A 72089-nucleotide genomic window follows, 5' to 3' on the forward strand; every position below is an offset into this window, starting at 1 on the left:
AATGACTGCACTGCATTCTTCAGTGAGAAATACTTTTTCAGTTTCTCTCCAATCCTTCTTATGGCTTAAGATTTCTTTCATGAATTTAGCATAAGAAGGTATTTGCTCAAGTGCCTCTGCAAACGGAATCTTTATTCCAAGAGTCCTTAGATAGTCTGCAAAGCGGGCAAATTGCTTATCCTATTCCGCTTGGCGGAGTTTCTGAGGATAAGGCATCTTGGCTTTATATTCTTCAACCTTGGTTGCTGCAGGTTTATTCCTTACAGAAGTGGTTGGATAAGCCTTTTTAGAGGGGTTACTATCAGCACTTGCAGGTGTCTGGTTCCCCTCTGGCGTTTGAACGCCAGGATTGGGTAGAAAATGGGCGTTTAACGCCAACTTTTCCTCCTTTTCTGGCGTTTGAACGCCAGAACTGGGTAGGGAATGGGCGTTTAACGCCAGCTTTCCCCCCTTTTCTGGCGTTTGAACGCCAATAGTATTCCTCTCTGGGCTCTTACTGTCCTCAGAGGGATTTTGGATAGTGGGTTGGCCATCCTCTGTCAATTGCTCTTTTATTGACTTTTTGCTACTTTGAGCAGTGTTATTCAGTGTCTTCCCACTCCTCAGTTGAACTGCTTGGCATTCTTCTGTTATCTGTTTAGATAGCTACTATTTTGCCTGATTCAACTGTGATTCTATGTTCTTGTTAGCAATTTTAGTCTCTTGGAGCATCTCTTTAAATTCTGCTAACTGTTTTGTCATCAGGTGTAATTGTTGATTAAGCTCAACTATCTGTTCTTGAGGATTAGGATCAGTGGCCAATGCCATAACTTCTTTTTGTGTAGAAGGCTCATTGCTAGAGTACAAATGTTGATTTCTAGCAACAGTATCTATAAGCTCTTGAGCCTCCTCAATCGTCTTCCTCATATGTATAGATCCACCAGCTGAGTAGTCTAGAGACATCTGAGCTTTCTCTGTAAGCCCATAGTAGAAGATGTCTAACTGTACCCACTCTGAAAATATTTTCGAGGGGCATTTTCTTAGCATACCTCTATACCTCTCCCAGGCATTATAAAGGGATTCATTATCCTCTTGTTTAAAGCCTTGGATGTCCAGCCTTAGCTGTGTCATCCTTTTTGGAGGGTAAAATTGATTCAGGAATTTGTCTGATAACTGTTTTCATGTCTTTATGCTTGCTGTAGGTTGGTTATTTAACCACCTCTTAGCTTGATCTTTTATAGCAAATGGAAACAGTAATAATCTGTAGACATCCTGATCCACCTCTTTATCACGCACTGTGTCAGCAAGTTGTAAGAATTGTGCCAGAAACTCAGTAGGTTCTTCCTGTGGAAGACCGAAATACTGGCAATTTTGCTGCACCATGATAATGAGTTGAGGGTTTAGCTCAAAGCTGCTTGCTTTGATGGGAGGTATACAGATGCTACTCCCATATGCAGCTGTAATAAGGTTAGCATATGACCCCAGAGTCCTTTTGGACTGTTCATTCCCACTTATGTCCATGATGGAGAAAAGGGAATTGATGTGGATAGTAATCAAGATATATATGTATATATATTTTTTTGAAAAGAGGAAAGATAAAAACAACAAAGGGACACCAAACTTAAAATTTTTCAGAAAATCAAACATGAATTTTCGAAAACCTAAAGAAAAACACAAAGAAGACACCAAACTTAGAATTTTTTTAAAAGATCAAAAAGGGACTAAGGACATGCAAATTCGAAAATTAAAAGAAAAACAAAAGCATGCAATTGACACCAAACTTAAAATATGAAACTACACTCAAATAAAAGACTCTAAACCAACAAAATTAAAACTGTCCTAATCTAAGCAACAAGATACACCGTCAGTTGTCCAAACTCGAACAATCCCCGGCAACGGCGCCAAAAACTTGGTGCACAAAATTGCAATCACACTTTTGCAATCCCGCACAACTAACCAGTAAGTGCACTGGGTCATCCAAGTAATACCTTACGTGAGTAAGGGTCGATCCCACGGAGATTGTCGGCTTGAAGCAAGCTATGGTTATCTTGTAACTCTTAGTCAGGATATCAAAAATTATCAGGATTGATTGTGAAAAGCAAAAGAACATGAAATAAGTACTTGTTTTGCAGTAATGGAGAACAGGTTGAGGTTTTGGAGATGCTCTGTCTTCTGGACCTCTGCTTTCCTACTGTCTTCTTCTTCAAGCACGCAAGGCTCCTTCGATGGCAAGCTGTGTGTAGGGTTTCACCGTTGTCAATGGCTACCTCCCATCCTCTCAGTGAAAATGTTCAACGCGCTCTGTCACAGCACGGCTAATCATCTGTCGGTTCTCAATCAGGTTGGAATAGAATCCAGTGATTCTTTTGCGTCTGTCATTAACGCCCAGCCTTCAGGAGTTTGAAGCTCGTCACAGTCATTCAATCCTTGAATCCTACTCAGAATACCACAGACAAGGTTTATACCTTCCGGATTCTCTTGAATGCCGCCATCAATTCTAGCTTATACCACGAAGATTCTGATTAAGGAATCCAAGAGATATCTACTCAATCTAAGGTAGAACGGAGGTGATTGTCAGGCACACGTTCATAGTTGAGAATGATGATGAGTGTCACAGATCATCACATTCATCAGGTTTAGGAACAAGTGATATCTTAGAATGGAAGCAAGCATGATTGAATGAAAAACAGAAGTAATTGCATTAATCCATCAAGACACAGCAGAGCTCCTCACCCCCAACAATGGGGTTTAGAGACTCATGCCGTAGAAGATACAATGAGAAACGTGTAAAGTGTCATGAGGTACAGATACAATGTCAAAAGATCCTATTAATAGTGAACTAGTAACCTAGGGTTTACAGAATTGAGCAAATGACAGAAAAATCCACTTTCGGGCCCACTTGGTGTGTGCTTGGGCTGAGCATTGAAGCATTTTCGTGTAGAGACTCTTTCTGGAGTTAAACGCCAGCTTTTATTCCAGTTTGGGCGTTTAACTCCAATTTTTATGCCAGTTCCAGCGTTAAACGCTGGGAATTCTGAAGCTGATTTGCAACGCCGATTTGGGCCATCAAATATCGGGAAAAGTATGGACTATTATACATTGCTGGAAAGCCCAGGATGTCTACTTTCCAACGCCGTTGAGAGCGCGCCAATTGGGCTTTTGTAGCTCCAGAAAATCCACTTCGAGTGCAGGGAGGTCAGAATCCAACAGCATCTACAGTCCTTTTCAGCCTCTAAATCAGATTTTTGCTCAGGACCCTCAATTTCAGCCAGAAAATACCTGAAATCACAGAAAAACACACAAACTCATAGTAAAGTCCAGAAAAGTGAATTTTAACTAAAAACTAATAAAAATATAATAAAAACTAACTAAAATATACTAAAAACATACTCAAAACAATGCCAAAAAGCATATAAATTATCCGCTCATCATCTTGCTACTGGTTCTATCTGGGACAGGTGGTCAGCTACTTGGTTCTTTATCCCTTTTTTGTCTCTTATTTCTATATCAAACTCTTGCAGAAGCAACACCCATCTTATGAGTCTGGGTTTTAAATCCTGCTTTGTGAGTAGATATTTTAGAGCAGCATGGTCAGTGTACACAATCTATTTTAATCCTACTAAATAAGATCTAAACTTGTCAATGGCATAAACCACTGCAAGGAACTCTTTTTCTATGGTTGTGTAATTCTTCTGCGCGTCATTTAAAACATGGCTAGCATAATGAATGACATGCAGAAGCTTTTTATGCCTCTGTCCCAATACTGCACCAATGGCATGGTCACTAGCATCAGACATTAGTTCAAATGGTAATGTTCAGTCTGGTGCAGAAATGACTGGTGCTGTGACCAGCTTAGCTTTCAGAGTCTCAAACGCCTACAGACACTCTGTGTCAATGACAAATGGTGTATCAGCAGCTAACAGATTGCTCAGAGGTTTTACAATTTTTGAAAAATCCTTTATAAACCTCCTATAGAATCCTACATGCCCCAGAAAGCTTCTAATTGCCTTAACATTGGCAGGTGGTGGTAATTTTTCAATTACTTCTACCTTAGCTTGATCCACCTCTATTCCCCTATTTGAAATTTTGTACCGAAGGATAATTCCTTCAGTCACCATAAAGTGACATTACTCCTAGTTTAAAACCAAGTTAGTCTGTTGGCACCTTTTCAGAACAAGTGCTAGATGATCAAGACAGGAGCTGAATAAGTCTCCAAATACTGAGAAGTCATCCATGAAGACTTCCAGAAATTTCACTACCATATCAGAGAAGATAGAGAGCATGCACCTCTGAAAGGTTGCAAGTGCATTGCATAGACCAAATGGCATCTTTCTGTAGGCAAATACTCTAGATGGACATATGAATACGGTTTTCTCTTGGTCCTGAGGATCCACTGCAATTTGGTTGTAACCTGAGTAGCCATCCAAAAAGTAGTAGTATTCATGACCTGCTAGTCTCTCTAGCATTTGGTCTATGAATGGTAAAGGAAAATGATCCTTTCTGGTGGCTGTATTGAGCCTTCTATAGTCAATACACATACGCCACCCTATAACTATTCTTGTAGGAACCAGTTCATTCTTTTCATTATGAACTACTGCCATGCCTCGCTTTTTGGGGACAACTTGGACAGGGCTCACCTAGGGTCTATCAGAAATAGGATAAATAATCCCAACCTCTAGTAATTTAGTGACCTCTTTCTGCACCACCTCCTTCATGACTGGATTCAACCGCCTTTGTGTGTCCTTAGCACCTGAATTAGTGCTTCCTCTTCCTGTGTTCTAAGGCAGAGCTTATGATCAATGGAAAAGTGTCATCTTCTCCCAGAAATGCATATTTCAGGGATGGTGGTAGTGATTTGAGCTCGGGTCTAGGAGGCTTCTCCTCTTCATGAGGAGTTATCAGAGGTTCTTCTATTTTCTTTGAATATTCCAAATCAGGCTGAACATCTTTAAAGATGTCCTCTAGCTCTAATTTGAGACTCTCAGTCATATTGATCTCCTCCACCAGGGAGTCAATAATATCAATGCGTATGCAGTCTCTTGATGTGTCTAGATGCTGCATAGCTTTGACAGCATTCGACTTAAACTCATCCTCATTGATGATACATGAAAACTTGTCTCTCAACAAATTTCCCTTCGGCAAGTATACTGAATTATCGTCAAGTAAAACTCACAATAGAGTGAGGACGAATCCCACAAGGATTGATTGGTCAAGCAACTTTAGTTAGAAGAATATGCTAGTTGAGCTAACAGAATTTAGAATGAGAACTTGCAGAAATTTAAATGACTGGAAAGTAAATAATAGAAATTAAAGTGCAGAATCTTAAATGGGAATTTGGGGTAATGAGCATGAAAATAAATGGCAGAAAGTAAAGAGAATGCGTAAGATCAGAAATGGGGTAATCATTGGGTTTAGGAGATGTTGCATTCTCCAGATCAAGTTCATTCTCATCTCTTCCTCAATCAATGCATTCATTGATCTCATTGGCAATCTTAAGTGATTGGATCCCAATTCCTTGGCAATCCAATCTCTCTAAGCTTGAACAATTGCCCAATTCCTTGATTTAATTGCTCATGGGAAGAGATGAAGTATGGTCACTGATTATACCACATGTATTTCCAAATCAAAGTATTGGGAGGATTACATGTCACTATATCCGCCCAAACCCCAATTTAGTCCAACATGAGAAAGCATTTCTAGCATGAACTCCTCATCCCTTTTCCAAGGCTCAAAGGAGATCCAATTATGGAGAGTTTCTTTTCCAAGACAACTAACCAATTGAACTAAGATCGAAAGCTTTCTAGTAAGATCAAGAGAAAAGAAAGAAGAAGAATGAAAACTATAATTGATTCATCAAATTACAACAGAGCTCCCTAACCCAATGAAAGGGGTTTAGTTGTTCATAGCTCTAGAAATGAAAAATGGCAGAAAAGAAGAATCCATGCTAAAAGTGCAGAAAAGTAAATCTATAGAGAGTAGTTCCCAAAAGTGCCAAGCTTCTCTATAGTTCAAAACTACTCCTATATATACTACTCCTCTTAATCTTCTAGTGAGTTCTTCAAGTCTTGGATGTGGGCTCTGGATCTTAAGTTGAAGCAGTTCTCATCTTTAGTGGGCCCAGCTTGCAGAGAAATATGAATTAGGCTTGGGTATTTAGTGAGATTAACGTTGAGTGCCATTGTGGCTTCGAGAACGTTAGTGGCATTCACTTTTTCCACTAACGTTCCACCCTTATGTACCCACGTTAACTCCAACGTTAGTGGTCTTAACGTGACCACTAACGTTGCCTTCTCAATTTTTGGCCAACGTTATTGGGACTCACTTTTCCTAATAACATTAGCTTCTACCCCTTCGCGAACGTTATTGGGAATCACTTTTCCCATTAACGTTGCTTGGTGCCTTTTGTTCCTACGTTAGAGTTCACGTTAGTGTAGCTAACGTGACTCTTAATATGGGTGTGTCTCACCTTCGAGAGCGTTAGAGACACTCACCTTTGTCACTAACGCTCCAAATGCCCAAATTCTCTACGTTAGAACTCACGTTAACTAAGTTAGCGTGCCTCTTAATGTAGTAGTGATGCCATCTTCCAACGTTAGTGACAAAAGTGAGTGTCACTAACGTTGGCTCTTTGATCTCAACTACACGTTAACTTTCACGTTAATGGTCTTAACGTGAAAGTTAACGTAGGCAATGCTAGTTGGTCCAACGTTAGTGACAAAAGTGAGTGTCACTAACGTTAGCTTTTGTTTTCCTCTTCCACGTTAGAGTTCACATTAGCTAAGTTAACGTGACTCTTAACGTGGATCATTGCCAAGTTCTCCAACGTTAGTGGTGTTCACTTTTACCACAAATGTTGGAAGAAAACGTTATTGGTGTTCACGTTTTCTCTTAATGTTGGAGTTCCCTTTTTCTTCTACGTTAACTACCACGTTAACTTAGTTAACATGGCAAGTAACGTGAGCTATGGATGGCTTTGCAGGCGTTATTGGTGATTACTCTTCTCATTAACGTTGCAAGCTTTTTACCATTCTATGTTAGTGTTCACGTTAACTAGACTAACGTGGTTCTTCCTTGCTTCCTTTGCCCTGAAATCAAGCAATTAAGGTGCATCAAAGCTCTAGCCAAAGTCATGAGATTATGCATCATCAATTTATCATGCAATTCTAGCAAAATCCTCATGAAATCATGCGAAGTTCACAATAGTTGCTTGAATCAAGGTGTGAGTGTATTTTCATCCAAAACTTGTCTTATTCACTAAGAAAATGCATGAAACTACCCTAAAACAGTAAAGAAAAGGTCAGTGAAACTGGCCTAGATGCCCTTGCATCACAACACGAAACTTAAAGCTTGCTTGTCCCTAAGCAAGTACTGAAGCATAAGAAGAATGAAATGAAAGAGCAAGAAGATAAAATAGAAGTAGAATTCCTGGTTTATGGGGTTTCATGCATAGCAACTTAGGTTCCTCCCCTTTAGGTTTCAAGCCTTTATCAACTCCTTGGTCACTTTCTTGATTACATCCTTTGAGACTTCTTTCTTAGTGATCCTTCCTTCTTTTTTTCAAAGTTTATTTTTCTTTTCGCTAAGTGCTTTGTAAGAGGGCGACTCTTTATGATAAGCTTTTAGCCAACACTCCCAAACCAGTTGGTTTAAGGTGCTAGGTGTTAAAACACCCCTAAGGACTTACTTTCTCAAGTCTCTTTCCCTCATACATACACACCATAGGCACATGGTTTGTTTTTTTTCCTTTCTTGAGACCTTGGTGTCCAGCACCTCTTTGGGTTACTAAGTGTTCTGTAGCAAAGGTTACTCTTGATAGTGGACTTTCAGCTGATAATCCCGGATTAGTTAATCCAAGTTACCAAGTGATAAGGCACCTCTAAGAGCTTATTCATTGAAGTATATCCCTTGTACATAAACACCACAGACACATGCCTCAATTTTGAAACCCTTGGTGCCTAGCATTGTCTCTTATTGTGTTTCTTTCTTTTTCACTTTTATTGCTCTTCCTCTTTTCTTATTAGGATCTTATTGTTTAGTTGGTCTCAAAGGGTGTGTCTCAAAGATAGGACTCAGGATAGATAGTTGCTTTCTTTCCTTATTTGGTGAACCAACTTAGCTTACTAATCATCCTACCACAAACATTCAGAATGCACTTCATAAAATAACTCTACTCTTGTTTTTTTCATAACATTTTCTTTTTGATTAACTTAAAGAGACAAGCATACAAGTAAGAAAGATGAAAGTGACATTCAAGACATTAAGCTAGCACATTTAACCTAAGCAACGAAATTTAAATGCAGAATTAAAAGTCCTAAACTACTCATGGAAGCATGTTCTATTTCATACATGATTTTCCTTATTTAAAGCTTTGAAAAAAAAAAGTAAACTAAGAGGGAACTTCACCACCTTTCACTTGTTGGCATGTTCATGTTCTTTTGCTTCCTTGCCCTCTTTAAGTTTACTTTGTCTGCTTGTGCTTCCTCTCATCCGATTTATTCTGGCTATCTTCCAATCCTCTAATGCCTTCCTTACTAATTCATGACTTTGTTCTACCCTTTCGCGCTCCACTCGTGCTAACTCATCCTTTACATCTTCATATTTTGTTATCCCAGGATGCAAAACAGGCAATTGTCCGACTAGGTATCCAAGCCTAGCTTGGGTATTCACATGATACCCAGTCTCACTCATGTAGACACCTTCAGAAAATGCTCTATATTCATCGAAAAGATCTACTTGTTCTCTCTGTTTCCGATGCATCTCATGGATGTGTGCACCTTGATGTGTTTGGATGTTGGTTAGCCTTTGGATGGCTTCTTGTTGCTAGTCTTATTTTTGATTCAGGTTGTGGAAGGATTCACTCCATTGTCTCCCTTGTTCCATTTGCTGGTCCATCAATTGTTTCTGCCATTCCTCTTGCTGATTCATCCATTTAGAGAGTGATCCTTCTTGGCGGTCTATTAATTGCAATTGAAACTCCCTTTGTACCCCTTGATTTTCCATGCATTACCTAGATAAGGTATCAATAGCCTCTTGCAATTGGTGCATGCTTAAGGTGGCTGGGGTTTGCTCATGTGGATGTTGTTCTTCTTCAGCTTGATGAGCTGGCCTCTTTCGTACTCTTCGTGGAGGTAGTGGAGCTGCAGCAGCATCCATCCGACAATAAGTGATTGGCATACCAACCTTTATCCACTCGGGGTTTTCATCCTCAAATATCACCCTAGCCAGTTTGCAAAGACGAAAAATAATGCTGGGATAACCCAACTTTCCTCCAGAATTACTCTTCTCAGCAAGCTTCCGAATGCCTTGGGCTTTGAGTTCATCAGCCTTGATCTCTCCTCCCTTCATTAGACATTGCACCAGCGTTGCTCTCTTGAGGTTTACTTCTGAGTTGTTTCCGGCTAGGAGGATGGATCTCCTTACAATTTCGAACCAACCTTTGACCTCAGGAAGGAGATCTCCTCTTTTTATAAATTTGGGCTTCCTCTTGGGGCCTCTTTCCCAATCTGCTCCTTGCACACATATATCCTGTATAATCTGGTCATAATTGGGGTTTTTGTCCATTCTTGAGTGATAGCTCTCCTCTTCAAAGGGTATGCTTCTCAATTTCAGCACTCTCATGATAGTCATGGGACTAAAATCCACCATGACCCCTCTCACAAAACTTGTGTATGAGTCATCTGCCTTGTCTTGTCTAACTGCATTTGCATAGAACTCTCTTACTAGAGTTGCATTCACCCTTGTGATCGGATCGGTGAGGAGCTCCCATCGGCGTTGTTCCACGTTCTTTGTGATATCTGGACACTCGGTTTTTGTGACTTGAAAGCCTAGTTCATAAATGATTTCTTTCTCAGTCATCCACCCATACTGGAGTGCATGATGAAAGGTTCTAAATCGCCCTTCATCAAAAGGAGGATGCTCTATGGGTTCCTTCCCCTTTTGTCTCTTGGAGCTTGATGATGCCATGCAAGATTGTTGATATATTGGCTATTCTCAAGATGGCTTGGAAGGTGTATGTGAAGCCTTTGATGGAGGGTGATGTGTGTATAACCGAAAGAAGGGAGTGGGAAGGTTGAGAATTTGAAGTGTGTACAGAGAGGTTGTGTGAAGGGGTTTATACAAAAAGATGGCAATTGATTGAAGGGTGTGGATTGATAGTGGACGGTTGGGGTTTTAGGATTGAATGAGCATAAAGATCACCTCCTTTATGGGGGTCTTGGTTCAGTCCTCAAGATTGTCCACTCCCAATGTTGCATGGCAACACTTCCAAGGACATTCCCCATGAAGACAAGTGTGAAATTCCCTTGGTGTAGTGGTCGATCTCCCTTCCTCAATTATCCTATCAAGTACCATCAATGTCCTTTTTGATTCCCTATATACGAAGAAAAATTGCAAATGGTTAATTGAAATTTTTGGTGGGAAAATTTAAAGTGTGAGCTAGCTAACAAAAAATATTTTTTTCTTTTATTTTTAAATGGCTAAATGCTTTCCATGAATGCAAATCAATCAACAACTCAACCCCCCTTTTGCATGCAACGTGGTACACCAAACTTGTTTGTGATCATATGATACAACAAGTTTGGGGAAAAGGAATTTTAGCTCATAAAGTATGTTCATTGGTGCACGAAATTGCAATCACACTTTTGCAATTCCGCACAACTAACCAGCAAGTGCACTGGGTCATCCAAGTAATACCTTACGTGAGTAAGGGTCGATCCCACGGAGATTGTCGGCTTGAAGCAAGCTATGGTTATCTTGTAACTCTTAGTCAGGATATCAATAATTCTCAGGTTTAATTGTGAAAAGTAGAAGAACATGAAATAAATCCTAGTTTGCAGTAATGGAGAACAAGTTGAGGCTTTGGGGATGCTATATCTTCTGAATCTCTACTTTCCTACTGTCTTCTTCTTCAAACACGCAAGGTTCCTTCCATGGCAAGCTGTGTGTAGGGTTTCACCGTTGTCAATGGCTACCTCCCATCCTTTCAGTGAAAATGTTCAACGCGCTCTGTCACAGCACGGCTATTCATCTGTCGGTTCTTGATCATGTCGGAATAGAATCCAGTGATTCTTTTGCGTCTGTCACTAACACCCCACAATCACGAGTTTGAATCTCGTCACAGTCATTCAATCCCTGAATCCTACTCAGAATACCACAGACAAGGTTTAGACCTTCTGGATTCTCTTGAATGCCGCCATCAATTCTAGCTTATACCACGAAGATTCTGGTTAAAGAATCCAAGAGATATCCACTCAATCTAAAGTAGAACGGAGGTGGTTGTCAGGCACATGTTCATAGGTGAGAATGATGATGAGTGTCACGGATCATCACATTCATCAAGTTGAGGAACAAGTGATATCTTAGAATGGAAGCAAGCGTAATTGAATGAAAAACAGTAGTAATTGCATTAATCCATCAAGACACAGCAGAGCTCCTCACCCCCAACCTTGGGGTTTAGAGACTCATGCCATAGAAGATACAATAAGAAACGTGTAATGTGTCATGAGGTGAAGATACAATGTCAAAAGGTCCTATTAATAGTGAACTAGTAACCTAGGGTATACAAAAATGAGTAAATGACGTAAAAATCCACTTCCGGGGTCCACTTGGTGTGTTCTTGGGCTGAGCATTGAAGCTTTCATGTGTAGAGACTTTTCCTGGAGTTAAACGCCAGCTTTTGTGCCAGTTTGGGCGTTTAACTCCAATTTTTGTGCCAGTTCCGGTGTTAAACGCCGGGAATTCTGAAGCTGATTTGTAACGCCAGTTTGGGTCATCAAATCTCGGGCAAAGTATGGACTATTATACATTTCTGAAAGGCCCAGGATGTCTACTTTCCAACACAATTGAGAGCGCGCCAATTGGGCTTCTGCAGCTCCAGAAAATTCACTTCGAGTGCAGGGAGGTCAGAATCCAATAGCATCTGCAGTCCTTTTTCAGCCTCTGAATCAGATTTTTGCTCAGGTCCCTCAATTTCAGCCAGAAATTACCTGAAACCACAGAAAATCACAAAAACTCATAGTAAAGCCCAGAAAAGTAAATTTTAAATAAAAACTAATAAAAACATACTAAAAACTAACTAAAATGTACTAAAAAATACTAAAAACAGTGCCAAAAAACGTATAAATTATCCGCTTATCATTCATGCTCACTAGGTGTTCCTTGAACCCCAAACTTATTATGTACTATACACTGCATGTAAAGGAGTTTTATATTTGTTGTCAAAGTTGAATTAAAAATCCATGAAACCTGCCTTATTACTACGATTAGAAATTTAAGAGAGAGGGTATAGAACATGGGTTACCTCCCATGGAGCGCTTCTTTAGCGTCATTAACTTGACGTTTGGTCCTTGTCAAGGTGGTTGATAGTGCTTGAAGTCTTGTGCTCTTGCAGTGAACCTATGTCCATTGACCTTGTTGACAAGCTCCGCATGCTCTAAGGACAAGATTTTGTTGATGGTGTACACTGGAGGTAGCTGAGATGGAATAGTGGGGAGGTGCGGTGGCATAGATGGAAAGTATGTAGAGATCACTTTGTCACCTGGCGAGAAATTTTCTGTAGGAATTTTCTTATTTCTCCATCCCCTTAGGACTTTCTTCTTTGTATCTCTTGATGCTCTCTTGCTTTCTATAGATTTTTTTTCCTAAGGGATCCTTGTTTTTGACTCTGCATGACTCTGGTGATTCTGGTTCCCTTTGCATCACCTTTGAATGTGGTTCTTCCTGAATATGTGGCTTTCTAACCCATGGGATTTCCAGTTGTGTTGTTTGTGCTTCACTACTTGTTTCTTGCATCAGTGCTTCATTCTGCTCTTCTCTTGATTCTTTGTTTTCTTGACTTGCTTCTTGTGAGAGATTGAAAATATTGAAAGTGAGTTGCTCATCATGTATTCTCAGTACTAGCTCTCCTCGCTCAACATCTATGAGTGCTCTGGCTATGGCTAGGAATGGTCTTCCCAGAATGATGGGGTAAATAGGATTCTCATCCATTTCCAGAACAACAAAATCTGTGGGAAGATAGTAGCTCCCAACCTTCACCAGCACATTTTCAACCACTCCTATTGCTTGTTTTTGAGTTTTGTCAGCCAATCTGATAATTACATCAGTAGGAGTTAGTTCATTGATTTTCAGCTTCTTCATGAGGGAGAGAGGCATTAAGTTGATGCTTGCTCCCAAATCACAAAGTCCTTTGTCAATCATTATTTCTCCTATGGCACAAGGAATGTGGAAACTCCCTGGATCCTCCTTCTTTGTGGGTGGCCCTGGTTGAATGAGAGCACTGCAATCTCTGTTCATCTTTATTGTTTGTCCACCCTTCAATGGACTTTTTCTGGCTAGTAGCTCCTTTATATACTTGATGTAGAAAGGCATTTGCTGGAGGGCTTTAATGAATGGTATATTTACATCAAGAGATGCAAACATATCAAGGAACCTTGAATACATTCTCCCTGCTACACCACCTTTAAGCCTGTGGGGAAAAGGTACATATGGGTTCAATACCTCCTTCTTCTTTAGCTCTTCCTTGGATTTAGGTTGAGTTGTATAGCTTCCTTCCTCCTGGCATTCCTTTTGATTATTTTGGAGGTGTTCTACTCCATTCATACTCCCCTCATCACTTGTGGTTATCATTTTGCATTCTTTCCATCTCACTTTCTTTGTTTCTCCTCTTAGATTCTTCTCTGTATCACTGGGGAATCCATCAGTGGGTTTGGGAATTTGTTGAGATAGATACCCTACTTGGGACTCCAATATCTTGATGTTTTCTCCTTGGTTCTTGATATTGGCTCGCACTTCTTCCTTAAACACTTTGTTGTCTTGGCCATCTCTACATAAGTTTTCAAGTAGAGCCTCAATCTTTGATAATCTCTCCTCAGTTATTGATGATGGGTTGAGATTAGGTGGTTGAGAAGATTGGTTAGATGGATGTTAGTAAGATCTCTGTGAGGTGTGTTGATGAGTTACATTGTTGTTGGAGTTGAGGTTGTGGCGTCTCTGATCTTGCCTTTAGTCTTGTTGGTTTCCCCATCCAAAGTTGGGGTGATTTCTCCATCCCGAGTTGTAAGTTTTGGAGTATGGATCATGGACTTGTCTAGGTGAGTTTCCAACATAGTTGGCTTGCTCCCAGTCACCTTCTTCTCCTATGTTCGCTCCTTCTTGAGCTGATGATGAAGTGATGGCTGCTGTAACTTGGTTTTCCTCCACCTTCTTGGTAAGATCTGCTAGCTGCTTGGTGATCATCTTATTTTGAGCTAACAATGCATCCATGTGGTTCAGCTCCATTACTCCTCTGGTGTTACTTCTTTCGGAGGCATAGAAGTAGTCATTTTCAGCAACTGTTTCAATGACATCTATGGCTTCTTCAATGGTTTTCTTCTTGTTTAGAGAGCCTCCTAATGAATGATCCACAGCCTTCTTTGACTCATAGGAAAGATCTTCATAAAAGATGTGAAGTTGAACCCATTCATTGAACATATCTGGTGGGCATCTTCTTGTTAGGTCTTTGAACCTCTCCCATGCTTCATAAAGAGTCTCACCATCTTGTTGCCTGAAAGTTTGCACCTCAGCTCTTAGCCTGTTGATCCTTTGAGGAGGGTAAAATCTTGCCAAAAACTTGTTCACCACTTCTTCCCAATTTGGTAAACTCTCCTTTGGGAAGGATTCAAGCCATTTGGATGCCTTGTCCCTGAGTGAAAAAGGGAACAAGAGCAACCTATAGACATCTGGATGGACTCCATTGGACTTCATAGTGTCACAAATCCTCAAGAAGGTGGTTCGATGTTGATTGGGGTCTTCTTGGGCACTTCCTCCAAATGAACAATTGTTCTGAACAAGAGTGATGAGCTGGGGTTTTAGTTCAAAATTGTTGGCATGTATGGTGGGCTTCTGAATGCTACTTCCACAGTTTCCTAGATTAGGATTGATATAGGAGCCTAGAACTCTCCTTTCTTGCCCAGCACGGTTTGCATGGCCTTCTTTGGCATGATTATGAGCTTCTTCCTCATGATTGTTCTCCAAATTTTCTTCCATATTGGGTTCAAAGTACTCTTCCTCTTCTTCCTCAGCACCAATAATTCTTTTCCCTCATGCTTCCCTTCTTAGTCTCCAAAGAGTCCTTTCAGGTTCTGAATCGAAGGATGTTGAAACTCCTTCTCTTCTCCCTGTCATACAACAGACAGATTGCACAACAGGAGATAAAATGAAGAAACTATTCTTGTTAGAGTAATTGTTAGTGTGAATAATGCAATTTATCAAACAGTTAGTGGGTTAGTGAGCAGAATTGTAATTATCAAAGAAAGAAAGAACGAAAAACAAAGAGGGTGTAGGGGATGAGGAAAAAATTAAAACGAACTAAAGAAAATTGACTGAATCAAATAAACAAAAAGAAAAATGCTCAATCTAGTGATCTTCAAACTTAATCATTGTTGATTCAAAATCAATCACTGGCAACGGCGCCATAAACTTGATGCATGAAAACTTGTCTCTCAATAAATTTCCCTTCGGCAAGTATACTGAATTGTCGTCAAGTAAAACTCACAATAAAGTGAGGTCGAATCCCACAAGGATTGATTGGTCAAGCAACTTTAGTTAGAAGAATATGCTAGTTGAGCTAACAGAATTTAGATTGAGAACTTGCAAAAATTTAAATGACTAGAAAGTAAATAATAGAAATTAAAGTGCAGAATCTTAAATGGGGATTTGGGGTAATGAACATGAAAATAAATGGCAGAAAGTAAAGAGAATGGGTAAGATCAGAAATGGGGTAATCATTGGGTTCAGGAGATGTTGCATTCTCTGGATCAAGTTTATTCTCATCTCTTCCTCAATCAATGCATTATTGATCTCCTTGGCAATCTTAAGTGATTGGATCCCAATTCCTTGGCAATCCAATCTCTCTAAGCTTGAGCAATTGCCCAATTCCTTGATTTAATTGCTCATGGGAAGAGATGAAGTGTGGTCACTAATTATACCACATGTATTTCCAAATCAAAGTATTGGGAGGATTACATGTCACAATATCTGCCCAAACCCCAATTTGGTCCAACATGAGAAAGTATTTCTAGCATGATCTCCTCATCCCTTTTCCAAGGCTCAAAGGAGATCCAATTATGGAGAGTTTCTTTTCCAAGACAACTAACCAATTGAATTAAGATCGAAAGCTTTCTAGTAAGATCAAGAGAAAAGAAAGAAGAATAAGAATGAAAACTATAATTGATCCATCAAATTACAACAGAGCTCCCTAACCCAATGAAAGGGGTTTAGTTGTTCATAGCTCTAGAAATGAAAAATGGCAGAAAAGAAGAATCCATGCTAAAAGTGCAGAAAAGTAAATCTATAGAGAGTAGTTCCCAAAAGTGCCAAGCTTTTCTATAGTTCAAAACTACTCCTATATATACTACTCCTCTTGATCTTCTAGTGAGTTCTTCAAGTCTTGGATGTGGGCTCTGGATCTTGAGTTGAAGTAGTTCTCATCTTTAGTAGGCCCAGCTTACAGAGAAATATGAATTAGGCTTGGGTATTTAGTGAGATTAACGTTGAGTGCCATTGTGGGTTCGAGAACGTTAGTGGCATTCACTTTTTCCACTAACGTTCCACCCTTATGTACCCACGTTAACTCCAACGTTAGTGGTCTTAACGTGACCACTAACGTTGCCTTCTCAATTTTTGGCCAACGCTATTGAGACTCACTTTTTCCAATAATGTTGGCTTCTACCCCTTCGCGAACGTTATTGGGAATCACTTTTCCCATTAACATTGATTGGTGCCTTTTGTTCCTACGTTAGAGTTCACGTTAGTGTAGCTAACGTGACTCTTAACGTGGGTATGTCTCACCTTCGAGAGCCTTAGTGACACTCACCTTTGTCACTAACGCTACAAATGCCCAAATTCTCTACGTTAGAACTCACGTTAACTAAGTTAGCGTGGCTCTTAACGTAGTAGTGATGCCATCTTCCAACGTTAGTGACAAAGGTGAGTGTCACTAACGTTGGCTCTTTGATCTCAACTCCACGTTAACTTTCACGTTAATGGTCTTAACGTGAAAGTTAACATAGGCAATGTTAGTTGGTCCAACGTTAGTGACAAAAGTGAGTGTCACTAATGTTGGCTTTTGTTTTCCTCTTCCACGTTAGAGTTCACATTAACTAAGTTAACGTGACTCTTAACGTGGATCATTGCCAAGTTCTCCAACGTTAGTGGTGTTCACTTTTACCACTAACGTTGGAAGAAAACGTTATTGGTGTTCACGTTTTCTCTTAACGTTGGAGTTCCCTTTTTCTTCTACGTTAACTACCACATTAACTTAGTTAACGTGGCAAGTAACGTGAGCTATGGATGGCTACGCAGGCGTTATTGGTGATCACTTTTCTCATTAATGTTGCAAGCTTTTTACCATTCTATGTTAGTGTTCACGTTAACTAGGTTAACGTGAATACTAACGTGGTTCTTCCTTGCTTCCTTTGCCCTGAAATCAAGCAATTAAGGTCCATCAAAGCTCTAGCCAAAGTCATGAGATTATGCATCATCAATTTATCATGCAATTCTAGCAAAATTCTCATGAAATCATGCGAAGTTCACAATAGTTGCTTGAATCAAGGTGTGAGTGTATTTTCATCCAAAACTTGTCTTATTCACTAAGAAAATGAATGAAACTACCCTAAAACAGTAAAGAAAAGGTCAGTGAAACTGGCCTAGATGCCCTGGCATCAATTGACTCTCAGGGTAACTTCCCCTTTTTGGACGTCAATGAGTGTTCGTCCAGTTGCTAGGAAAGGTCTTCCTAGAATGAGAGTTGCACTCTTGTGCTCCTCCATTTCCAGCACTACAAAGTCAATGGGAAAGGCGAATGGCCCAACCTTGACAATCATGTCCTTAATTACGCCTGATGGCATTTTAATAGAGCCATCAGCAAGTTGGAGACATATCCAGGTTGGTTTGATTTCTTCAGTCAAACCAAGCTTTTTGATAGTGGATGCAGGTATTAGGTTGATACTCGCTCCGAGATCACATAGAGCTATCTTGGTACAGGCACCCTCTAATGTGCATGGTATCATAAAGCTTCTGGGATCTTTAAGTTTCTCTGGTAAGCTTTTTAAAATGACTGCACTGCATTCTTTGGTGAGGAAAACTTTTTTGTTTTCTCTCCAATCCTTCTCATGAACTTAGCATAAGAAGGTATTTGCTCAAGTGCCTCTGCAAACGGAATCTTTATGTCAAGAGTCCTGAGATAGTCTGCAAAGCAGGCAAATTGTTTATCCTGTTCCACTTAGTGGAGTTTCTGTGGATAAGGCATCTTGGCTTGGTATTCTTCAACCTTAGTTGCTATAGATTTATTTCCTACAGAAGTGGTTGGAGAAGTGTGCTTAGGAAGGTTGTTATCAGCACTTACAGGTGCCTGATCCCTCATTGGCGTTTGAACGCCAGAATTGGGTGCTGAATGGCATTTAACGCCAGATTTTTACCCTTTTCTGGTGTTTAAATGCCAGAACTTGCACTTTATTGGCGTTTAACGCCAGGTTGTTGCCCTTTTCTAGCGTTTGAATGCCAGAGTTGGCAGCTAAATAGGCGTTTAACGCCAGTTTTTTATCCTTTTCTGGCGTTTGAACGCCAGAATCATTACTCTCTGGGCTCTTACAGTCCTCAGAGGGATTTTGGGTAGTGAATTGGTCATCCTCTGTTAGATGTTCTTTTCTTGGCTTCCTGCTGCTTTGATTTGAGACGTTCAATGTCTTTCCACTCCTTAAATGAACAGCTTGGCATTCTTCTATTATCTGCTTGGATAATTACTGTTTTGTCTGATTTAATTGTTTTTCCATATTCTGGTTAGCATCTTTGGTTTCTTGTAGCGTTTCCTTGAAATTTGCTAGCTGTTTTGTTATAGAAAAGAGTTGTTGATTGAGTTCAGCAACTTGTTCTAGAGGACTAAATTCAGTGGATACTGCCTTAGCTTCTTCTTTCATGGAGGACTCACTTCATAAGTACAGATGCTGATTTCTGGCAACCGTATCTATGAGCTCTTGAGCCTCTTCAATTGTTTTTCTCATGTGTATAGATCCCCCAGCTGAGTGGTCGAGAGATATCTGGGCCTTTTCTGTAAGCCCATAGTAGAAGATGTCTAACTGCACCCATTCTGAAAATATTTCAGAAGGGCATTTCCTTAGCATCTCTCTGTACCTCTCCCAGGCATCATAAAGAGATTTATTATCCTCTTGTTTAAAGCCTTGGATGTCCAACCTTAACTGTGTCATCCTTTTTGGAGGGAAATATTGATTTAGGAATTTTTTTTATAAGTGTTTCCATGTTTTTATGCTTGATGTAGGTTAGTTATTTAACCACCTTTTGGCTTGATCTTTTATAGCAAATGAAAACAGTAATAATCTGTATACATCCTGATCTACTTCTTTATCATGTACCGTGTCAGCAATCTGTAAGAACTGTGCCAGAAACTCAGTATGTTCTTCTTGTGGAAGACCAGAATACTGGCAATTTTGCTGCACCATGATAATGAGTTGGGAATTTAGCTCAAAATTACTAGTTCTGATGGGGGGTATACAGATACTACCCCCATATGAAGCAGTAGTAGGGTTACTATATGACCCCAGAGTCCTTCTGGACTATTCAGTTCCACTTAGGTCCATGATGGAGAAAGGGAGGTAATGTGAATTGAGAATAAAATTTTATTTATTTTATTTTAATAAAAAATATTTTTTTCGGACCGAAATAAATAATAAAAAAAATTGGAAACCAAAATAATTAATTATTTAAAAAGATTTGAAAATTTTTTATGAGAAGAAGGAGGTTAGGAAGGTTCGAAAATAATAAGTAAATAAAGGAATATATATTTTTGAATTTAATGAGGAAAGATAAAAATAGTAAAATAACATCAAACTTAGAATTTTTAGATCAAAACAAAGAAAACAAACAAGAAAAATCTGAATGTCAAGATGAACACCAAGAACACTTTGAAGATCAAGATGAACACCAAGAACAAATTTTGAAAATTTTTAAGAAAACAAAAACACAGAAGACACCAAACTTAAAACATGAAACTAAACTCACAGAAAAATCAAAACTTAATAACGAAAAATAAGATTTTTGAAAAGAAAAAAAATAGAAGATGCAACTCTAGTGACTCTAAACCAAAAAAGATAAAAATTTTTCCTAATCTAAGTAACAGGATGAACAGTCAGTTGTCCAAACTCGAATAATCCCCGGCAACGGCGCCAAAAACTTGGTGTACGGAATTGTGAATCACACTTTTCACAACTCGTACAACTAACCAGCAAGTGCACTGGGTCGTCCAAGTAATACTTTACGTGAGTAAGGGTCGATCCCACGGAGATTGCCGGCTTGAAGCAAGCTATGGTTATCTTGTAACTCTTAGTCAGGAGATTAATGGTAAAGAGGGTTTTGTTTGCAAAAAGTAAAAGAACATGAAATTAATGATACTTGTTATTCAATAATGGAGAACAGGTTGGGGTTTCGGAGATGCTTTGCCCTTTTGAATTTCTGCTTTCCTACTGTCTTCTTCTCCAAAAACGCATGGCTCCTTCTATGGCAAGCTATGTGTTAGTGGATCACCCTTGTCAATAGCTACCATCCGTCCTCTCAATGAAAACATGTCCTCTACGGTTTCCTACATGGCTAATCATCTGTCGGTTCTCACTGCGCCCAACAGTCGCGAGTTTGAAGCTCGTCACAGTCATCCCTTCCCAGATCTAACTCGGAATACCACAGACAAGGTTTAGACTTTTCGGATCAGGGGAAGTAGTCAAACTCGTGGACCAGGGGCCAAAGATATACGCACTCAAGCTGTCGCCCAATGACTACGTTGAGCTCATGTAGAACGGAAGTGGTTGTCAGGTGGTGCGCGAAATTGTGAACAATACTTTTCACAACTCTCATAATCCCTGGTCATGAACTCCAAAAACTTGGTGGTTCAATTCCATGGCATTACACAACTTCGCACAACTAACCAGCAAGTGCACTGGGTCGTCCAAGTAATACCTTACGTGAGTAAGGGTCGATCCCACGGAGATTGTTAGCATTGAAGCAAGCTATGGTCATCTTGTAAATCTTAGTCAGGCAAACTCAATTGTATATGATGATGAACGAAAATAATATAAAGATAAAGATAGTGATACTTATGTATATCATTGGTGTAAGAGCTTTAGACAAGCGTATGAAGATGCCTTCCCTTCCGTTTCTCTGCTTTCCTACTGCCTTCATCCAATCCTTCTTACTCCTTTCCATGGCAAGCTTGTGTAGGGTTTCACCATTGTCAGTGGCTACCTCCCATCCTCTCAGTGAAAGCGATTGCATATGTCCTATCACGGCATAGCGGAATTCAGCTGTCGGTTCTCGGTCAGGCCGGAATAATATCCATTGATACTTTTGCGTCTGTCACTAACGCCCTAGCCTGCTAGGAGTTTGAAGCACGTCACAGTCACTCAGTCATTGAATCCTACTCAGAATACCACAGACAAGGTTAGACCTTCCGGATTCTCTTGAATGCTGCCATCAGTTCTTGCCTATACCACGAAGACTCTGATCTCACGGAATGGTTGGCTCGTTTGTCAGGCGAGCACTCGGTTGTCAGGCGATCAACCATGCATCGTGCAATCAGGAATCCAAGAGATATTCACTAAGCCTCAGATGCTTGTAGAACAAGAATGGTTGTCAGTCACCTTGTTCATGAGTGAGAATGGTGATGGGCATCAATCATCACATTCATCAAGTTGAAGAACAAGTGATATCTTGGACAAAGAACAAGTGGAATTGAATGGAAGAACAATAGTAATTGCATTAATACTCGAGGTACAGCAGAGCTCCACACCTTAATCTATGGTGTGTAGAAACTCCACCGTTGAAAATACATAAGAACAAGGTCTAGGCATGGCCGAATGACCAGCCTCCCAATGATCTAAGATAGCATAAAACAAAGATAGCTACCAAAAGTCTCTCTAATACAATAGTAAAAGGTCCTACTTATAGAAAACTAGTACATAGATGAGTAAATGACATAAAAATCCACTTCCGGGCCCACTTGGTGTGTGCTTGGGCTGAGCAATGAAGCTTTTTCGTGTAGAGACTCTCCTTGGAGTTAAACGCCAGCTTTAGTGCCAGTTTGGGCGTTTAACTCCCAATTAGGTGCCAGTTCCGGCGTTTAACGCTGGAATTTCTTGAGGTGACTTTGAACGCCGGTTTGGGCCATCAAATCTTGGGCAAAGTATGGACTATTATATATTGCTGGAAAGCCCAGGATGTCTACTTTCTAACGCCGTTGAGAGCGCGCCAATTGGGCTTCTGTAGCTCCAGAAAATCCACTTCGAGTGCAGGGAGGTCAGAATCCAACAGCATCTGCAGTCCTTTTGAGTCTCTGGATCAGATTTTTGCTCAGGTCCCTCAATTTCAGCCAGAAAATACCTGAAATCACAGAAAAACACACAAACTCATAGTAAAGTCCAGAAAAGTGAATTTTAACTAAAAACTAATAAAATATACTAAAAACTAACTAAATCATACTAAAAACATACTAAAAACAATGCCAAAAAGCATACAAATTATCCGCTCATCACAACACCAAACTTAAATTGTTGCTTGTCCCCAAGCAACTGAAGATCAAATAAGATAAAAAGAAGAGAATATGCAATGAACTCCAAAAATATCTATGAAGATTAGTATTAATTAGATGAGCGGGGCTTTTATCTTTTTGCCTCTGAATAGTTTTGGCATCTCACTTTATCCCTTATAATTCAGAATGATTGGCTTCTTTAGGAACTTAGAATCCAGATAGTGTTAATGATTCTCCTAGTAAAGTATGATGATTCTTGAACATAGCCATTTATTGAGTCTTGGCTGTGGCCCAAAGCACTCTGTCTTCCAGTATTACCACCGGATACATACATGCCACAGACACATAATTGGGTGAACCTTTTCAGATTGTGACTCAACTTTGCTAAAGTCCCCAATTAGAGGTGTCCAGGGTTCTTAAGCACACTCTTATTTGCCTTGGATCACAACTCTTATTCTTTCTCCTTTTTTTTTCGCTTTTTTTTTTTCGAATAATTTTTTTTTTCGGTTTTTGCTTGCTTTCTTTCTTGCTTCAAGAATCATTTTTTTATGATTTTTCAGATCCTCAGTAACATGTCTCCTTTTTCATCATTCTTTCAAGAGCCAACATTCATGAACCACAAGTTCAAAAGACATATGCACTGTTCAAGCATACATTCAGAGAACAAAAGTGTTGCCACCACATCAAAATAATTAAACTATTATAAAATTCAGAATTCATGCAATTCTTTCCTTTTCAATTAAGCACGTTTTTATTAAAAGAAAGGTGATGGATTCATAGGACATTCATAACTTTAAGGCATAGACACTAAGACACTAATGATCACAAGACACAAACATGGACAAACATAAAGCATAAAAATCGAAAAACAGAAGAATAAAGAACAAGGAAATCAAGGAACGGGTCCACCTTAGTGATGGCGGCTCTTTCTTGCTCTTGAAGATCCTATGGAGTGCTTGAGCTCCTCAATGTCTCTTCCTTGTCTTTGTTGCTCCTCCCTCATGATTCTTTGGTCTTCTTTAATTTCATGGAGGAGAATGGAGTGTTCTTGATGCTCCACTCTTAGTTGTCCCATGTTGGAACTCAATTCTCCTAGGGAGGTGTTTAATTGCTCCCAATAATTTTGTGGAGGAAAGTGCATCCCTTGAGGAATCTCAGGGATCTCTTGATGAGAGGGGTCTCTTGTGTACTCCATCCTTTTCTTGGTGATGGGCTTGTCCTCATCAATGGGGGTATCTCCTTCTATGTCAACTCCAACTGAATAACAGAGGTGACAAATGAGGTGAGGAAAGGCTAACCTTGCCAAGGTGGAGGTCTTGTCCGCCACCTTATAGAGTTCTTGGGCTATAACCTCATGAACCTCTATTTCTTCTCCAATCATGATGCTATGAATCATGATGGCCCGGTCTAGAGTAACTTCGGACCGGTTGCTAGTGGGAATGATTGAGCGTTGTATGAACTCTAACCATCCTCTAGCCACGGGCTTGAGGTCATGCCTTCTCAATTGAACCGGCTTTCCTCTTGAATCTTGCTTCCATTGTGCGCCCTCTTCACATATGGTTGTGAGGACTTGGTCCAACCTTTGATCAAAGTTGACCCTTCTAGTGTAAGGATGCTCATCTCCTTGCATCATAGGCAAGTTGAACGCCACCCTCACACTCTCCGGACTAAAATCCAAGTATTTCCCCCGAACCATAGTGAGATAATTCTTTGGATTCGGGTTCACACTTTGGTCATGGTTCTTGGTGATCCATGCATTGGCATAGAACTCTTGAACCATCAAGATTCTGACTTGTTGAATGGGGTTGGTGAGTACTTCCCAACCTCTTCTTCGGATCTCATGGCGGATCTCTGGATATTCACCCTTTTTGAGTGAAAAGGGGACCTCGGGGATCACCTTCTTCAAGGCCACAACTTTATAGAAGTGGACTTGATGCACCCTTGAGAGGAATCTATCCATCTCCCATGACTCGGAGGTGGAAGCTTTTGCCTTCCCTTTCCTCTTTCTAGAGGTTTCTTCGGCCTTGGATGCCATAAATGGTTATGGAAAAACGAAAAAGCAACGCTTTTACCACACCAAACTTAAAATGTTTGCTCGTCCTCGAGCAAAAGAAGAAAGAAGAGAGTAGAAGAAGAAGAAATGAGGAAGAGGGAGAAGGTGGTGTGTTCGGCCATTATGGGTGGGTTTGGGAGGGAAAGTGGTTTGAATTTGAAGGGTGAGGTTGGTGGGGTTTTATGAAGGATGGATGTGAGTGGTGAAGAGAAAGATAGGATTTGATAGGTGAGGGGTTTGTGGGGAAGAGGTATTGAGGTGATTGGTGAATGGGGGAAGAAGAGAGAGAGTGATGGTGGGGTCCTGTGGGGTCCACAGATCCTGTGGTGTCAAGGAAAAGTCATCCCTGCACCAAATGTTGCTCAAAATCACGTTTTGAGCTATTGCTGGCGTTAAACGCCGGGCTGGTGCCCATTCCTGGCGTTTAACGCCAGGTTGTTACCCTTTACTGGCGTTTAACGCCAGTCTGGTGCCCCTTTCTGGCGTTAAACGCCCAGAATGGTGCCAGACTGGGCGTTAAACGCCCAACAGCTAGCATTACTGGCGTTTGAACGCCAGCTTCTTCTCCTCCAGGGTGTGCTGTTTTTCTTCCTGTTTTTCATTTTGTTTTTGCTTTTTTCATTGTTTTTGTGACTTCTTATGATCATCAACCTACAAAAAAAAAAATAAAATAACAAAAGAAAATAGTTAACTATAAAACATTGGGTTGCCTCCCAACAAGCGCTTCTTTAATGTCATTAGCTTGACAGAGGACTCTCATGGAGCCTCAGAAATACTCAGAGCCGTGTGGGAACCTCCCAACACCAAACTTAGAGTTTGAATGTGGGGGTTCAACACCAAACTTAGAGTTTGGTTGTGGCCTCCCAACACCAAACTTAGAGTTTGACTGTGGGGGCTCTGCTTGGCTCTGTTTTGAGAGAAGCTCTTCATGCTTCCTCTCCATGATGATAGAGGGATGTCCTTGGGCCTTAAACACCAAGGATTCTCCATTCACTTGAATGGTCAACTCTCCTCTATCAACATCAATCACAGCCTTTGCTGTGGCTAGGAAGGGTCTGCCAAGGATGATGGATTCATCCATGCACTTCCCAGTCTCTAGGACTATGAAATCAGTAGGGATGTAATGGTCTTCAATCTTCACCAAAACATTCTCTACAAGTCCATGAGCTTGTTTTCTTGAATTGTCTGCCATCTCTAATGAGATTCTTGCAGCTTGCACCTCAAAGATCCCTAATTTCTCCATTACAGAGAGGGGCATGAGGTTTACACTTGACCCTAAGTCACACAAGGCCTTCTTGAAGGTCATGGTGCCTATGGTACAAGGTATAGAAAACTTCCCAGGATCTTGCCTCTTTTGAGGTAGTTTCTGCCTAGACAAGTCATCCAGTTCTTTGGTGAGCAAAGGTGGTTCATCCTCCCAAGTCTCATTTCCAAATAACTTGTCATTTAGCTTCATGATTGCTACAAGGTATTTAGCAACTTTCTCTTCAGTGACATACTCATCCTCTTCAGAGGAAGAATACTCATCAGAGCTCATGAATGGCAGAAGTAAGTCCAATGGAATCTCTATGGTCTCATTTTGAGCCTCAGATTCCCATTGTTCCTCATTGAGGAACTCAGAGGAGATTGGTACACGCCCACTGAGGTCTTCCTCAGTGGCGTCCTCCTCCTCTCTTTCCTCTCCATATTCGGCCATGTCTATGGCTTTGCACTCTCCTTTTGGATTTTCTTCTGTATTACTTGGGAGAGTGCTAGGAGGGAGTTCAGTAACTTTCTTGCTCAGCTGACCTACTTGTCCTTCCAAATTTCTGATGGAGGACCTTGTTTCATTCATGAAACTTTGAGTGGTCTTTATTAGATCAGAGACCATTGTTGCTAAGTCAGAAGTACTCTGCTTAGAACTCTCTGTCTGTTGCTGAGAAGATGATGGAAAAGGCTTGTTATTGCCAAGCCGGTTTCTTCCACCATTATTATTGAAACCTTGTTGAGGTCTCTCTTGATTCTTCCATGAAAAATTTGGGTGATTCCTCCATGAAGAATTATAGGTGTTTCCATAGGGTTCTCCTAGGTAATTCACCTCTTCCATGGAAGGGTTCTCAGGATCATAAGCTTCTTCCTCAGATGAAGCATCCTTAGTACTGTTTGGTGCATTTTGCATTCCAGACAGACTTTGAGAAATCAAATTGACTTGTTGAGTCAATATCTTGTTCTGAGCCAATATGGCATTCAGAGTGTCAATCTCAAGAACTCCTTTCTTCTGACTAGTCCCATTGTTCACAGGATTCCTTTCAGAAGTGTACATGAATTGGTTATTTGCAACCATTTCAATCAATTCTTGAGCTTCTGCAGGCGTCTTCTTCAGATGAAGAGATCCTCCAGCAGAGCTATCCAAGGACATCTTAGATAGTTCAGAGAGACCATCATAGAAAATACCTATGATGCTCCATTCAGAAAGCATGTCTGAGGGACATCTTCTGATTAATTGTTTGTATCTTTCCCAAGCTTCATAGAGGGATTCTCCATCCTTCTGTCTGAAGGTTTGGACTTCCACTCTAAGCTTACTCCATCTTTGTGGTGGAAAGAACTTTGCCAAGAAGGCATTGACTAGCTTTTCCCAAGAGTCCAGGCTTTCTTTAGGTTGAGAATCCAACCATATTCTAGCTCTGTCTCTTACAGCAAAAGGGAATAGCATCAGTCTGTAGACCTCAGGGTCTACCCCATTAGTCTTGACTGTGTCACAGATTTGCAAGAATTCAGCTAAGAACTGATGAGGATCTTCCATTGGAAGTCCATGGAACTTGCAATTCTGTTGCATTAGAGAAACTAATTGAGGCTTAAGCTCAAAGTTGTTTGCTCCAATGGCAGGGATAGAGATGCTTCTCCCATAAAAATCAGGAGTAGGTGCAGTGAAGTCACCCAGCACCTTCCTTGCATTGTTGGCATTGTTATTGTTTTCGGCTGCCATGTGTTCTTCTTCTTTGAAGAATTCGGTCAGGTCCTCTAAAGAGAGTTGTGCCTTGGCTTCTCTTAGCTTTCTCTTCAAGGTTCTCTCGGGTTCAGGGTTAGCTTCAACAAGAATGCCTTTGTCTCTGCTCCTGCTCATATGAAAAAGAAGAGAACAAGAGAAATGTGGAATCCTCTATGTCACAGTACAGAGATTCCTTGAAGTGTCAGAGGAAAAGAAAAATAGAAGAAAAGAAGGTAGAAGAATTCGAACTTGATTAGTTAGAGTTCGAATTGTGCATTAAGAAGGAGTAGTACTCCATAAATAGAAGGATGTGAGAAGGAGGGAAGAGGATTTTCGAAAATTAATTCCTGGTCATGAACTCCAAAAACATGGTGGTTCAATTCCATGGCATTACACAACTTCGCACAACTAACCAGCAAGTGCACTGGGTCGTCCAAGTAATACCTTACGTGAGTAAGGGTCGATCCCACGGAGATTGTTAGCATTGAAGCAAGCTATGGTCATCTTGTAAATCTTAGTCAGGCAAACTCAATTGTATATGATGATGAACGAAAATAATATAAAGATAAAGATAGTGATACTTATGTATATCATTGGTGTAAGAGCTTCAGACAAGCGTATGAAGATGCCTTCCCTTCCGTTTCTCTGCTTTCCTACTGCCTTCATCCAATCCTTCTTACTCCTTTCCATGGCAAGCTTGTGTAGGGTTTCACCATTGTCAGTGGCTACCTCCCATCCTCTCAGTGAAAGCGATTGCATATGTCCTGTCACGGCATAGCGGAATTCAGCTGTCGGTTCTCAGTCAGGCCGGAATAATATCCATTGATACTTTTGCGTCTGTCACTAACGCCCTAGCCTGCTAGGAGTTTGAAGCACGTCACAGTCACTCAGTCATTGAATCCTACTCAGAATACCACAGACAAGGTTAGACCTTCCGGATTCTCTTGAATGCTGCCATCAGTTCTTGCCTATACCACGAAGACTCTGATCTCACGGAATGGTTGGCTCGTTTGTCAGGCGAGCACTCGGTTGTCAGGCGATCAACCATGCATCGTGCAATCAGGAATCCAAGAGATATTCACTAAGCCTCAGATGCTTGTAGAACAAGAATGGTTGTCAGTCACCTTGTTCATGAGTGAGAATGGTGATGGGCGTCAATCATCACCTTCATCAAGTTGAAGAACAAGTGATATCTTGGACAAAGAACAAGTGGAATTGAATGGAAGAACAATAGTAATTGCATTAATACTCGAGGTACAGCAGAGCTCCACACCTTAATCTATGGTGTGTAGAAACTCCACCGTTGAAAATACATAAGAACAAGGTCTAGGCATGGCCGAATGGCCAGCCTCCCAATGATCTAAGATAGCATAAAACAAAGATAGCTACCAAAAGTCTCTCTAATACAATAGTAAAAGGTCCTACTTATAGAAAACTAGTACATAGATGAGTAAATGACATAAAAATCCACTTCCGGGCCCACTTGGTGTGTGCTTGGGCTGAGCAATGAAGCTTTTTTCGTGTAGAGACTCTCCTTGGAGTTAAACGCCAGCTTTAGTGCCAGTTTGGGCGTTTAACTCCCAATTAGGTGCCAGTTCCGGCGTTTAACGCTGGAATTTCTTGAGGTGACTTTGAACGCCGGTTTGGGCCATCAAATCTTGGGCAAAGTATGGACTATTATATATTGCTGGAAAGCCCAGGATGTCTACTTTCCAACGCCGTTGAGAGCGCGCCAATTGGGCTTCTGTAGCTCCAGAAAATCCACTTCGAGTGCAGGGAGGTCAGAATCCAACAGCATCTGCAGTCCTTTTGAGTCTCTGGATCAGATTTTTGCTCAGGTCCCTCAATTTCAGCCAGAAAATACCTGAAATCACAGAAAAACACACAAACTCATAGTAAAGTCCAGAAAAGTGAATTTTAACTAAAAACTAATAAAAATATACTAAAAACTAACTAAATCATACTAAAAACATACTAAAAACAATGCCAAAAAGCATACAAATTATCCGCTCATCATCAGGCATGCGTTCATAAGTTGGGGAATGATGATGAGTGTCACAGATCATCACATTCTCCATGTTGAAATACGAGTGAGTATCTTAGAATAGAAACAAACGTGATTGAATAGAAATTGCATTAATCCATGGAAACACAGCAGAGCTCCTCACCCCCACCTATAGAATTTAGAGGTTCATACTGTAGATGATACAATAGGATTTTTTAAAATGTCATAAGTTCCTGAATGAATCTCTAAAAGTAGTTTTTATACTAAACTAGTAACCTAGGTTTACAGAAAATGAGTTCCTAAGTGCAGATAGTGCAGAAATCCACTTCTGGGGTCCACTTGGTGACTGTTTGGGCTGCGCTTTGAAGCTTTCACGTGCATAGGCCACTCTTGGAGTTCAACGCCAGCTTTGGTGCTAGTTTGGTCGTTTAACTCCAGTTTAGGTGCCAGTTCTGGCGTTTTACGCCAGAAAAGGGTTTCTGGCTGGCGTTTAACGCCAGTTTGGGCCATCAAAATCTCGGGTAAAGTATGGACTATTATACATTGCTGGAAAGCCCAAGATGTCTACCTTCCATCGCAATTGAGAGCCCGCCAATTGGGTTTCTGTAGCTCCAGAAAATTCACTTCAAGTGCAGGAGGGTCAGAATGCAACAACATCTGCAGTCCTTTCTCAGTCTCTGAATCAGATTTTTGCTCAGGTCCCTCAATTTTAACCAGAAAATACCTAAAATCATAGAAAAGCATACGAACTCATAGTAAACTCTAGAAATGTAAATTTTGCATAAAAACTAATAAAAATATATTAAAAAGTAACTAAAACCTACTAACAACTGTGTAAAAACAATGCCAAAAAGCGTATAAATTATCCGCTCATCAGAGACTACCATTGAGGATGCCCTTATAGAAGAGAAGGAACCTCAAGTTGATTCCTCTCTGGGCATACAAGAGGAGTCCGTAATGATCACATAGCTCTCTCTTGCAGAGGTGAAAGAATCAAAAGAGCCATATTTCCTTGGCGTGCAAAAAGAACTGGCAGATGAGTAGTTAGCTCATTCCCCAGCAACCCTTAAGGAACTGCAAGTTAATATCTCTTTTACCAAGGTGTTTAAAAAGAAGGACCTAAGGGGCGATGAAATAAAAATACTTGCTAAGAAGTATAGTATCCTAATTCAGTCTGAGCTGCCAAGGAAGATGCCAGATCCATGGAGCTTTCAGATCCTATGGATTACTGGAAAGATCATTTTTGACAAAGCCCTGTATGATCTTGGATTAAGTTTAAATCTGATACCTTCCACTGAGGCAGAGGCCGAGTCTGGAGAGACTAGAAAGGCATTGAACGCCAGTGAGGAAGCCCTCACTGGGCATTCAACACCCATGATGCCAGCAAGTCTGGTGCTGAACGCCGGTGACGAAACCCTCACTGGGCGTTCAACGCCCATAAACCCAGGGAAGCCGGCATCGAATGTCAGTAAGGACACCTCTGCTAGGCGTCCAACGCCCAAAATTCCAGAGGTACTAGTGTTGAACGCCAGTCAGGGTAGATAGCAAGGGCGTTCAACTTCCAATAAGCTGACAGAGCTGGCATTGAATGCCAGTGATAACACACCCCTTGAGAGTTTAAAGCCCACTCAAGAACCATCTATCTTAGAACCAAAGGAAACCATAAAGATCATTGAGGTTCCTTTGAATGCACTTCTGTAGTGTATGAGTTCTGATGACTACTCATCCTCAAGTAAGGTTGAAGACACTAGGGAAGAGCAAGTTGCTTGGCACCTAGGAGCTCTCATGAAGCTGAATGCCAAACTGTTTGGTACAAAGCCTTTGGAGGAAGAACCTCCATTACTTTCCAAAGACCTCAATGCTTTGGTTCGGCAAGAGCTACCTTAGAAGCTTCCAGACCCTGGACGCTTTCTGATTCCTTGCACCATAGGCACCATGACCTTTGAGAAGGCTCTGTGTGACCTAAGGTCAAGTATAGTAATGGAAAAGTTGGGAATCCAAAAGGGAACAAGGATTACCTTGCATAAGAACTGGATGGTATTCATGGTCCTTGACCCTCCATTACCCCCTGACAAGGGAGGCACTTGTATAAAGGATTCAACATCCAAGCCTCCTCCATTGGATGGAACTAACTCAATCCCTACTAAGACCAAACGTAAGTTTGATGTTGGATGTACACTATCCATAAAGGAGGAGGCCCCAAAAAGAAGATACCTAGGGGCTGGAAAAATAAGAATATCCCTACTGAGGGCTTTTCACCATTAAAGATGGTGGTATTCACTTATCTTCTCATGGTATTCACCATGGAAGAGGAAAGTGACAAAAAGGGACACCAGCATACTGCTGTAAGCCCAACCCTGCCTCAGGCAGTGAACAAAATCCTGTCTCTTGAGCGTATTATGCTATTCCATGAGAGTTTAGGAAGGAAGCTCCCAGTAAAGAGTGAGGATTTATTCCTTTATGACTATTTTCCTCCTTGAATGGAGTTGTCCGTCAAGCTAATGATATTAAAGAAGCGCTTGTTGGGAGGCAACCCAACCTTACTCAACCATGTTTATTTTCTTTCATTTTTTCTTTCAGTTGTTAGAGTCATGATCATATGCACCAGTCAAGAGACAGAATTCACAGCAGTGAAAATAGAACACTCCGGAAAGAGTGTTAAAGTTGAACGCCAGCCAGGGTATCCCTACTGGATGTTCAACACCCCAAGAGGGGAGCATTACTGGCATTGCACGCCAGCCAGGGAGCAGCCCCTGGGCATTCAAATGCCAATGCAGAAAAGCATCTCTGGAATTCCCTAGCCTCTCAAGACCAAGAGGTCCAACAGAAGCTCCACCTATCCCACCTTCTTCCTCCCTATTGATCATATTTGCTCGAGGACGAGCAAAACTCTTAAGTTTTGTGTCACGAAATCTCTGCTTTGTGACTTCTACCACTCTTAGGTATAGAAGAAGAGGATGGATCAAACCAGAGAGCATGCAAATGAGCCTATGCAGCCACCTCAACAAAGACAAAGAGTGACATAGAAGAGATCAAGCACTACATAGGATCCTCAAGGAGGAGCACTGGCCACCATCATTCAGGTATATTCGTTCTCTTTTACTCCTTTCCTGTTATTTTTCTATTTTCTGTCTGTTTATTTTTCTACTCTCGTGTTCTAGTTGCATGATCATTTACATTGATGTCTTAAAGATGTAAAATATTTCATATATCTCTCACCTTGCTTAAATAAAAAAAATTTATTTGAAAAGAACTGAGAGATGCATGAATTTCAAGTTTAAAATAAGATTAGTTTAATTAGTTTGATGTGGTGTCATTTGCTTTTATTTTCTGAATGTATGATAAAGTGCATATTTGAAGTTGAAATTTTATGAATGTTGGATCTTGAAAGAATAAGGAAAAAGGAAAAATGTTATTGATAATCTAAAAAATCTGAAAATTGATTCATCAAGCAAGAAAAAGCAGCAAAAAGAAAAAAAAAAGAAAAAGCATGTTGCAAAAGAAAAAAATATATATGCATGCAAGAAAGAAAATAGCAAAAAAGAAAAAAAAATAAAGCAGAAAAATCCATTACTGCTCAAAAATGCAGAAAAAGGAGGGCAGATTGAAAAAGCCAATAACCCTTTAAACCAAAAGCGAAGGGTAAAAGGACCCAAGGGTTTGAGCATTAATGGATTTGAGGGCCCAAAGTAATAAAATCCTGGCCTAAGCGGCTAAACCAAGCTGTCCCTAACCATGTGCTTGTGGCGTGAAGGTGTCAAGTGAAAAGCTTAAGACTGAGCAGTTAAAGTCGTGGTTCAAAGCAAAAAAGTGTGCTTAAGAACTCTGGACACTTCTACTTGGGGACTCTAGCAAAGCTGAGTCACAATCTAAAATGGTTCACCTAGGTAAAGTGTCTGTGACATGAATGTATTCGGTGGTAATACTGGAAACCAGAGTGCTTAGGGTCATGGCCAAGACTCAGAAAGCTGTGTTCAAGAATCAAAATAAGCTTAACTAGGAGAGTCAATAATATCATCTGGATTCTAAGTTCCTAAAAGCTATTGAGAAGCAAAAAGCTACTAAGTATCATTTGAAACTTAGAAATTTATTGTATCATAATTTTCTTTTTATCCTACTGTGTTTTTAGTTGCTTGGGGACAAGCAACGGTTAAAGTTTGGTGTTGTGATGAGCGGATATTTTATAAACTTTTTGACTTCATTTTCATATAGTTTCTAGTAGTAGTTTTTTATTGAGTTTCTATAGGTTTTAGTGTTAAATTCACATTTTTGGATTCTACTATGAGTTTTTGTATTTTTGTACAATTTCAAGTATTTTCTGGCTGAAATTGAGGAACTAGAGCAGAAGTCTGATTCAGAGACAAAGAAAGCACTGCAGATGCTGTCCGGATCTGACCTCCTTGGATTCGGAAGAGCTTTTCTAGAGCTACAGAAATCCAAAAGGAGCGCTCTCAATGGCTATGGAAATCTGACTTCCAGAGCTTTCCAGAAATACATAATAGTTTATACTTTCCTTCGAATTAGAAGACCGAAAGCTGACATCCAACGCCAGCTTCCTGCCCCCTTCTAGGCGTCAAGCGCCCAAAGAGCAGAGCCCAGTGTCCAACGGCCAAGAAAGGACTCCCTAGCTGGCATTCCACGCCAAAAGAGCCTTATAGCACGTGGATCTCATCAAAGCTCAGCCCAAACACTCACTAAGTGGGCCCCAGAAGTAGATTTTTGCACTAAATAGATTGTTTTACCCTTACTAGTCATCTGTTTAATATTTAAAGTGTATTTTGCATGATCTTCAGTGGGATCATACACCATTCACATTTTTCCATCGTATTTTCTCTTCAGCATGAGTTTCTAAACCTCCTAGGTTGAGGGGAGGAGCCCTGCTGAATTCTATGAATTAATAAAAATATTACTATTTATTCTTCATCAATATGAATGCGTTGAATTGGCATAAGGTTATCACATTTTACATGGGTTCAGAGTGCGTCTTTCATCGAACAATGATGAACCACCAGCTTGAATATACGTCTCTCAGACGGCTAATCCACGATTTCGTTGGGGGCTTCTCGAGACATCAGTTCAGCCAATTTACGGGGACATTAGGGTCTCTGTGATAGAGGCTAGAATCCAAAGAAGCTTTACCCTCAATCAGAATAGATCCACACTAAACCTGGGGTTCAGATCTTGAAGAGTATTCGCAGCTGCTCAAACCAGTGTCAATCATGTACAGCCTGCCATTGAAGAAATCACTCACAAGCAAAGGAAGCAGCAATACCAAAGTTAATTCAAAAAGACAAAGACACTCCAACTCTCAACTCTATTCATATTACTTAATCCAATTGGTTTTACCCCCTTTCGGACATTATTCTTACAACTCTATTCTTATTCCTATCCTTTAACTTTATTACAATTTGCTATTCCTTTCACAATCAACAACCTTCTAACTTCCTGACTAAGATATGTAGGATAACCATAGATTGCTTCAAGTCACAATCCTCGTGGGATCGATCCTAATTCACTCAGGTATTTCTTGGACGACCCAATGCACTTGCTCCTACCAAAAGTGTGGGGATTCGTACTACCAGCTCCTACCAAAAGTAGTACTTTGCATCAGTCAGTAGCTTCTTCACTTGTTGTTTACTGTACTCCTTTGGAATGAAATTTATGGCTTTGTAATTTACAATATCTGCAAACCATGGGGCCTGCTGAATGAGGAACAATTACTCATCCGGGAATGTCTCAATCACAAGTGTGGGTGATTGTACTCCTGCTTCAGGTTCAATTCTGGAGAGGTGGTCAGCTACTTGATTTTCTAATCCTTTCCTGTCTTTTATCTCAATATCAAATTTCTAAAGGAGTAACACCCATCTGATTTATCTAGGTTTAGAGTCCTGTTTGGTTAGAAGGTACTTCAAAGTAGTATGATCAGTATAAACAATAACCTTAGAACCAATTAAATACGATCTAAACTTATCAACAACATACACAATAGCTAATAATTTTTTTCTGTAGTTGTGTAATTCTTTTGAGCATCATTTAGCACACGGCTAGCATAGTAAATGACATATATAAGCTTGCCATGTCTCTATCCTAAAACAACTCCTATAGCATAATCACTAGCATCACACATTAATTCAAATGGTAAATCCCAATCAAGGGGAGCTATAATAGGAGTAGAGGTAAGGTTTGCTTTCAGAGTTTCAAAAGGATGCAGGCATTCAGCATCAAACACAAAAGGAACATCAGCCACTAATAGATTGCTCAATGGTTTAGCAATTTTAGAAAAATTCTCTATAAATCTTCTATAAAATCCTGCATGATCCAAGAAACTGCTGATTTCCTTAACATTAGATGGTGGTGGTAATTTTTCAATTACCTCCACCTTAGATTTATCAACCTCAATCCCCTTGCTTGAAATCCGGTGTCCAAGAACAATACCTTCTGTAACCATAAAATGACATTTTTTCCAATTTAAAATAAGGTTTGATTCTTGACACCATTTCAAGACTAGAGATAAATGCTTAAGGCAGGATTCAAAACAATTATCAAAAATAGAAAAGTCATCCATAAATACCTTAATGAACTTATCAACCATATCAGAAAAAATTGAAAGTATACACGTCTAAAAAGTTGCTGGAGCATTACAGAGCCCAAACGCATCCTCCTATAAGCAAATACTCTAAAAGGACATGTGAATGTTGTCTTCTCTTGATCTTTAGGGTCCACTGCAATTTAGTTATATCCAGAATATCCATCTAGAAAATAATAAAAAGCATGACCAGCTAACCTCTCAAGCATCTGATCGATGAAAGGTAGGGGAAAGTGATCCTTCCTTGTAGCAGTGTTGAGCCTCCTATAATCTATGCACATTCTCCATCCTGTGACTGTCCTTGTAGGAATTAGCTCATTCTTTTCATTCTTGATCACTGTCATCCCTTCTTTCTTGGGAACTACCTGCACAGGACTCACCCAAGGCTGTCAGAAATAAGGTATGTAATACCGGCTTTCCATAGTTTCATTACGTCTTTTTGGACTACCTCTTTCATGGTTGGATTGAATCTCCATTTTGGTTGTACAACTGGTTTAGCATCATCTTCAAGAAGGATCTTGTGTATACATGTGGTTGAACTAATCCCCTTTAAATCACCAATGGTCCTCCCAAGAGCTGTTTTATGGCTCCTGAGCACTGTAATAAGCGCCTCTTCCTCTCTGGTCTTCAAGGAAGAGCTAATAATCACTGGATATGACTCATTTTCACCCAAGAACACATATTTAAGAGAAGGAGGCAACAGTTTCAGTTCAAGCTTGGGGATTTCCTTCTCTGCCTTAGGCGTGCTCCCCAATTTCTTATGGGGTGGTGAATCATCAATTTCAACTAATTCATAAGTAGAAAGAGGATCAAGAATATCATCAAGCACCTCATCTTCCAATACATTTTGAACAAGTGGTTCAACAACAGCAACTGTCATACACCCTTTAAAATCATTAGGGTGCTTGAGGTCTTCAAATACATTAAGGACCACCTGTTCTTCAACCCTCAGGGTTAATTCACCCTTTTGCACATCGATCAAAGCTCTACCTGTAGCTAAAAATGGTCTATTAAAAATAATAGAGGACTTTGCATCTTCTTCCATATCCAGTATAACAAAATTAGTAGGAAAAATAAATGGCCCTACTTTCACAAGTAAATCCTCAACAACACCAACAAGAAATTTAATAGAAAGATCAGCAAATTGAAGAAAAATACGAGTGGATTTTACCTCCTCAATATGGAGCTTTTTCATCACTGAAAATGGCATGAGATTGATGCCAGCTCCAAGATCACACAAAGCCCTCTGAATAGTGACATCTCTAATGGTGCAAGGAATTATAAAGCTCCTTGGATCTTGCATCTTCTCAGGAAGGTTATGTTGAATAATAGTACTGCATTCATTAGTTAATACCACTATCTCTTGTTCCTTCTAGTTCCTCTTGTTAGTCAAAAATTCTTTCTTGAAGACTTCTAAAAATCTAGAAAATTGCTTGTCCTTGGAAGCCTTCTGAAGCCTTTGAGGGTATGGCATTTTAGGCTTATACTCAGGAGCCTTTGGCAATGTAGGATGAGTGTCAAGAGAGTCAGGGAATGGGTTATCTGCACGCTTTAGAGGGGCGTGCTCCACTTCTTCCTTCTTCTCCTCTGGAGTTTCTTTTTCAACTATCTACTCATTGACCTTGATCTCAGAACTAGCTACTTTACCACTTCTCAATTGAATAGCCTTGCAACCTTCCCTTGGGTTCACCACTTTATCACCAGGAAATGTATTTCGAGACCTCTCATGTATTTGCTTGCCCAATTGGCCCATTTGCACCTCCAAGTTTCTAATGAAAGTTCTAGTTTCCTGCATAAAACTGTTCAGTAGTGATTCCAAATTAATGTTCTGCTGGGGTTGAGAATTTACCTACTGAGGTAGTTGTTGTTGATGAGACTGAAATTGGGAGTTATTATGATTATTCTGTTGGAAACCACCTTGAGAATTATTGAGAAAATTTTGGGATCTCTGAGGTTGGTCTCTGATGAGCGGATAATTTATACGCTTTTTGGCATTGTTTTTACATAGTTTTTAGTATGATTTAGTACTTCTTAGTATATTTTTTACCAGTTTTTAAGCAAAATTCACATTTCTAGACTTTACTATGAGTTTGTGTGTTTTTCTGTGATTTCAGGTATTTTCTGGCTGAAATTGAGGGACCTGAGCAAAAATCTGATTCAGCGGCTGACAAAGGACTACTAATGCTGTTGGATTCTAACCTCTCTGCACTCGAAATGGAATTTTTAGAGCTACAGAAGTCCAAATGGCGCGCTCTCAATGTTTGGTGTCACTAACGTTGTCAACAACCTTGTTTCTTCATGTTAGCTTCTACGTTAACTAGGTTAACGTGGGAGTTAACGTGGCTTCTTGTGACTTGGCCAACGTTAGTGATAAAGTTGAATGTCACTAACGTTGGCGTCCCCTTTTCTTCTTAACGTTAGAGGCCACGTTAACTAAGTTAACGTGGCAACTAACGTGGCCACTTATGAGCTTGGTCCAACATTAGTGATAATGTTAAGTGTCACTAACGTTGGCTCCATTTCCTTTCTTCAAAGTTAATGCCACTAACTTTTCTCACTAACGTTGGGGCTTTCCTTCCTTCCACGTTAGTGCCCACGTTAGTGTAACTAACGTAGTCACTAACGTGGCTCTTCTCTTCTTCTTTTGGCCTGAAGTCAATCAAACAAAGTGCATCAAAGTCTTGCTCTTAATCATGGGATCATGCATCATCCAATTTATCATATAATTCATGCATAATTCTCATGAAATCATTCAAAATTCACAATGTTTGTTTGAATCAAGGTGTAAGTGAATATCTACCCAAAACTAGCTTATTTCCTAAGAAAATGCATGAAACTACCTTAAAAACAGTAAGAAAAGGTCAGTGAAACTGGCCAAGATGCCCTGGCATCACAACACCAAACTTAAAGCTTGCTTGTCCCTAAGCAAGTACTGGAACAAGAGAATGATGAATGGAATGCCAAGAGAAATGAGTCATTCTTGTGGAAGTCATGTCCCTGGTTTTATGGTGGTTTCATGCATAGCAACTTAGGTTCATTCCTGGCTTTCAGACCTTTATCATGTCCTAGAATACTTTCTGTGATTGCATCCCATGAGACCTTTATTCACTGATCCTTATGTTGTTATTTCAGGGCTTATTTTTGTTCTTAAGCTAAGTGTTCTGTAAGGGGGCAGCTCTTTAAGGTAAGCTTTCAACCAGCACTCCCGAACTAGTTGGTTCAAGGTGCTAGGTGTTGAAGCACCCTTAAGGACTTACTTGCTCAAGTCTCTCCCCCATACATACACACCACAGGCACATAGTTTATTTATTTTCTTTTCTTGAGACCTTGGTGTCCAGCACCTCTTTGGGTTACTAAATGCTCTGTAGTGATGGTTACTCTTGATAGTGGACTTTCAGCTGATAATCCCGAGTTTGTTAACCCAAGTTACCAGGTGATAAGGCACCCCTAAGAGCTTATTCATCCAAGTAGATCCCTCACACAGGAGCACCACAGACACATGCCTCAAGTTTAAAACCATTGGTGCCTAGCCTTATTGCTTACTCTTTTTCTTTTATTTTTCAACCTTTATTGTTCTTTCCCTTTTTCTTATTAGGATCTTCTTACTTAGCTAGTCTCATGGGGTGTGTTCAAAGCATAGTATTCCTGACAGATAGTTGTCCTCCCACCTTGTGGTTGAACCAACTTAGCTAACTTATGACTATACCATAAACTCATGAACTTATTCCATAGTATGAACTCCTCTCTGGTCTTTTGTAAAACACTCATTCTCTTTTTCATTTGATTCAAAGGGACAAGCATACAATTAAGTAAAGCAAGGATGCAGTGACATAAAGACTAGAAAACACAGCCTTAATCAATAAAAAGTTTAAAAGACAGAATTGACATGCTTATTTACAAGGAGCAAGCACACATACATACAAAGAACTTAGAAGACAATCATGCAGTTGAATGTAATGGAAATAAGTAAGAGGAAAAAGGAACTTTACCACCTTGTAGTTCATCTTTATTGTTGTTGCCCTTTTTCTCCTACTTTTCTCCCTTCCCACACCAATTTAGACTAATTGCTTGTCTTCAAGCAGCAAATAAAACAGTGGTGGTGGGGTCTATGATGGGTCATGAACATCTTACATACTGAAATGTAAGTGATGTATGTGGTTAAGCAAGCAAAAATTAAGGATAACACCGCAAGCCTAAGAAGCAAAGGCATTATGATTATACAAACAAGTGGTGTTGCTGGATACATTGCATAGAAAAATAAGTGGCACACCAAACTTAGTGTGACACTTTCTCTTAGAATTGATGCAAGTATCCAGAAAGATTGAAAACAGATTATTGCAGGGCAACACCAAACTTAGAATGTGATCATATGCCAATTTTATTTGGGAAAAAAAATCTGAGTAAAAGAACTGTTGTATTAATAACAAAATCACCAAGAGCCAGAGCTGTCACGAACAGGGGCTTCTTGGTGAGGCATTAACACAAACAGTTAGAGAGCATAGAAAATAAAGAACTAAAGCAATTGCATGAAATAAGCAAAACAAAAGAAAATATCTAATCTAGGTAATCAACCAACCGGTAGTTTGTTAATCACAATTAATCCCCGGCAACGGCGCCATAAACTTGATGCAGGTGGAAACTGTCTCTCAACAAATTTCCTTCGGCAAGTGTACCGAATTTGTCGTCAAGTAAAACTCACAATAGAGTGAGGTTGAATCCCACAGAGATTAACGGATTAAGCAATCAATAGTTAATTGATTATCCTAGTTAGACGAATCAGATTGGAGTGATGAGCAGCAGGAAATGTAAATGGCAGAAAAGTAAATAAAGCAATAGAGTGCAGAGAAGTAAAATGGCAAGAAAAGTAAATGTAAGAACTAAAAATAAAATGAACATTGGGATCAAGAGATATCGCAATCCTCCGGATCAAGTTCATTCTCATCTCTTCCTCAATCATTCATTGATCTCCTTGGCAATCTTAAGTGATCGAATTACAATTACTTGTAATTCAATCTCTCAAATCTTGATCAATAGCCAATTCCTTGGTCAATTGCTCATGAGAAGAGATGAAGTATGGTCACCGATTATACCACATACATTTCTAAATCAAGTGTTGGAGGATTATAGTCACATATCCTTCCAAACCTAATTTGGTACAACATGAGAAAGCATTTCTAGCATGATCTCTTCATTCCTCATCCAAGGTTCAGAAGAGATCCAAGTATGAATAGTTTCTTTTCCAAGATAACTACCCAATTGGATGAAGATCGAAAGCTTTCAAACAAAATCAAGAGAAAAGATAGAAGAAGAAGAATAAGAACTACACTTAATCCATTGAATCACAATAGAGCTCTCTAACCCAATCAAAAGAGTTAGTTGATCATTGTTCTACCAAAATAGAAAAGAAGAAAGTGCAGAAAAGTAAAGATGAAGATTAAAACTGAAATTGAAACTTCAAAGTTCATAAATGAAAAATACAAACTAGAATTAAACTACTACTAAGGAAAGAAAAAGAAGAGAAAAGGAAGAAGAGTGTAGGAGGGGAGGGGTCCGAAGACCCACTCCCCTTGTAGTGTGCCAATTCACAGAAGTTCGAATTGGTCTTCACTCTCTTCCCCTTCCTTCAATTTCTCCGTATCTAGAATTCCTTGAATGTAAAAACTAAGGCCTTTATATAGGCTCTCCTAAATTACAAAATGAAATTAAAAGAAAATTACACTTAAATGAAAATTCCTATTCTAGATGCTTCTTGTGGTCTTGATTGGTTGATAATTGTGGGCTTGCTTGCTTGGGATTTGAAGTGGACTTGAGAGAGAAGTGAGTAATGTTGAGGTCCAGGTGCCAATGTTAGTGCTACTGTTAGCCACACAAACGCTACAAGTGTGGCGTTAGTGCTGAAGTTAGTGTGGCTAACGTCACACTTGCTACCAGTTGGTGTTTTTGAGGCTTAAAAGATGCCTCTGGTTCGTGCTTCAATTTCATGACCACTATAAAGTATTATATATCGTTGGAAAGCTCTGAATATAAGCTTTCTAAAGCAACAAAAATCACTTCAATTGGACCTCTGTAGCTCAAGTTATGCTCCTTTGAAGTAGACATGGTCGCTGGCATCGTCGCTAGCGTTAATGAAAAAGTTGAGTGCCAATAACGCTAGCGACCAGGGCTTCATTATTGCCAGTTTCTGAAGCTCAAACTTAGTGTCCATACCATACTATTATATATTGTTGGAAAGCTCTGGATGTCTACTTTCTAACGTTTTTAAAAGCGCATCATTTGGAACCCTACAACTCGAGTTACACTTCTTGGAAGGTGAAGAGGTCAGTTGGCTGGTGGACGAAATTGTGATCAATGTTCTAACTATTTTGAGATGAAATCATTCTTATGGCACTGGTTGAATCTACAACTCCGTTCAACTAACCAGCAAGTGTACTGGGTCGTCCAAGTAATAAACCTTACGTGAGTAAGGGTTGATCCCACAGAGATTGTTGGTATGAAGCAAGCTATGGTCACCTTGTAAATCTCAGTTAGACAGATTAAAATTGGTTTATGGTTTTGAAAATTTATAATAAGAAAATAGATGAAATAATAAAAGGGATAGAACACTTATGCAGATCCATTGGTAGGAATTTCAGATAAGCATATAGAGATACTGTAAGGCTCAAGGACGCCTGCCCTCCTACTGCTTCAACTCAATCCTTCTTACTCCTTTCCATGGCAAGCTGTATGTAGGGCATCACCGTTGTCAGTGGCTACATCCCATCCTCTCAGTGAAAATGGTCCTCTGCGGCTGTCACTCGCATGGCTAATCATCTGTCGGTTCTCAATCAGGTTGGAATAGAATCCATTGATTCTTTTGCGCTTGTCATCACGCCCAGCCTTCAGGAGTTTGAAGCTCGTCACAGTCATTCAATCCTAGAATCCTACTCGGAATACCATAGACAAGGTTTAGACTTTCCGGATCCTCATGAATGCCGCCATCTATCTAACTTATACCACGAAGATTCTGTTGGGGAATCTAAGAGATACACATTCAAGCTCTGTTGCATGTAGAACGAGAGTGGTTGTCAATCACGTGCGTTCATAAGTGAGAATGATAATGAGGGTTATCTAATCATCACATTCATCATGTTCTTGGGTGCGAATGAATATCTTGGAATAAGAATAAGAGAGAATTGAATAAAAGAAAATAGAACTGCATTAATACTTGAGGTACAGCAGAGCTCCACACCCTTAATCTATGGTGTGCAGAAACTCCACCGTTGAAAATACATAAGTAAAAGGTTCAGGCATGGCCGAATGGCCAGCCCCCATGTGGTCACAAGACCGAATGATCCCAGACTCTAATACATTAATAAATCATCCTATTTATAATAAACTAGCTCCTAGGGTTTACATGAGTAAGTAATTGATGCATAAATCCACTTCTGGGGCCCACTTGGTGTATGTTTGGGCTGAGCTTGATCAATCCACGAGCTGAGGCTTCTCTTGGAGTTGAACTCCGAGTTATGACGTGTTTTGGGCGTTCAACTCCGGATCATGACGTTTTTCTGGCGTTTAACTCCAGACAGCAGCATGTACTTGGCGTTCAATGCCAAGTTACGTCGTCAATTTCCGAAAGTATGAATTATTATATATTGCTGGAAAGCCCTGGATGTCTACTTTCCAACGCCGTTGAGAGCGCGCCAATTAGAGTTCTGTAGCTCCAGAAAATCCATTTCGAGTGCAGGGAGGTCAGATTCCAACAGCATCAGCAGTCCTTTTGTCAGCCTTTTTCAGAGTTTTGCTCAAATCCCTCAATTTCAGCCAGATTTTACCTGAAATCACAGAAAAACACACAAACTCATAGTAAAGTCCAGAAATGTGAATTTAACATAAAAACTAATGAAAACATCCCTAAAAGTAGCTTGAACTTACTAAAAACTACCTAAAAACAATGCCAAAAAGCGTATAAATTATCCGCTCATCACAACACCAAACTTAAATTGTTGCTTGTCCCCAAGCAACTGAAAATCAAAAAGGATAAAAAGAAGAGAATATACTATAAATTCCAGAATATCAATGAATATTAATTATAATTAGATGAGCGGGACTTGTAGCTTTTTGCTTCTGAACAGTTTTGGCATCTCACTTTTTCCTTTGAAGTTTAGAATGATTGGCTTCTCTAGGAACTTAGAATTTCGGATAGTGTTATTGACTTTCCTAGTTAAGCATGTTGATTCTTGAACACAGCTACTTATGAGTCTTGGCCGTGGCCCTAAGCACTTTGTTTTCCAGTATTACCACCGGATACATAAATGCCACAGACACATAACTGGGTGAACCTTTTCAGATTGTGACTTAGCTTTGCTAAAGTCCCCAGTTAGTGGTGTCCAGAGCTCTTAAGCACACTCTTTTGCCTTGGATCACGACTTTAACCACTTGGTCTCAAGCTTTTCACTTGGACCTTCATGACACAAGCACATGGTTAGGGACAGCTTGATTTAGCCGCTTAGGCCTGGATTTTATTTCCTTGGGCCCTCCTATCCATTGATGCTCAAAGCCTTGGATCCTTTTTACCCTTGCCTTTTGGTTTTAAGGGCTATTGGCTTTTTCTACTGCTCCTTCTTTTTCTATATACTCCTTTTTTTTTCGCCATTCACTGCTTTTTCTTGCTTCAAGAATCAATTTCATGATTTTTCAGATCATCAATAACATTTCTCTTTGTTCATCATTCTTTCAAGAGCCAATAATTTTAACATTCATAAACAACAAGATTAAAAGACATATGCACTGTTCAAGCATTCATTCAGAAAACAAAAAGTATTGTCACCACATCAATATAATTAAACTAAATTCAAGAGCTATTTTCGAAATTTATGTACTTCTTGTTCTTTTGAATTAAAACATTTTTCTTTTAAGAAAGGTGAAGGATTAATGGATTTTATTCATAGCTTTAAGGCATGGTTACATACTAATGATCATGAAATAAAGACACAAAACATAGATGAACACAATACTAAAAACCGAAAACAGAAAGAAATAAGAACAAGGAATGAATCCACCTCTAGTGGCGTCTTCTTCTTGAAGGACCAATGATGTTCTTTAGCTCTTCTATGTCCCTTCCTTGCCTTTGTTGCTCCTCCCTCATTGCTCTTTGATCTTCTCTTATTTCTTGGAGAATGATGGAGTGCTCATGATGTTCCACCTTTAATTGTTCCACATTGTGGTTTAAATCTTCTAAGGAAGTGTTGAGTTGCTCCCAATAGTTGTTTGGAGGAAAGTGCATCCGTTGAGGTATCTCAGGGATTTCTTGATGATGAACTTCCTCATGTACCTCTTGAGGACCGTGAGGAGCTTCTCTTGCTTGCTCCATCCTTTTCTTGGTGATGGGCTTGTCTTCTTCAATGGAGACATCTCCTTCTATGATAACTCCAGCTGAGTAACATAGATGGCAAATAAGGTGAGGAAAAGCTAGCCGTGCCATAGGTGAGGGCTTGTCGGCTATTTTGTAGATTTCATTGGAGATGACCTCATGAACTTCTACTTCCTCTCCAATCATGATGCTATGAATCATGATGGCCCGATCTACAGTAACTTCAGATCGGTTACTAGTAGGAATGATGGAGCGTTGAATGAACTCCAACCATCCTCAAGCTATAGGCTTGAGGTCCAGTCTTCTTAGTTGGACTGGCTTGCCTTTGGAGTCTCTTTTCCACTGAGCTCCTTCCACACAAATGTCCATAAGGACTTGGTCCAACCTTTGATCAAAGTTGACCCTTCTAGTGTAGGGGCGTTCATCACCTTACATCATAGGCAAGTGGAATGCCAACCTTACATTTTCCGGACTGAAATCCAAGTATTTCCCCCTAACCATTGTGAGATAATTCTTTGGACTTGGGTTCATACCTTGGTCATGGTTCCTAGTGATCCATGCATTGGCATAGAACTCTTGAACCATTAAGATTCCAACTTGTTGCATGGGGTTGGTTAAGACTTCCCAACCTCTTCTTTGGACTTCATGTCGGATCTCCGGATACTCATTTTTCTTGAGCTTGAAAGGGACCTCAGGGATCACTTTCTTCTTTGCCACAACATCATAGAAGTGGTCTTGATGGCTCTTGGAGATGAATCTTTCCATCTCCCATGACTCGGAGGTGGAAGCTTTTGCCTTCCCTTTTCCTTTTCTAGAGGATACTCCGGCCTTAGGTGCCATTGGTAATGGAAAAACAAAAAAAAAAGCTTATGATTTTACCACACCAAACTTAAAATTTTGCTCGCCCTCGAGCAAAAAAGAAAAGAAGAGTAGAAGAAGAAGAAGAAGAAAATATGGTAGAGAGGGAGAGAGGTAGGTTCGGCTATGTGGGAGAAGAAGGGGTTGTGTTGTGTGAAAATGAAGTAGAAGGGAAGGGTATTTATAGGGAGAGGGGAGGGTGGGTGTTTGGCCAATTTGGGTGGGAATGGGTGGTAAATTGAATTTGAATTTTATGAAGGTAGGTGGGGCTTATGGGGAAGAGTGGGGTGATGTGAATGGTGAATGGGGGAATTGGGAAGAGGAATTGAGGTGATTGGTGATGGGTGTTGGGGAGTGTGACATGGGGAGTAGGAAAAATGAGATTTAGGATTAGGAGAGTGTGATTAGGATTAAAAGGTAAGGTGGGAATATGTTAGGTGGGGATCCTGTGGGGTTCACAGATCCTGAGGTGTAAAGAAATACCATTCCTTCACTCTATAGGCATGTAAAATGCCTTCATGCATCATTCTGGCGTTCAAACGCCCATTGATGCATGTTCTGGGCGTTCAACGCCCATGTAATGCATGTTTCTGGCGTTGAACGCCAGTTTCATGCTTGTTACTGGCATTCAGCGCCAGTTTGTCTCCTCTAGGCACATTCCTGGCGTTCAGCGCCAGGATGTTGCTTGTTTCTGGCGTTCAGCGCCAGAATGGTGCTCTGTTCTGGCGTTGAACGCCAGCCAGATGCATCTTACTGGTGTTGAACGCCAGCCTGTGCGTCCTCCAGGGTGAAAAATTTTTTTTCTTCTATTTTTGACTCTGTTTTTAATTTTTTTGATTTTTTCGTGACTCCTCATGATCATGTACCTAATAAAACTCAAAATAACAATAAAATAAAATAAAATAAAAATTGGATAAATAAAATTGGGTTGCCTCCCAACAAGTGCTTCTTTAATGTCAATAGCTTGACAGTGGCTCTCATGGAGCCACAAGGTGATCAGGTCAATTTTAGTGTGGTCCCAACACCAAACTTAGAGTTTGGATATGGGATCTTAACAACAAACTTAGAGTTTGGTTGTGGCCTCACAACACCAAACTTAGAGTTTGACTGTGGGGGCTCTTCTTGACTCTGAATTGAGAGAAGCTCTTCATGCTTACTCTCTTCTGTCACAGAGGGATGGCCATGTGCCTTAAACACAAGGTATTCCCCATTCAATTGAAGGACTAATTCCCCTCTGTTGACATCTATTACAGCTCCTGCTGTGGCTAGGAAAGGTCTTCCAAGGATGATGCAATCATCCTCTTCCTTCCTAGTGTCTAAGATTATGAAATCAGCAGGGATGTAAAGGCCTTCAACCTTTACTAGCACGTCCTCTACTATTCCATAGGCTTGTCTCAATGACTTGTCTGCTAGTTGTAATGAGAACAAGGCAGGTTGTACCTCAATGATCCCCAGCTTCTCCATTACAGAGAGTGGCATTAGATTTATCCCTGACCCCAGATCACACAGAGCTTTTTCAAAGATCATGGTGCCTATGGTACAGGGTATTAAGAACTTGCCAGGATCTTGTTTCTTTTGAGGTAGAATTTTCTGAATCCAAGTATCCAGTTCATTAATGAGCAAGGGCGGTTCACTTTCCCAAGTCTCATTACCAAACAACTTGGCATTCAGCTTCATGATAGCTCCTAAATATTGAGCAACTTGCTCTCCAGTTACATCTTCATCCTCTTCAGAGGAAGAGTAGTCTTCAGAGCTCATGAATGGCAGAAGGAGATTTAATGGAATCTCTATGGTTTCTGTATGAGCCTCAGATTCCTTTGGATCCTCAATATGAAACTCCTTCTTGCTTGAGGGACGTCCCAGGAGGTCTTCCTCACTAGGATTTTCGTCCTCCTCCTCCCTTGTGCATTCGGCCATATTGACTATGTCAATGGCTTTGCACTCTCCTTTTGGATTCTCTTCTGTATTGCTTGGGAGAGTACTGGGAGGAGTTTCAATGACTTTCTTACTCAGCTGGCCCACTTGTGCCTCCAAATTTCTAATGGAGGATCTTGTTTCATTCATGAAACTGAAAGTGGCCTTTGACAGATTAGAGACTACATTGGCTAAATTAGAAGTGTTTTGTTTGGAATTCTCTGTCTGTTGCTGAGAAGATGATGGATATGGCTTGCTATTGCCCAGCCTGTTGCGTCCACCATTGTTAAAACCTTGTTGAGGTTTTTGTTGATCCTTCCATGAGAAATTTGGATGATTTCTCCATGATGAGTTATAGGTGTTTCCATAAGGTTCACCCATGTAATTAACCTCTGCCATGGCAGGGTTCTCAGGATCATAAGCTTCTTCAGAAGCTGCCTCTCTAGTACTATTGGATGCATGTTGCAATCCATTCAGATTTTGAGAGATCATGTTGACCTGTTGAGTCAACACTTTGTTCTGAGCCAATATGGCATTCAGAGTGTCAATTTCAAGAACTCCTTTCTTTTGAGGTACCCCATTGTTCACGGAATTCCTCTCAGAAGTGTACATGAACTGGTTATTTGCAACCATGTCAATGAGTTCTTGAGCCTCTTCAGGCGTTTTCTTCAGGTGAATAGATCCACCTGCAGAATGATCCAATGACATTTTCGAAAATTCAGAGAGACCATAATAGAATATATCCAATATGGTCCATTCTGAAAACATGTCAGATGGACATCTTTTGGTCAGCTGCTTGTATCTTTCCCAAGCTTCATAGAGGGATTCACCATCTTTTTGTTTGAAGGTTTGAACATCCACTCTCAGCTTGCTCAGCTTTTGAGGAGGAAAGAATTTATCCAGGAAGGCAGTGACTAGCTTATCCCATGAGTCCAGGCTATCCTTGGGTTGTGAATCCAACCATATTCTAGCTCTGTCTCTTACAGCAAAAGGGAAAAGCATGAGTCTGTAGACTTCAGGATCAACTCCATTCGTCTTTACAGTCTCACAGATCTGCAAGAACTCAGTTAAAAACTGATAAGGATCTTCAGATGGAAGTCCATAAAACTTGCAGTTTTGTTGCATCAAGGCAACTAGCTGAGGTTTCAGCTCAAAGTTATTGGCTCCAATGGCAGGAATGGAGATGCTTCTTCCATCAAACTTGGATGTTGGCTTTGTGAAGTCACCAAGCATTCTCCTTGCATTATTATTTTCGGCTGCCATCTCCTTCTCTTGTTCGAAAATTTCTAAAAGGTTGCTTCTGGATTGTTGTAATTTAGCTTCTCTTAATTTTCTCTTCAGAGTCCTTTCAGGTTCTGGATCAATTTCAACAAGAGTGCCTTTATCCCTGTTCCTGCTCATATGAAAGAGAAGAAAACAAGAAAAGAAAGAGGAATCCTCTATGTCACAGTATAGAGATTCCTTTATGTTAGTAGAAAAAGAAAGGGGGTAGAAGAATGAAGAAGGAGGTTCGGATTTTTGGATGAAGAGAGGTAAAGAGAAGTGTTAGTAATTAAATAATTAAATAGAAGAAGAAAAGAGAAGGGAATTTTCGAAATTAATTTTTGAAAAAGAGGTTAGTAATTTTCGAAAATTAGAGATAAAATGTAATTAAAATTAAACATGACACAATTAATTAATTAAAAAGGAACTTTTTGAAAAAGGGAAGAGATATTTTCGAAAATTAGAGAGGGAAAAGTAGTTAGGTGGTTTTAAAAAAGATAAGAAACAAACAAAAAGTTAGTTAGTTGATTGAAAAAGATTTGAAATCAAAATTTTAAAAAGATAAGGAGATAAGAAGTTAGATAAGATATTTTGAAATCAAATTTTGAAAAATATAAAATTTTAAAAGGATAAGATAAAAAGATAAGATAAAAGTTTTAAGAAAAAGATATTTTGAAAAAAAGATTTAATTTTTTTTTAAATGACTTAACTAACAAGAAACTACAAGATAAGATTCTAGAATTTAAAGATTGAACCTTTCTTAACAAGAAATTAACAAACTTCAAATTTTTGAATCAATCACATTAATTGTTAGTGTAATTTCGAAAATATGATATAAAGATAAGAAAAAGATTTTGAAAAATAATTTTTAAAATTTTTTTTTTGAAATTTTCGAAAAATAGGAAAAAAAAATGAAAAAGATAAGATTTTTGAAAAAGATTTTGAAAAGATAAGATTTTTAAAATTGAAATTTTGACTTGACTTGTAAGAAACAACTAATTTTGAAAATTTTTTTGACCAAGTCAACCCAAAATTTCGAAATTTTGGAGGGAAATAAGGAAAAGATATTTTTTTATTTTTGAATTTTTAATTATGAGAGAGAAAAACAACAAAAAATACTCAATGCATGAAATTTTTAGATCAAAACAATGAATGCATGCAAGAATGCTATGAATGTCAAGATGAACACCAAGAACACTTTGAAGATCATGATGAACATCAAGAACACATTTTTGAAAAATTTTTAATGCAAAGAAAACATGCAAGACACCAAACTTAGAAATCTTTAATGCATGAAAAATATGAATGCAAAGATGCACATGAAAAACAAGAAAAGACACAAAACAAGAAATCATCAAGATCAAACAAGAGGATTTATCAAGAACAACTTGAAGATCATGAAGAACACTATGAATGCATGGGATTTTCGAAAAAATGCAAGAAAAATTTTTAAAGCATGCAATTGACACCAAACTTAAAAATTGACTCAAGACTCAAACAAGAAACACAAAATATTTTTGGATTTTATGATTTTATGAATTTTTTTTTGGATTTTTATTAATTTTTTCGAAAATAAAGTTTAGAAAAACGAAAAATAAAAGAAAAATTTTGAAAAAGATTTTTGAAAAGAAAATTACCTAATCTGAGCAACAAGATGAACCGTCAGTTGTCCATACTCGAACAATCCCCGGCAACGGCGCCAAAAACTTGGTGGACGAAATTGTGATCAATGTTCTAACTATTTTGAGATGAAATCATTCTTATGGCACTGGTTGAATCTACAACTCCGTTCAACTAACCAGCAAGTGTACTGGGTCGTCCAAGTAATAAACCTTACGTGAGTAAGGGTCGATCCCACAGAGATTGTTGGTATGAAGCAAGCTATGGTCACCTTGTAAATCTCAGTTAGACAGATTAAAATTGGTTTATGGTTTCGAAAATTTATAATAAGAAAATAGATGAAATAATAAAAGGGATAGAACACTTATGCAGATCCATTGGTAGGAATTTCAGATACGCATATGGAGATACTGTAAGGCTCAAGGATGCCTGCCCTCCTACTGCTTCAACTCAATCCTTCTTACTCCTTTCCATGGCAAGCTGTATGTAGGGCATCACCGTTGTCAGTGGCTACATCCCATCCTCTCAGTGAAAATGGTCCTCTGCGGCTGTCACTCGCATGGCTAATCATCTGTCGGTTCTCAATCAGGTTGGAATAGAATCCATTGATTCTTTTGCGCTTGTCATCACGCCCAGCCTTCAGGAGTTTGAAGCTCGTCACAGTCATTCAATCCTAGAATCCTACTCGGAATACCATAGACAAGGTTTAGACTTTCCGGATCCTCATGAATGCCGCCATCTATCTAACTTATACCACGAAGATTCTGTTGGGGAATCTAAGAGATACACATTCAAGCTCTGTTGCATGTAGAACGAGAGTGGTTGTCAATCACGTGCGTTCATAAGTGAGAATGATAATGAGGGTTATCTAATCATCACATTCATCATGTTCTTGGGTGCGAATGAATATCTTGGAATAAGAATAAGAGAGAATTGAATAAAAGAAAATAGAACTGCATTAATACTTGAGGTACAGCAGAGCTCCACACCCTTAATCTATGGTGTGCAGAAACTCCACCGTTGAAAATACATAAGTAAAAGGTTCAGGCATGGCCGAATGGCCAGCCCCCATGTGGTCACAAGACCGAATGATCCCAGACTCTAATACATTAATAAATCATCCTATTTATAATAAACTAGCTCCTAGGGTTTACATGAGTAAGTAATTGATGCATAAATCCACTTCTGGGGCCCACTTGGTGTATGTTTGGGCTGAGCTTGATCAATCCACGAGCTGAGGCTTCTCTTGGAGTTGAACTCCGAGTTATGACGTGTTTTGGGCGTTCAACTCCGGATCATGACATTTTTCTGGCGTTTAACTCCAGACAGCAGCATGTACTTCGCGTTCAACGCCAAGTTACGTCGTCAATTTCCGAATAAAGTATGGACTATTATATATTGCAGGAAAGCCCTGGATGTCTACTTTCCAACTCCGTTGAGAGCGTGCCAATTGGAGTTCTGTAGCTCCAGAAAATCCATTTCGAGTGCAGGGAGGTCAGATTCCAACAGCATCAGCAGTCCTTTTGTCAGCCTTTTTCAGAGTTTTGCTCAAATCCCTCAATTTCAGCCAGATTTTACCTGAAATCACAGAAAAACACACAAACTCATAGTAAAGTCCAGAAATGTGAATTTAACATAAAAACTAATGAAAATATCCCTAAAAGTAGCTTGAACTTACTAAAAACTACCTAAAAACAATGCCAAAAAGCGTATAAATTATCCGCTCATCATTGGCCTTAATACAGGTTGATACCATGTTCATCACTGCACTTTCGTGGAAGGTTTTCTCCCTCAAATTTAGTGTCAACCTTGTAGTGCCATATATTCTTGGAAAGCTCTGGAATCCTACTTTCCAATGCCACTGGAATCACCTCATTTGGAGTTTTATGGCTCAAGTTATGCATGTTTAAAGAAGGCATGGTCAGGCTGCCAGGTGGGACTTTTGCCCACGTTAACTACCACGTTAACTAAGTTAACGTGGGAGTTAACGTGGCTCATTGTGGCTTGTGTGGGCTCCTTCCAACGTTAGTGACAATGTTGGGTGTCACTAACGTTGGCGATCACCTTTCTTCTTCACGTTAACTTCCACGTTAACTAAGTTAACATGGGAGTTAACATGGCTTCTTGGGGATAGTGTGGGTTTCTTCCAACGTTAGTGACAATGTTTGGTGTCACTAACGTTGTCGACAACCTTGTTTCTTCACGTTAGCTTCTATGTTATCTAGGTTAACGTGGGAGTTAACGTGGCTTCTTGTGACTTGGCCAACGTTAGTGATAAAGTTGAATGTCACTAACTTTGGCGTCCCCTTTTCTTCTTAACGTTAGAGGCCACGTTAACTAAGTTAACGTGGCAACTAACGTGGCCACTTATGAGCTTGGTCCAACGTTAGTGATAATCTTAAGTGTCACTAACATTGGCTCCATTTCCTTTCTTCAAAGTTAATGCCACTAACTTTTCTCACTAACGTTGGGGCTTTCCTTCCTTCCACGTTAGTGCCCACGTTAGTGTAACTAACGTAGTCACTAACGTGGCTCTTCTCTTCTTCTTTTGGCCTGAAGTCAATCAAACAAAGTGCATCAAAGTCTTTCTCTTAATCATGGGATCATGCATCATCCAATTTATCATATAATTCATGCATAATTCTCATGAAATCATTCAAAATTCACAATGTTTGTTTGAATCAAGGTGTAAGTGAATATCTACCCAAAACTAGCTTATTTCCTAAGAAAATGCATGAAACTACCTTAAAAACAGTAAGAAAAGGTCAGTGAAACTGGCCAAGATGCCCTGGCATCAAAACCTTGTCAGTGGTATTCTGAGTAGGATCTGGGAAGGGATGACTGTGACGAGCTTCAAACTCATGACTGTAGGGCTGGTGACAGATGCAAAAGGATAGTAAATCCTATTCCCTACACGATCAAGAACCAACAGCTGATTAGCCATACGATATCTGTGCATGGTATTTTTCATCCGAGACGAGCAATCTGACAGTTGATTAGCCGTAAAAAAATCGTAGAGGACCATTTTCACTGAGAGGATGGGAAGTAGTAATTAACAATGGTGACACCCAACATACAGCTTGCCATAGAAAGGAGCATGAAGTATTGGATGAAGGCAATAGGAAAGTAGAGATTCAGAAGGGACAATGCATTTCCATACGATTATCTGAAATTCCCAACAATGAATTACATAAGTATCTCTATCTTTATTTTATGTTTATTTATATTTTAATTATTAAAACTCCATAACCACTTGAATCCGCCTGACTGAGATTTACAAGATGATCATAGCTTGCTTTAAGCCAACAATCTCCGTAGGATCGACCCTTACTCACGTAAGGTTTATAACTTGGACGACCCAGTGCATTTGCTGGTTAGTTGTGCGAAGTTGTAAAAAAGAGTTGAGATTACAATTGTGCGTACCAAGTTGTTGGCGCCATTGTGTATCACAATTTTGTGCACCAGTCTCGCCACCCAAAATTTGGCTGATTTCTCCACCCCTGATTGTAGGTCTTAGGGTATGGATTATTATTGGGGTTTCTAGGAGCATTCCCCATGTAATTGACCTGTTCAGTAGAAGATTAAGCATAATCATATTTCTCACCTTGCATAAAGTTGCCATTCATGTCATAAGAGGCTTCTTAAGGTGCATTCTTAGTGTTGACAGCTGAAACCTACATCCCAATCAATTGTTGAGACAAAATTTTGTTCTGAGCAAGAAGAGAATCAAAAGCTTCCACCTCCATAACGCTTTTCTTCAGAGGAGTCCCAGAGTTCACAGGGTTCCTGTTAGATGCGTATAAATATTGGTTGTTAGCAACCAACTCAATAAGTTCAGCAGTCTCTTCTGGTGTCTTCTTCATGTGCAATGAACCACCTGCAGAATTATCTAAACACATCTTTTATATTTCACCTAAGCCCTCATAAAAGATATCCAGCTGAGTCCACATAGAGAACTTGTTCAGAGGGTATTGCCTAGTCAGTAGCTTGAATCTCTCCCAAGCTTCATAAAGGGTCTCACCATCTTTCTGTCTGAAAGTCTGAACCTCCACCCTCAGCTTAGTCAGCTTCTATGGTAGGAAAAATCTAGTCAGAAATCGAGTGACCACCTAGTCCCAAGTATCTAGACTCTCCTTGGGTTGAGAATCTAACCACAACATTGCTCTATCCCTCACAACAAATAGGAAGAGCATGAGTTTGTATACCTCAAGATTCACTCCATTGGTCTTCACAATATCACAAATCTGCAGGAAATCAGAGATAAATTGATTTAGGTATTCATGAGGAAGTCCATGATACTGGCAATTTTGTTGGACAAGAGTGACAAGCTGAGGCTTCAATTCAAAAATGTTTGCAGCTATAGGGGGCACCACAATGCTTTTTCCATAAAAATCTGCATTGGGAGTAGTGTAAGAGCCAAGCACTCTTCTAGACTTCTCATTCTCATTCAGATTTTCCATATTGGCATTCACATCATGATTATGGTCCATAGTGAACTTTGCAGCTTCCCTTTCAAAAGTTTCACTAACTTTGTACAGTCTAGCGTGTTGCAAACGCCGCCTCAAAGTCCTTTCAGGTTCAGGATCAAAGTCTATCAGAGGTTCCTTATCCCTATTCCTGCTTTTAAACAGATAAAAGACAAGAAAAGATGGGACTCTCTACGTCAGAGTGTAGAAAATTCCCAGTGAGGTAACCTGTATAAAATAATAAAATAAAAACATTTACTATTTAATGCTAAAATTTTCGAAAATAATGATAAAAAAGCAAGCTAAAAATTTCAAAATTTTTAAGTAGAATTAAATAAAAAAGTTAAAATAAAATTAACTAGGTAACACCAAACTTAGTTTCAAAAGTTAAGGAAAATAAAGATAGAAAAATTTGAAAATTAAGGTGCAAAAATCAAATAAATTTAAAGCGAAAGCACCTAATCTAAGCAATCAAACAACTAATAGTTGTCAATCACAGTCAATCCCCGGCAACGGCGCCAAAAACTTGGTGCGGAATTTATAACCCACAAACTAACTGGCAAGTGCACTGGGTCGTACCAAGTAGTACCTCAGGTGAATGAGGGTCGATCCCACGAGGATTGATGGATCAAGCAATAATGGTCAAGTGATTTGCTTAGTCAGACAAACAGTGAGTAGTGTTTGGATCTCAATTGCATTAACAGTAAATCAGAGAATCAGAAAGCAAACAGTAAACAAGTTGTAAAATATATATGGCGAAACAGTTAAGGCTTCAAAGATATCTATCTTCTGGATTGACTTTTCTTACCAACAATTTTAATCATGCAAGATTCCATTCATGGCAAACTATATGTGACTAAACCCTAATTCCTTAGACCTTTTTAGTCTCCTCTAACCATCATCAACCGCCAATTCCTTGGTCACTTAATTCTAATTAAAGGGTGAAGTTCAATTCTAGTTATGTGCCACAAAAACCCTAATTACCCAAATATAAGAGGATTATATGTCACATATCCCGTTAAGTCCAGATAATTAGAAATTTAGGAGAAATTGTTTTCAAGCAGTTGTTCAAGTAAAGAGCTTTTTCCAAGTTATACAAGAACTCAATTAGAACAAGGGTTATACTTCCGTTCTACCCAAATTCATAAGATAAAGAACGAAAACAATTCTTAAAATAGAAATCAGTACATGAATTAAAATAGAAAAGTAATAGTATCAATCCATACAATGGACAGAGCTCCTAACCTTAACAGTGGAGGTTTAGTTGCTTATAGTTCAGAGAAAAAAACTAGGATTCTGAAAAACTGTAAATTCCTTTTATATCTAATCTTAATTAATGTAAATTATATTTCCTAAAACTAAATAATATATTTTCCTACTTTTAATTAAAATAAAAGATTTAATCAAATCTAATTAAAACACTAGTGCAATCCTTAATTTGGCGCTGGGACCACTTGATGATTGACGAACTGGCGCCTAACTTGAAGGAGGCTGCGCCTAACTTGAAGGGTGCACTGAGGAATGGTGTGGAGTGCTTGAGTTGGCGCCTAACCTAGGTTGGAGTGTGCCTAACTTGGAGTGGCCAGCATGGAGTGGGCACTTGGTCCTGTCTTGCGCCTAACTTGAATGTGGAGTGCGCCTAACTTGAAGGAATCAAACCCAATTTGCGTGTTTTGTTGTGTTTGGCGCCTAACTTGAGATTTCTTAAGTTAGGTGCAGCCTTGGCAGCCTCCTTTTCACGTCTTGGTCTTTCTCAAGTTAGGCGCCACTTTGGTTGCCTTGGATTATGGAGTTAGTTGATCTTGGCGCCTAACTTGAGAAACCTCAAGTTAGGTGCCACCCTTTCTGACTTGGTGGAGAAGAAGTATAGAGTATTATACATCGTTGGAAAGTTTTAGAAGTTAGCTTTCCAACACCACTTGAGTTGTGTCCATTGGATCTCTGTAGCTCGGGTTATTCAGGTTTGAGTGCAGAGAGGTCAGGGTTGACAGCATCATTCACCTTCTTCTCTTTTTTTGTGCAAACTCCACCAAATCCAGCTGAATGCTACCTAAAATAAACAGAATTGCACACGACTCAAAGTAGCATCTATAGTGGCTAAAAAATAATTAATTCTTGATAGAGGACAGGTAGAAGACATGAAAAAAGGCTTATGGACAGGTAGAGGATGTGCTAGTAAAGGTCAAAGGCCTTTACATCCCTGCTGATTTCATAATCCTAGACACTGGGAAGGATGAGGATGAATCCATCATCCTTGGAAGACCCTTCCTAGCCACAACAAAAGTTGTGATTGATGTGGACAGAGGAGAGTTGATCTTTCAATTGAATGAGGACTACCTTGTGTTTAAACTCAAGGATCTCCCTCTGTAACCATGGAGAGGAAGCAAGAAAAGCTTCTCTTAATGCAGAGTCAAACAAAAGCTCCCACAGTCAAACTCTAAGTTTGGTGTTGGGAGGCCACAACCAAACTCTAAGTTTGGTGTTGAACCCCCACATTCAAACTCTAAGTTTGGTGTTGGGAGGCCCCAACAATGCACTGAACATATGTGAAGCTCCATGAGAGCTCACTGTCAAGCTATTGACATTAAAGAAGCGCTTATTGGGAGGTAACCTGTTCCGAGTGTTACCTGAAACTGTAGGTTGATCTCGGACAAGATCTCCTGTACGGGTCGGAGCTGATGTGTCCAACTTACTGGCTTGATGGGGGTGCTGATCCTTCGTCACCGGAGGGTGGTGGTACCTGCAAGGGACTCCGATGCTTAAGTTAGCAAAGGTATTAAGCAGGTTTTTAGTAGAATCAGAGTATGAGTTATACCTAGGTACTCCAGCGTATTTATAATGGTGCGGAGTGACCTTTTTAGATAAGATAAGTTAGTTATCTTATCTTATCTTATCTTATCTTTGAGTGAGGTCCTCGTATCTTTAAGGGAACCGCCCTTATCTCTTTAAGCTTGGGCTGCCCGCGGATTTGGGTCGTGTTCCTCTATTTGGGCCCTTTACTGGGCTTTCCTGGCAATTTGGCTGACCTTTTTAAGAAGAGGTCAGATAGTCGGACCTGAAGAGGTCGATTGCTCTTTCGGTAAACATCCCGGGTCGGATGGCTCGATCCTGGGTATGAACAGTGCCCCTGCTCGAGCTCGGTCTTTTCTGTTGAGGTTGAGTCTTAGTCTTTAGGACTTCAAACCTTCTCGGGTGAAGCCGAACTCGAGCATTTTGTCGACTTCTTCTTTGTAGGGTGTTCTTCCTTCTTTTGAATGTGAAACGTTTTGTTTCTCTTAAAAGCGCACACTTTAGCGCTCTAGCTTTGGAAACGTGCGAGGGTTTAATACCCTCATTAATTGGTTTTTTAATGCCTCGTTTCTCTTGGTTCTTTTTGAATTTTGTATTCAAGAAATGGTTTCCTCTTTTCTGTAACTTCCCCTATTTTTTCTCTGTTTTCCTCCTACATTTTCATTTTTCTCTGTGACGCTTTGTCTTGGTACTTTGTCTTTGCTTCGAGGGACATCTTTCATCGCTCCATCTTTCGGCTTTTCCTCAGAGCTTTTCTACTTTCTCCAGGTTGGTTCTACTTTCTGCTTCTCTACTACTTTCGCCGCTTTTTCCTTTGATTCTTGGTGAAGCTTTGATTTTGCTTGCTGGTGGACGAAATTGTGATTCCTTTGTTATTGTATTTTGTAAAATTCATTGCTTTTTCAACTATGTATGGACACAACTCCGTTCAACTTAACCAGCAAGTGTACTGGGTCATCCAAGTAATACCTTACGTGAGTAAGGGTTGATCCCACAGAGATTGTTGGTATGAAGCAAGCTATGGTCACCTTGTAAATCTCAGTTAGGCAGATTAAATGGTTATGGGTTTCGAAAATTAATAATAAATAAAAAATAAAAAGGGATAAAAATACTTATGTAAATCAAACGTGGGAATTTCAGATAGGCGTATGGAGATGCTGTGCTCCTCTTGAATCTCTACTTTCTTATTACATTCATCCAATTCTTCTTACTCCTTTCCATGGCAAGCTGTATGTAGGGCATCACCATCATCAATGGCTACTTTTCACCCTCTCGGGAAAATGGTCCTATGCGCTGTCACTGCACGGCTAATCGTCTGGAGGCATCACCCTTGTTGATAGCTACATCCCATCCTCTCAGTGAAAATGGTCTAAATGCTCTGTCACAGCACAGCTAATCATCTGTCGATTCTCAATCAGGTTGGAGTAGAATCCCTTGATTCTTTTGCGTTTGTCATCACGCCCAGCCTTCAGGAGTTTGAAGCTCGTCACAGTCATTCAATACCGGAATCCTACTCGGAATACCACAGACAAGGTTAGACTTTCTGGATTCTCGGGATCCTACTCGGAATACCACAGACAACGTTAAACTTTCCGGATCCCCATGAATGGCCCAATCTATCTAGCTTATACCACGAAGATTCTATTGGGGAATCTAAGAGATATGTGCCCGGCCTAAGGTAGAACGGAAGTGGTTGTCAGTCACGCGCGTTCATAGGTGAGAATGATGATGAGTGTCACGGATCATCACATTCATCAAGTTGAAGTGCAACATATATCTTGGAATAAGAATAAAAGAGAATTGAATAGAAAATAATGGTAATTTTATTGAAACTTGAGGTACAGCAGAGTTCCACACCCTTAATCTATGGTGTGCAGAAACTCCACCGTTGAAAATACATAAGTGAAAGGTTCAGGCATGGCCGAATGGCCAGTCCCCTGAATGATCAAAAGACCAAATGATCAAAGACTAAACAGTCAAAAGATTAAACTGTCAAACGATGTCTAATACAATAGTAAATTATCCTATTTATACTAGACTAGCTACTAGGGTTTACATGAGTAAGTAATTGATGTATAAATCCACTTCCGGGGCCCACTTGGTGTATGCTTGGGCTGAGCTTGATCTATCCACGAGCTGAGGCTTTTCTTGGAGTTGAACTCCAAGTTATAACGTGTTTTGGGCGTTCAACTCCGGATCATGATGTGTTTCTGGCCTTTAACTCCAGACAGCAGCATGTACTTGGCGTTCAACGCCAATTTACGTCATCAATTTCCGAATAAAGTATGGACTATTATATATTGCTGGAAAGCTATGGATGTCTACTTTCCAAAGCCGTTGAGAGCGCGCCATTTGGAGTTCTGTAGCTCTAGAAAATCCATTTTGAGTGCAGGGAGGTCAGATTCCAACAGCATCAGCAGTCCTTTTGTCAGCCTTTTTCAGAGTTTTGCTCAAGTCCCTCAATTTCAGCTAGAAATTACCTGAAATTACAGAAAAACACACAAACTCATAGTAAAGTCCAAAAATGTAAATTTAACATAAAAACTAATGAAAACATCCCTAAAAGTAGCTTGAACTTACTAAAAACTACCTAAAAACAATGCCAAAAAGCGTATAAATTATCCGCTCATCACAACACCAAACTTAAATTGGTACTTGTCCCCAAGCAACTGAAAATCAATTAGGATTAAAAGAAGAGAATATACTATAAACTCCAAAATATCAATGAATATTAATTCTAATTAGATCAGCGGGACTTGTAGCTTTTTTGCTTCTGAATAGTTTTGGCATGTCACTTTTTCCTTTGAAGTTTAGAATGATTGGCTTCTCTAGGAACTTAGAATTTTGGATAGTGTTATTGACTTTCCTAGTTAAGCATGCTGATTCTTGAACACAGCTACTAATGAGTCTTGGCCGTGGCCCTAAGCATTTTGTTTTCCAGTATTACCACCGGATACATAAACGCCACAGACACATAACTGGGTGAACCTTTTCAGATTGTGACTTAGCTTTGCTAAAGTCCCCAGTTAGTGGTGTCCAGAGCTCTTAAGCACACTCTTTTGCTTTGGATCACGACTTTAACCACTCAGTCTCAAGCTTTTCACTTGGACCTTCATGACACAAGCACATGGTTAGGGACAGCTTGATTTAGCCGCTTAGGCCTGGATTTTATTTCCTTGGGCCCTCCTATCCATTGATGCTCAAAGCCTTGGATCCTTTTTACCCTTGGCTTTTGGTTTTAAGGGCTATTGGCTTTTTCTGCTTGCTTTTTCTCTTCTTTTTTTTCGCAAGCTTCTTCTTTTTCATTGCTTTTTCTTGCTTCAAGAATCAATTTCATGATTTTTCAGATCATCAATAACATTTTTCTTTGTTCATCATTCTTTCAAGAGCCAACAGTTTTAACATTCATAAACAACAAGATCAAAATTATGCACTGTTCAAGCATTCATTCAGAAAACAAAGAGTATTGTCACCACATCAATATAATTAAATTAAATTCAAGAATAAATTCGAAATTCATGTACTTCTTGTTCTTTTGAATTAAAACGTTTTTCATTTAAGAGAGGTGAAGGATTAATGGAATTATTCATAACTTTAAGACATAGTTACTAACTACTAATGATCATGAAGTAGAGACACAAAACATAGATAAACACAACATAAAAACCGAAAAGCAGAAAGAAATAAGAACAAGGAATGAATCCACCTTAGTGGCGTCTTCTTCTTGAAGGACCAACAATGTCCTTAAGCTCTTCTATGTCCCTTCCTTGCCTTTGTTGCTCCTTCCTCATTGCTCTTTGATCTTCTCTTATTTCATGAAGAATGATGGAGTGCTCATGATGTTCCACCCTTAATTGTTCAACATTGTGGCTCAAATCTTCTATGGAAGTGTTGAGTTGTTCCCAATAGTTGTTGGGAGGAAAGTGCATCCCTTGAGGCATCTCAGGGATTTCTTGATGATGAGCTTCTTCATGCATCTCTTGAGAACCGTGAAGGTTCTCTCTTGCTTGCTCCATCCTCTTCTTGGTGATAGGCTTATCCTCTTAAATGGAGATGTCTCCTTTTATGATAACTCCAGCTGAGTAACATAGATGGCAAATAAGGTGAGGAAAAGCTAGCCTTGCCATGGTGGAGGGCTTTTCGGCTATTTTGTAGAATTCATTGGAGATGACTTCATGAACTTCTACTTCCTCTCCAATCATGATGCTATGAATCATGATAGCCCGATCCACAGTAACTTTACATCGGTTGCTAGTGGGAATGATGGAGCATTGAATGAACTCCAACCATCCTCTAGCCACAGGCTTGAGGTCCAGTCTTCTTAGTTGAACTGGCTTGCCTTTGGAGTCTCTCTTCCATTGAGCTCCTTCCACACATATGTCCGTAAGGACTTGGTCCAACCTTTGATTAAAGTTGACTCTTCTAGTGTAGGGGCGTACATCTTCTTGCATTATGGGCAAGTGGAACGCTAGTCTCACATTCTCCGGACTAAAATCTAAGTATTTTCCTCGAACCATTGTGAGATAATTCTTTGGATTCGGGTTCATACTTTGATCATGGTTCCTAGTGATCCATGCATTGGCATAGAACTCTTGAACCATTAAGATTCCGACTTGTTGCATGGGGTTGGTTAGGACTTCCCAACCTCTTCTTCGGATCTCATGTCGGATCTCCGGATACTCATTTTTCTTGAGCTTGAAAGGGACCTCAGGGATCACCTTCTTCTTTGCCACAACATCATAGAAGTGGTCTTGATGGCTCTTGGAGATGAATCTTTCCATCTCTCATGACTCGGAGGTGGAAGCTTTTGTCTTTCCTTTTCCTTTTCTAGAGGATTCTCCGGCCTTAGGTGCCATTGATGGTAGTGGAAAACAAAAAAGATTGTGTTTTGACCACACCAAACTTAAAATATTGCACGTCCTCAAGCAATAGAAGAAAGAAGAGAAGAAGAAGAAGAAGAAAATGGAGGAGAGTGAGAGGAGATGGATTCGGCCAAGGTATAGAAGAGGGGGTAGTGTTGTGTGAAAATGAAGTAGAATGGAAGGGTATATATAGAGAGAGAGGAGAGTGAAGTTTCGGCCATATAGGGTGGGATTGGGTGGGAAAGAAAATTTGAATTTGGAAGGTAGGTGGGGTTTATGGGGAAGAGTGGATGGATGTGAATGGTGAAGAGGGTGATTGGGAAGAGAGATTGAGGTGATTGGTGAAGGGTTTTGGGAAGGAGTGTTTATTGGGAAGGGAGATTCAGAGATTGAAGTTGTTGGGAAGTGTGACATGGGAAAGAGTAAAATAGGATTAGGAGGTAAGGTGAGAATGTGTTAGGTGGGGATCCTGTGGGGTCCACAGATCCTGACGTGATCCTGTGGGGTCCACAGATCCTGAGGTGTCAAGGAAATCCATCCCTGCACCAAATAGGCATGTAAAATGCCATTGCACACCATTCTGGCGTTTAAACGCCGAGTGATGCACATTCTGGGCGTTCAACGCCCATATGTAACATGTTTCTGGCGTTGAACGCCAGTTTCATGCTTGTTACTGGCGTTCAGTGCCAGCTTTTCCTCTAGGCACATTCCTGGCGTTCAAACGCCAGAATGTTGCTTGTTTCTGGCATTCAACGCCAGATTCAAGCTCTGTTCTGGCGTTGAACGCCTGCCAGATGCTCCTTACTGGCGTTGAACGCCAATCTGTGCTTCCTCCAGGGTGTGATTTTTCTTCTGCTATTTTTTTGATTCTGTTTTTAATTTATATATTTTTTTCGTGACTCCACATGATCATGTACCTAATAAAACATAGAATAAAAATTAGATAAATAAAATTGGGTTGCCTCCCAACAAGCGCTTCTTTAATGTCAATAGCTTGACAATGGGCTCTCATGGAGCCACAAAGGTGATCAGGTCAATGTTGTATAGTCCCAACACCAAACTTAGAGTTTGGATATGGGGTCTTAACACCAAACTTAGAGTTTGGTTGTGGCCTCCCAACACCAAACTTAGAGTTTGACTGTGGGGGCTCTTCTTGACTCTGAACTGAGAGAAGCTCTTCCTGCTTACTCTTTTTTGCCATAGAGGGTTGGCCATGTGCCTTAAACACAAGGTAGTCCCTATTCAATTGAAGGACTAATTCACCTCTGTTGACATCTATCACAGCTCCTGCTGTGGCTAGGAAAGGTCTTCCAAGGATGATGCATTCATCCTCTTCCTTCCTAGTGTCTAAGATTATGAAATCAGCAGGGATGTAAAGGCCTTCAACCTTTACTAACACGTCCTCTACTATTCCATAAGCTTGTCTCAATGACTTGTCTGCCAATTGTAATGAGAACAAGGCAGGTTGTACCTCAATGATCCCCAGCTTCTCCATTACAGAGAGTGGCATAAGATTTATCTCTGACCCTAGATCACATAGAGCTTTTTCAAAGGTCATGGTGCCTATAGTAGAAGGTATTAAGAACTTGCCAGGATCTTGTCTCATTTGAGGTAAAATTTGCTGAATCCAGGTATCTAGTTCATTAATGAGCAAGGGAGGTTCACTTTCCCAAGTCTCATTTCCAAACAACTTGGCATCCAGCATCATGATAGCTCCTAAATATTGAGCAACTTGCTCTCCAGTCACATCTTCATCCTCATCAGAGGAAGAATAGTCTTCAGAGCTCATGAATGGCAGAAGGAGATTTACTGGAATCTCTATGGTCTCTATATGAGCCTCAGATTCCTTTGTTTCCTTAATAGGAAACTCTCTCTTGCTTGAAGGACGTCCCAGGAGGTCTTCCTCACTAGGATTTTCGTCCTCCTCCTCCCTTGTGCATTCGGCCATATTGATTATATCAATGGCCTTGCACTCTCCTTTTGGATTCTCTTCTCTATTGCTTGGGAGAATACTGGGAGGAGTTTCATTGACTTTCTTACTCAGCTGGCCCACTTGTGCCTCCAGATTTCTGATGGAGGATCTTGTTTCACTCATGAAACTGAAAGTGGCCTTTGACAGATCAGAGACTAAATTGGCTAAATTAGAAGTGTTTTGTTCAGAATTCTCTGTCTGTTGCTGAGAAGATGATGGAAAAGGCTTGCCATTGCTCAGCCTATTGCGTCCACCATTGTTAAAGCCTTGTTGAGGCTTTTGTTGATCCTTCCATGAGAAATTTGGATGATTTCTCCATGATGAGTTATAGGTGTTTCCATAAGGTTCACCCATGTAATTAACCTCTGCCATGGTAGGGTTCTCAGGATCATAAGCTTCTTCAGAAGCTACTCTTTAGTACTGTTGGATGCATGTTGCCATCCATTCAGATTTTGAGAGATCATGTTGACCTGTTGAGTCAACACTTTGTTCTGAGCCAATATGGCATTCAGAGCATCAATTTCAATAACTCCTTTCTTCTGAGGTATCCCATTATTCACGAAACTCCTCTCAAAAGTATACATGAATTGGTTGTTTGCAACCATGTCAATGAGTTCTTGAGCCTCTTCAGGCGTTTTCTTTAGGTGAATAGATCCACCTGCAGAATGGTCCAATGACATTTTCGAAAATTCAGATAGACCATAATAGAATATATCTAATATGGTCCATTCTGAAAACATGTCAGATGGACATCTTTTGGTCAGCTGCTTGTATCTTTCCCAAGCTTCGTAGAGGGATTCACCATCTTTTTGTTTGAAGGTTTGAACATCCACTCTTAGCTTGCTCAGCTTTTGAGGAGGAAAGAATTTATCCAAGAAGGCTGTGACCAGCTTATCCCAGGAGTCCAGGCTATCCTTAGGTTGTGAATCCAACCATATTCTAGCTCTGTCTCTTACAGCAAAAGGGAAAAGCATGAGTCTGTAGACTTCAGGATCAACTCCATTCGTCTTTACAGTCTCACAGATCTGCAAGAACTCAGTTAAAAACTGATAAGGATCTTCAGATGGAAGTCCATAAAACTTGCAGTTTTGTTGCATTAAGGCAACTAGCTGAGGTTTCAGCTCAAAGTTGTTTGCTCCAATGGCAGGAATGGAGATGCTTCTTCCATCAAATTTGGACGTTGGCTTTGTGAAGTCACCAAGCATTCTCCTTGCATTATTATTATTTTCGGCTGCCATCTCCTTCTCTTGTTCGAAAATTTCTGAAAGGTTGTTTCTGGATTGTTGTAGTTTAGCTTCTCTTAGTTTTCTCTCTTCAGAGTCCTTTCAGGTTCAGGATCTAATTCAACAAGAGTGCATTTTTCCTTGTTCCTGCTCATATAAAAGAGAAGAAAACAAGAAAAGAAGAGGAATCCTCTATGTCACAGTATAGAGATTCCTTTATGTTAGTAGAAGAAGAAAGGGGAGAAGAGTGAAGAAGAATGGGTTCGGATTTTTTAGATGAAGAGATGTGAAGAGAAGTGTTAGTAATTAAATAATTAAATAGAAGAAGAGAAGAGGAAGAGAATTCGAAAATAATTTTAAAAAGGGGTTAGTGATTTTCGAAAATTAGAGATAAGATGTAATTAAAATTAAAACATGAAACAATTAGTTAATTAAAAAAAATTTTTGAAAAGGGGTGAGATATTTTCGAAAATTAGAGAGGAAAGAGTAGTTAGGTGGTTTTGAAAAAGATAAGAAACAAACAAAAAATTAATTAGTTAGTTGAAAAAGATTTTAAAATCAAATTTGAAAAGATAAGAAGATAAGATAAGATAAGATATTTTTGAAATCAAATTTTGAAAAAGATAAGATAAGAAGATAAGATTTTTAAGAAAAAGATATTTTGAAAAGATTTAATTTTAAAGTTAAAATTAATTACTTAACAAACAAGAAACTAAAAGATAGGATTCTAGATTTTAAAGATTGAACCTTTCTTAACATGAAAGTAACAAACTTCAAATTTTTGAATCAATCACATTAATTGATAGTGTAATTTCGAAAATATGATATAAAGATAAGAAAAAGATTTTGAAAATAATTTGAAAAATATTTTTGAAATTTTCGAAAATGATAAAAAAAATGAAAAAGATATGATTTTTGAAAAAGATTTTAAAAAGATAAGATTTTTAAAATTGAAAATTTTGAGAGAAAAAAGGAAAAGATATTTTTTTTATTTTTGAAATTTTAAAGATGAGAGAGAAAAACACAAATATGACCCCAAACATAAAAATTTTGGATCAAAACACATGATGCATGCAAGAACACTATGAATGTCAAGATGAACACCAAGAACACTTTGAAGATCATGATGAACATCAAGAACATATTTTTGAAAAATTTTTGATGCAAAGAAAACATGCAAGACACCAAACTTAGAAATCTTTAATGCATGGACTCTAACAAACAAAAAATGCATATGAAAAACAACATAAGACACAAAACAAGAAAACATCAAGATCAAACAAGAAGACTTGTCAAGAACAACTTGAAGATCATGAAGAACACTATGAATGCATGGAATTTTCGAAAAATGCAAGAAAAAATTTTAAAGCATGCAATTGACACCAAACTTAAAACATGACACAAGACTCAAACAAGAAACACAAAATATTTTTTATTTTTATGATTTTATGATTTTTTTGGATTTTTATTAATTTTTTTCGAAAAAATTTTTGGAAAAACGAAAAAGAAAAATTTTGAAAAAGTTTTTGAAAAGAAAATTACCTAATCTGAGCAACAAGATGAACCGTCAGTTGTCCATACTCGAACAATCCCCGGCAACGGCGCCAAAAACTTGGTGGACGAAATTGTGATTCCTTTGTTATTGTATTTTGTAAAATTCATTACTTTTTCAACTATGTGTGGACACAACTCCATTCAACTTAACCAGCAAGTGTACTGGGTCATCCAAGTAATACCTTACGTGAGTAAGGGTCGATCCCACAGAGATTGTTGGTATGAAGCAAGCTATGGCCACCTTGTAAATCTCAGTTAGGTAGATTAAATGGTTATGGGTTTCGAAAATTAATAATAAATAAAAAATAAAAAGGGATAAAAATACTTATGTAAATCAAACGTGGGAATTTCAGATAGGCGTATGGAGATGCTGTGCTCCTCTTGAATCTCTACTTTCTTATTACATTCATCCAATTCTTCTTACTCCTTTCCATGGCAAGCTATATGTAGGGCATCACCATCATCAATGGCTACTTTTCATCCTCTCGGGAAAATGGTCCTATGCGCTGTCACTGCACGGCTAATCGTCTGGAGGCATCACCCTTGTTGATAGCTACATCCCATCCTCTCAGTGAAAATGGTCCAAATGCTCTGTCACAGCACGGCTTATCATCTGTCGGTTCTCAATCAGGTTAGAGTAGAATCCCTTGATTCTTTTGCATTTGTCATCACTCCCAGCCTTCAGGAGTTTGAAGCTCGTCACAGTCATTCAATACCGGAATCCTACTCGGAATACCACAGACAAGGTTAGACTTTCCAGATTCACGGGATCCTACTCGGAATACCACAGACAAGGTTAAACTTTCCGGATCCCCATGAATGCCGCCATCTATCTAGCTTATACCACGTAGATTCTATTGGGGAATCTAAGAGATATGCGTCCGGCCTAAGGTAGAACGGAAGTGGTTGTCAGTCACGCGCGTTCACAGGTGAGAATGATGATGAGTGTCATGGATCATCACATTCATCAAGTTGAAGTGCAACGTATATCTTGGAATAAGAATAAAAGAGAATTGAATAGAAAATAATGGTAATTGTATTGAAACTTGAGGTACAGCAGAGTTCCACACCCTTAATCTATGGTGTGCAGAAACTCCACCGTTGAAAATACATAAGTGAAAGGTTCAGGCATGGCCGAATGGCCAGCCCCCTGAATGATCAAAAGACCGAATGATCAAAGACTAAATAGTCAAAAGATTAAACTGTCAAAAGATGTCTAATACAATAGTAAATTATCCTATTTATACTAGACTAGCTACTAGGGTTTACATGAGTAAGTAATTGATGCATAAATCCACTTCCGGGGCCCACTTGGTGTATGCTTGGGCTGAGCTTGATCTATCCACGAGCTGAGGCTTTTCTTGGAGTTGAACTCCAAGTTATAACGTGTTTTGGGCGTTCAACTCCGGATCATGACGTGTTTCTGACATTTAACTCCAGACAGCAGCATGTACTTGGCGTTCAACGCCAATTTACGTCATCAATTTCCAAATAAAGTATGGACTATTATATATTGCTGGAAAGCTCTGGATGTCTATTTTCCAGCGCCGTTGAGAGCGCGCCATTTGGAGTTTAGTAGCTCCAGAAAATCCATTTTGAGTGCAGGGAGGTCAGATTCCAACAGCATCAGCAGTCCTTTTGTCAGCCTTTTTCAGAGTTTTGCTCAAGTACCTCAATTTCAGCTAGAAATTACCTGAAATTACAGAAAAACACACAAACTCATAGTAAAGTCGAAAAATGTGAATTTAACATAAAAACTAATGAAAACATCCCTAAAAGTAGCTTGAACTTACTAAAAACTACCTAAAAACAATCCCAAAAAGCGTATAAATTATCCGCTCATCACTTGAATGCTTGAAAGTTTGATCCTTTATGCTTGGTTGCTATGATGCATTTTTCTGGTATTTCTCCTGATAATTAGGGTCTCTTAGGGCTTTGCATGTTTTATTGCCCTTGCTGTTGCTTTTGTAGCTTTCTGGGATAATGACTTTGGCTTTGTTTGGTTCTTCTGGAGAAAAAGGTTGCGTCTTTGATATCCTTTGTTTGGGATTTTTGTTGTTTTATTTGAACTGCTATTTTGTTGTTCCTTTGATGACTTTGTTTGAAGAGGGTTATTTTCTTTGTTGGGAGATGGTGTGAGTCTTCACTCTGTTATTGCCTCCAAAGGATGCCCCAGGTCCTTGGGTTGTGTCCTGAGATTTTCCTTTTTACTGCTGAGTCTACTATTTGCTGTTTATTTTTGCTGTCCGAGTTGTTTGTCTGGTTTTCTGAGTAGTTTTAGTAGTCCATATTCTTTTTTTGTTTGTAGGACTAGTTGGCCATGTCTTCTCACAAAAATATTGTAGAGACGTCTTCTAAGGTTCCTGAGGGGATGTCTGATTGGTTGGACTCCCTTGTTTTAATGTGTGTTTCTGTGGTGAACGCTGAGTTTTGTGCAGAGCTGAGAAAACATCATAGGATTTGTGGTAGTGATGCCCAGGAGAGGGATTATGAGCTTGTAGACCCTGATTCTGATGAGAGGGTTTATTTTCCAACCTCGGTCGAGGGGGAGCGTCCCTTCTTCTATACCTATGATTATTTTTTCAACCAGTTGAACATTACTTTTCCCTTTACTGCCTTTGAGACCGACTTGTTGTGGTCGTGTAACGTTGCCCCATCCTAGCTCCATCCGAATTTTTTGGGCTTTATCAAGATCTTTCAGTTGCTTTGTCAAGAGTTAGGCATCAAACCTTCTCAGACTCTCTTTCTTTATCTCTTTGTTTCTACCAAGCCCGGGGCTTCTTCCAAAAAGAAAGCCTCTTGGGTTTCTTTTAGATCCGCCCAGGGACATAAAATTTTTGCTATGTATGATGAGTCCTTTAAGAATTTTAAGAACTACTTCTTTAAGGTTCGAGCTGTCGAGGGAGCTCGCCCCTTTTTTCTTGACGAGAACGATGAGCCTGCTTTTCCTTTGGAGTGGCAGAAGAATGTGACAGTGTCTCGTTATACATGGGAGATGCTCGACGAGGTTGAGTGGGCTTTTGTAACTATTCTTGAAGATATATGGGGGGAACCTCCCCATCTTGATACCAAAAAATTTCTGGGAGACCCGTCCCTGGTCGGAACTGTGTTGGGTACTGGCTGACTTGTTTTTGACCTTGTTTTTACCTTTACTTCCTCTTATTTCGTATTTGTAATCCATTTCTATGGTTGATTCTGTTTTTCAGAGATGTCTAAAAATAATGACTCCATGAGGTCCTTTAAAAAGGCAAGGAAGGCTATTGCTGCTCAAAATATATCGGTCAAGGCGGCTGGAGAGGGGTCCTCTCAGGTTCAGACGAAGCCGTCGCTGCCGATTTCACCAGGGCCGATGAGGATGATCCCTACTCCCCGGGTTCGTCTGGATGACCCTCCACAAACTTTAGTTGCTGCTTCTGGTGCTCCTCCTCCGAAAAAACAAAAGACAGTTGAGCCTTTTAACCTGGATGCCCCTAATTTTGATGCTGTGGTGTTTGTCGACCAGCAGATTGCCCCTTATGGTGGCCTTTCGATGGATGATGTGTCCATTCTTCGTCACCTAGAGTTCATCACTAGGAGTAGTGTGAAGATGGCTTACATGGGTGCAGCTCTTTCTCGAACTGCTTAGGGTATCCCGGTTCATGCTACAAAATATTTTATGGAAGAAGCTAAGTCAGAGTTTGATCGGATCAAGGGTTTGAAGGAGGCGCTGGAGGTGAAGTTGGCGAAGGTAGAGAAAGAATTAGAGGGTGAAAAGGCTAGTTCTATTGCCTTGGCGGCTTCTGTGAGGTTGGCTGAAGACACGGCGTTGAGGCACAAGGAGAGCTTTGCGTTGGCCTACAGGGAAGTGGTGCATCTCAAGGGTGATTTGGAGACTGCCTGGGCTGATTACACCGAGATCCAGGGTCACTTTGTGGGCAGCACGAATGCTGCTTATGAGAACTTAAAGGAGCAGGTTCGGGTTCTTGCACCCGAGCTCGACCTTACTCTCTTTAGTCTCGACAATGTTGTGAAGGACGGCAAGATTGTCCCTGACGACCCTGATGACGATGATGTTGAACCT

General features: G+C 39.7%; 3 non-coding genes across 3 annotated transcripts; all 3 read left to right on the forward strand.

The window, feature by feature from the left end:
* The first annotated feature begins 14440 nt into the window (after positions 1-14440).
* Positions 14441-14547, forward strand: LOC130948279 (small nucleolar RNA R71). The gene has a single exon (XR_009072997.1). It is a non-coding gene; the product is annotated as a small nucleolar RNA R71 (small nucleolar RNA).
* A 12501-nt stretch (positions 14548-27048) lies between these two features.
* LOC130952102 (small nucleolar RNA R71) lies at positions 27049-27156 on the forward strand. The gene has a single exon (XR_009074287.1). It is a non-coding gene; the product is annotated as a small nucleolar RNA R71 (small nucleolar RNA).
* A 27960-nt stretch (positions 27157-55116) lies between these two features.
* LOC130951589 (small nucleolar RNA R71) lies at positions 55117-55222 on the forward strand. Its single transcript, XR_009074031.1, has one exon. It is a non-coding gene; the product is annotated as a small nucleolar RNA R71 (small nucleolar RNA).
* Positions 55223-72089: the final 16867 nt, after the last annotated feature.

This window comes from Arachis stenosperma, chromosome 1, assembly GCF_014773155.1.
Source record: "Arachis stenosperma cultivar V10309 chromosome 1, arast.V10309.gnm1.PFL2, whole genome shotgun sequence".
Lineage (NCBI taxonomy): Eukaryota > Viridiplantae > Streptophyta > Magnoliopsida > Fabales > Fabaceae > Arachis > Arachis stenosperma.